Genomic DNA, 72089 nt, shown 5'->3' on the forward strand with positions numbered 1-72089 from the left:
TGACGAGGGACGAACGAGACCAGCAGCTAGGGACTCCTTGATGTAGGTCTCCAAAGCCTCACGTTCAGGTCGGGAGATACTGTATAACCTTCCCTTGGGGTAGACAGCTCCAGGGAACAGGTTGATGGCACAATCATATGGTCGGTGGGGAGGGAGTGACAGAGCCTTCTGCTTACTGAAAACTTCCCCCAAATCGTGATATGTCTCGGGAACCAGGGACAAATCTGGGGGTTTAGCCTCAATCACCTGACTGGGAACCGAATGGGGGCAGGCAGTCTTGAGACAGTTAGCATGACAATCAAGGCTCCAACTCGTTACCTTGCCCGTCACCCAATCGAACGTGGGATTGTGTTCCTTCAGCCAGGGGTATCCAAGGACCAGAGGAACCTGGGAAGACGGCAGAATGAAGAATGAAATCATCTCAGAATGATTCCCCGACAACCGCATCTTAACCGGTTCAGTCCTCATCGTGATACGTGCCAGACTACTGCCGTCCAGAGTGGTAGCTTCAATGGCTTCCGGCAATTGCTCCTTGGAAAGCCCCAGCTGTTCCACCAACTCGGCATCTAGAAAGCTTCCATCGGCACCTGAATCGATAAAAGCGTTAATCGCTAAGCTCTGATTCCTGTTCATAAGGGTAGCCGGGAAACGGGGTCTGACAGAGGTATTGAGAGGTCGAAACTGGCTCGCTAAAAGTCCTCCCAACTTTAGCGAGCCGCGCAGTTTGACGACCCAACTGGAACCTGAGAAGCTGATCGGTTGGACGGAACCCATTGCTTCTCCCTCCTTCGCTCTCGGACTCGATTATCCACCCGAATAGACAAGGCTACCAAGCTGTCCAGGTCACTAGGCTCCGGATAGGAGATCAACTCATCCTTGAGCTGCTCCGACAGACCCTGGTAAAGGCCGCTTGCAGAGCCTCCTCATTCCACCCACTCTCCACAGCCAACGTCTTGAACTCGATCACGAAGTCGGCCACGCTGCGAAGTTCCTTGGCGAAGCGAAAACAGGCGCCTAGCTGCGTCCCTCCCTCGGACGGAATGGTCGAAGAGCTTCCTCATCTCGGCCGTGAACCCCTGGTATGAAGCCATGCAGGGATCCGGTCGTTCCCAAACGGCTGAAGCCCACTCCAGCGCTCGACCACGCAGCAACTCAATCACAAAGGCTATCCTAGCCTTGTCTGTGGCATAAGAGTAGGGCTGTAGATCGAACACTAATCCACACTGCATAAGGAAGGAACGGCATCTTCCCAGCTCCCCCTCATATTTATCCGGCGTCGGAACCTTGGGCTCACGGAAGGACACAGCTTCAGAAGCGGCAGGCGAGATGGGTGAAACCGGTAGTGGATCTTCCACCGGACACTTGCGTTGGTTCTGGACCTCCGTCAGACCGGTAGAAAGGTTCGAACTGACAACGCGATCTCCTGTAGTACCGTGCTATGATGGCCCAACATCTTCTCCTGCTGGGTAATGGCATGGCGAACAGAGTCCAGGTCCGCTGGGTTCATTACTGGCCGGATCGTTCTGTCACGAGTTGCTAAGCCAGAACCCAGAAGCAGACCAGGACAAGGTAAGTTGAAACGAAGGTGAGTGTTTATTTACAAGTTCAAGAGTGATGCTGAATAATCCAGGGAACAGAGCGGGCGGCGTTGATTAGTTGTTGGGGGTGCAGTGGTTGATCCCATCCTGGGTCGGCAGCCGCCGACCACCAGGCAGAGGTTGGATGAAGGTTCCGGACGGGTGACTGCAGATGGAACAAAACGGGGGTAAGTAAGCAACAAACCAACAAGGTGCAAAAACAACAAAACTAACGCTAGGCTCTAAGACTGATACTCTGGTAAACCTACTGTTCATGGCTAACGATCCGGCAGGGAATGGATGTTAGGCCAGAGCCTAAGAAGGGTGATGATCAGGACCAGGTGTGCAGATTGCTGATGGGATGCAGGTGCGGAAATCAAGAGAGCTCCCCGGAGCGTTCCAGAACCCTCGGGAAACTGGAGATCACGAACATAACAACTAGTCCACAGACAGGACCCGACTCAGACTGCCGGGATCGTTACATGCAAAGCTCTTAGAGACTTACCCAGAAAGGTTCACAGCTGTAATCGCTGCCAAAGATACTTCCAACATGTATTGACTCAGGGGTGTGAAAAAAACATATATTTAATCAATTTTGAATTCAGGCCGTAACACAACAAAATGTGGAACAAGGGGTATGAATACTTTCAGAAGGCACTGTATATGCATATACAAACATGCAAAGGCACAATCAGGTATACACACACACACACACACACAAAGTCCACTATTGACCAGGTAGTATTACTTTAAAATAACATGATTAAGCTGTAATTACATAATAATTACATAATAACTACCCTTTGGATTCTGCGAGATCTACTACAATAAACAGTGCTGTGTACCGTATGCATATAGGCTTTTGTATTTGTCAATGGCTACCCCTCAAGTCTAGCAGACCAGGGCACACAAAGTCAACAATGACTATACAGTCTACACTCAGTAAAAAAGGTTCTAAAAGTGTTATTCTACAAGTACAAGGGTTCTACATTGAACCTTTTTCACGTAGATCCTTCTCCATAGATGGGTGTGTTGTTTAGCATCAAAACCGATGGGTGCGCATCTTCAGGGCAAAACAGACAGGGTTGATTTAGAATCATAGGACTGTTGACAACATGTACATTATATTTAGTGTCTCCAAATGTTTATTGAAATCATAAATACATTTGCACAATAAGCACTTGTTGTCTGTCAAATACATTGTTACAGTTGTTAGTTAGCAAGCTAGAAATAGTTTGCCATATTATTATAGATGTGGTATAAGTCAAAACACCTCAAAACAAGACATGGTATCAAGGGCAAGATACAACTAGCTGAAACAAGCCGCCTACGATTCCCCACATGGCGGCTTGTCATTGTTGCTAGCGATCTGACCGTTCAGAATCATAACAACACATAGCCTTCTACCCCTGCGATGCACGTGTATCATTTTCGTGACATTGTCATGCAACCTGTCTATGGAACACAGGGTTCTGAAAGGGTTCTTTGTTGGGTGGAAAGGTTCTACCTGGAACCATTGTGTTCTTCTAGAGGGAACCATTTTCTCTAACAGTGTAGTAGACCAGGTCTGCGTCCCAAATAGCTCTCTATTCTCCTAGACCAGAGGGCATACGAGGCCTTTGCGTCAGAGACTAATCACGCGGCAATGCGTAGATGTGAAAATCAGGTTCATTGGTCTCATTGTTTGAGGTTGTGTGCAGACCTCGTGAAAAGACAAATTAGATGATCTATTCCCAGAAGGCTCTAAGGACATGCTGCCTCGCGTTAAGTGAAACCAGTTGCATTTGGGGGGGGAGGGGGGAGCGAGAGAGAGAGTGGGAGAGGAGGGAGAGATAGCCTTTATTGGACAATTAAGGAGTGCAGAACAGAGCTACTTTGTGGCATACACAGGATCAACCACACATAGAGGAGGGAGGGGTGACATACTTTCAGGCATGATCCCTTAAAATAATCCCTTAGCTTCAAGGGTTCCATTAACTATGTTCGATAGCGTTGACAGCTTTGGGTAGCTGTCCTTAAGCACATACTGTATCTAGGATCAGTTTTCCTTCTCCAATGCCAACCTTAACCATCCGGGGAGAAAATACAAACCTGACCTTAGATCAGTGTCTAGAGCCCTCAAATTTTACTCTGGACCTCGAAGCCAGTTCCATTGCTTTTGTTCATTGTTCCCCTCTAATCAGGGACTATTTTAGACCTGGGACACCAGGTGTGTGCAATTAATTATCAGGTCGAACAGAAAACCAGCAGGCTCCGGACCTCGTAGGGTAAGGGGGGGCAGGACTGAGTTTGTGAAACCCTGGTCTAGAGGCTCACGTAAACCTGTGAAGATTTCTACATGCAAACCTCTGAGGCCCCCTACTAGTAGAACTTAGAACTCACAGCCAACTTCAAGCACTTCAACCAAAGATGATGGATATATGAAGATAGTTCACTCAGGCCGTTTACCTTTGAAAAAAATGGTACGTTCCAGGTCTTCTTAAAGGGGGTGGTTCTCCCATAGACACCCATGCAACAGAAGCTGGGTCTGGTCTGCTTATATCATTGACTGTAATGTAACCAGAAACAATTCCGGAGTGGGGTGTCTCGCTTCCTCTTCTGTCTCTGACATCAACTTGAGCACGCACATGAAATTCAACCTGCATTGTTCACCACTGTGGAGTTTTGTTAATGATGACCACTAGATGGCGATGGAGCTTAGCTGTTGACGGGAGTAGACGTTTCAGACCTAGGAATGATGCTTGGAATGATGCCTACACTAAATATCATCTAGTACCAAAATACTTGACTGAAAACATGGATTCATGTGTGTATTCCGCTATAAACATATTATAATTTTTTTAAAGACTGTTGCCTCAGAGTGCAAAACGTATGTAAAAGTTGTAAAAAGTGAATATGTGTGTGTCTATGTTTGTTAGCTTCCTTTTTTAAAACAAGATCCAGAGCCCCACCTGTTAACAAAAAATTTTTATGGCTACACTACTGATCAAAAGAACACCTACTTTTAGAACACCTACTCATTCAAGGGTTTTTCTTAATTTGTACTATTTTCTACATTCACATTCACATGCCATGGTCCAGTAAAGGTTGAATAGTTTGGCCATGCTGTCAATCTATCATGACTTGTGCCGCGTTCAAAACAACTGGAAACTCGGAACTGGGAAATCTCAGACTTCAGTGAGTTCAAGACAACTGGGAACTCTGAAAAAAACATCCTAAGTGTATGTTGTGTAGTAAGCTTTTAGTAGCCCATATGCCTCACCCTAATAATCTGGTCCCTTTCCACCTCATAATTTAGCCTACTGTTCTGACTTGGTGGTGCACATGTAGCCTATAGCCTGTTATAGAAAAAAATGTAATCATTGAATATTGTAAGAGCTTTCATTGTCTGCTTATATGCCCCCTTTATTTATCCAACAGTTCTGACTTGGTGTACAGGGAGAACACTGTAAGAACGAATTCTGAATTCTGTTGCTGTACATTTAAAAAGTGCTGAACAAATAGTTATATTGACTACGTTCGTCCTAGCTCGCTCATTAATGTCTTAATCGAAATTACGGATTGCCTCTTATCTGCTCATCGTTCCCTTATGCCATAGTTTGTACACCTCAATTGTCAGTAGAAACCACATTTGTTTAAGCAAGTCAGCCATATCAGCTATGTTTTTTTTAAAGGCAGTAAATATAATATAATATAATATGCCATTTAGCAGACGCTTTTATCCAAAGCGACTTACAGTCATGCGTGCATACATTTTTTGTGTATGGGTGGTCCCGGGGATCGAACCCACTACCTTGGCGTTACAAGCGCCGTGCTCTACCAGCTGAGCTACAGAGGCTGAATGAACTGTTTCGCTGCCAGACAAGGCTCTGCTGATAGCCAGGTGTAGCGGTGGTAAGGTTTCACACCATTGTGCTGAAAAGAAAGCTCTGCGGTTGGGACAGCTTTATGTAGGCCCTAACAGTTTGTGGGCACCGTTTGTCACAGTTATAGTGCAACTCATGTATTGTTTAGTGTTGTGTTGTGGCTTTGCTGGCATGCATCTAAAACATTTTTGGGGAGTTTTCCCCACCAAGATTTACATGCTAAAATCACCACTGGCAAGGTCATTAAGGACTCCTTTCTCCTTTCACTCTATATTCAAGTGAGCAGTGCAGCTAATGAAAGAAGAAAGGAGACATGGATGAGAGAGGGAGTGAAAGAGAAAACAGATGTAAACATTGAATTGAATTGAGAGAGTGAGAGAATGACATTTGAAATGTCTATTTGTGTAATGTTGAGTTTACTGTTCATTTTGTATTGTTTACTTCACTTTTGTTGATGATCTATTTCTCTTGCTTTGGCAATGTAAACATATGTTTCCCATGCCAATAAAGCCATTTGAAATGAATTGAAGGAGAGAGAGAGTGTGTGTGTGTCTGTCTGTCTGTCTGTCTGTCTGTCTGTCTGTCTGTCTGTCTGTCTGTGTGTGTGTGTGTGTGTGTGTGTGTGTGTGTGTGTGTGTGTGTGTGTGTGCGTGTGTGTGTGTGATTGGGTGGGGGGTTGAGAACCACAGGGGGCTTTTCCATTGAGCCTTTAAACCAACAGCACAGAAAGAGGTGTCAAGTAAAAATAAGTACAGACGGAAGGAAGTGGAGGAACGAAAGAGAGAAAGGGGAGCCATGTGACGGAAAAACAAACCGAATGCATCGCCAGAGAAAAGTTTCAACAAAGAAAGAAAAGGAGGAAACAATCCTTTCATCCTTCTGATGGACCTGCACCACGCCAACAAGTGGTCTGACCTGCCCACTCACTTCTTCACCCTCCTCTCCTCCCTCTGTCTCATCTCTTCTTCACCCTCCTCTCCTGCCTCTGTCTTTCCTGCTCTCTCTCCCTCCCTCTCACCCTCCTTCTTCCCTGCTCTCTCCATCCTCATCCCTCTCTCTCTCGCTCTCTCTCTCTCTCTCTCTCTCTCTCTCTCTCTCTCTCTCGCTCGCTCGCTCTCTCGCTCTCTCTCTCTCTCTCTCTCTCTCTCTCTCTCTCTCTCTCTCTCATCCACATACCGCTTTCCCTTCTTCTCCTCTGCTTTCTCCCTCCTTCTCCCATGCTCTCTCTACCTCCCTCTCCCATGCTCTCTCTACCTCCTTCTCCCATGCTCTCTCTACCTCCCTCTCCCATGCTCTCTCTACCTCTCTCTCCCATGCTCTCTCTACCTCTCTCTCCCATGCTCTCTTTACCTCCCTCTTCCATGCTCTCTCTACCTCCCTCTCCCATGCTCTCTCTCCCTCCCTCTTCCATGCTCTCTCTCCCTCCCTCTCCCATGCTCTCTCTCCCTCCCTCTCCCCCATGCTCTCTCTACCTCCCTCTCCCATGCTCTCTCTCTTTATTTGACTCCTTTCTTCATCCTCCTCATCCGCAGGACATTTACACTTTTTACAGTAATATGTATGTATATACAGTGGGGGAAAAAAGTATTTAGTCAGCCACCAATTGTGCAAGTTCTCCCACTTAAAAAGATGAGAGAGGCCTGTAATTTTCATCATAGGTACACGTCAACTATGACAGACAAAATGAGAAAATAAATCCAGAAAATCACATTGTAGGATTTTTAATGAATTTATTTGCAAACTATGGTGGAAAATAAGTATTTGGTCAATAACAAAAGTTTCTCAATACTTTGTTATATACCCTTTGTTGGCAATGACACAGGTCAAACGTTTTCACACACTGTTGCTGGTATTTTGGCCCATTCCTCCATGCAGATCTCCTCTAGAGCAGTGATGTTTTGGGGCTGTCGCTGGGCAACACGGACTTTCAACTCCCTCCAAAGATTTTCTATGGGGTTGAGATCTGGAGACTGGCTAGGCCACTCCAGGACCTTGAAATGCTTCTTACGAAGCCACTCCTTCGTTGCCCGGGCGGTGTGTTTGGGATCATTTTCATGCTGAAAGACCCAGCCACGTTTCATCTTCAATGCCCTTGCTGATGGAAGGAGGTTTTCACTCAAAATCTCACGATACATGGCCCCATTCATTCTTTCCTTTACACAGATCAGTCTTCCTGGTCCCTTTGCAGAAAAACAGCCCCAAAGCATGATGTTTCCACCCCCATGCTTCACAGTAGGTATGGTGTTCTTTGGATGCAACTCAGCATTCTTTGTCCTCCAAACACGACGAGTTGAGTTTTTACCAAAAAGTTCTATTTTGGTTTCATCTGACCATATGACATTCTCCCAATCCTCTTCTGGATCATCCAAATGCACTCTAGCAAACTTCAGACGGGCCTGGACATGTACTGGCTTAAGCAGGGGGACACGTCTGCCACTGCAGGATTTGAGTCCCTGGCGGCGTAGTGTGATACTGATGGTAGGCTTTGTTACTTTGGTCCCAGCTCTCTGCAGGTCATTCACTAGGTCCCCCCGTGTGGTTCTGGGATTTTTGCTCACCGTTCTTGTGATCATTTTGACCCCACTGGGTGAGATCTTGCGTGGAGCCCCAGATCGAGGGAGATTATCAGTGGTCTTGTATGTCTTCCATTTCCTAATAATTGCTCCCACAGTTGATTTCTTCAAACCAAGCTGCTTACCTATTGCAGATTCAGTCTTCCCAGCCTGGTGCAGGTCTACAATTTTGTTTCTGGTGTCCTTTGACAGCTCTTTGGTCTTGGCCATAGTGGAGTTTGGAGTGTGACTGTTTGAGGTTGTGGACAGGTGTCTTTTATACTGATAACAAGTTCAAACAGGTGCCATTAATACAGCTAACGAGTGGAGGACAGAGGAGCCTCTTAAAGAAGAAGTTACAGGTCTGCAAGAGCCAGAAATCTTGCTTGTTTGTAGGTGACCAAATACTTATTTTCCACCATAATTTGCAAAAAAATTCATTAAAAATTATACAATGTGATTTTCTGGATTTTTTTTTCTCAATTTGTCTGTCATAGTTGACGTGTACCTATGAGGAAAATTACAGGCCTCTCTCATCTTTTTAAGTGGGAGAACTTGCACAATTGGTGGCTGACTAAATACTTTTTTTCCCCACTGTATTTTTTATTTCACTTTGACCTGCATTGTTGGAGCTTGGAGTTTAAGATTTTCACTGTACCCTATAATTACACCTGCAACCCTGTACATCTGACTATTACATATCTAATATAATCTAAGCTTAGAACATTATTTTATACAATGACACAACAATACATCTGCTATCAACCGCAAAAATAATAATAATGTTTATGTTCTTCACCTGAGAAAAACATCTCAAAGTGTAAAGCAGGCAGGATAGGTTATACAGTGTTCTTTCTGAATAGAAGAATCAGGGTGAACACTGACAAAGATGAACTGTATCCTAACTATCCTTCACCTGTTGCACAATATTGCTTTAATTTTTACACAACAGCAACCTGTTGTTCAGAGTAGTATACATTCTGACATTAGGTGTCAGGTCAGATAGTAGTGTTCAATTTGTAATGATGTAACCCTGTGAAGATGTTTTACCCATGTACATGATCTCCACCCAGGATGTAACCTTGGACAAGGACTCTCATCAGGACACACACACACAGAGACAAACACACACACACACACACACACACATCCACACGCACACTCTTTAGGGGCCCCTTGCCCGGATGAGGGAACCCTGCACTCAGCGGGATGTAGACTACAGGATGGAACAACACGCGCTGGCAGGTGGGCGGGTCCATGAGATTGATGCGCATGTGAAAAAGGTCCAGTAAATATCGTACAGCTCCAGGGTTTGTTGTGCCGCGAGCAGATTCATGCGTCTGCCCTCCGCCAGGGACACTGAGCTGGGGCACGCGGTAAATTCAGCTCCCGCCAAAACAAACTTCAAAGGTTGCCCTTTTATTTTTCCAAGAAGCAGGATTCTAGGAGATCAATATCAACATGTAATAGCTATTTCACTGTTCTGGGTAGGCCTAACTGTCCAGTGGTCTTATTTATTTTGTTGTTAAATTATGATTCAGGAGTCAGTACAGTTCCTATGATGTCCTCGCAGCAGGAGCACGTGTAGGCTAGCGTTTCTCTCCTTGCAGGCGGACATGGCATGGCCTCACAGAGCGAAGCCGACATTATTCAGTCAAACCATTGGCCAACTTTGCAGACGCAAAATTGCGAGGAGCCAAGGCCACAACAAAGTGTCTTTTGTTCCTTCTGATTTGTAACTACCTACATGCTTTCTAATAGTGAAATAACTTCCAGGCTTGTATCTTAACCATCAGAAATTTACATGAGAAAGTTGACAAAGGCTGAACAGTCGAGGAACCCTCAACAAGGGACCCATTTACAGTGTACAGTCAGGGAAGGAGAGAGAGAGAGATAGAGCGAGAGGGTGGGTGGGAGGAGAAGCTGGGAGGAGAGTTGAATTAATGAATTAAAATGTCCTGAGTCCAGTTGAGTGACTGAATAGGCTACTTTTTCATTTATATAAAGAGAGACGAGAAAATGTCAGAGAAGAGAGACACTCCAACTTCTACCTGAACCCGAGAACCATCACAGCTCTAGATGCAATGGGGACATTGAAGCTATTTTATTACATAATTACTCTGTAACATTCAACCGGAACCGGTACCGACTGACACTTCAGTTTCAGAGCAACCATTGATTTGTGTTTGGTAGCCTAAATTCGGTCTTAGCTACTGAAACTTGGTTGATTTGAACATTTTTGTAATAACTGTAATGTTGTTAGGCCTATTAGAATTACAATGGAAATATGTAGAACTATAATCAGGATCGAAATCTGTAGACAAGGAAAGTTGGGTCTTGTGAATATCCGTGTGAGAGAACTGTCTACAAGTGTGCATTGCTTCAATGCATGAGGTCGCACTGATCAACCAAAAATACAAATAGTCAACTTGATCATTCGGCTACGATAAAAACAACTTTTTCCAAGTCTCAAAATTGCATTCAACAATTGCAACAAAAGGTAAGTGATGACAAGCACATTAATCAATAGGCCTAAATTCAATTCGTTTTTTTACTACTAGGTCATCATTCCCATAACTTAATGCATCTCCAAGTTGTTATGATAGCGACAGAGCAACAGTATGTTGTGACTTCTCACATGAGCGACAGCAGGGATAGTTAAATATATGGCCTATATAAAAAGGTCAGCACACATTTGATGAAGAGTTATTAAGTATTTTTTTTGGGGGGTTATGCATGTTCCACCCTCTTCATGAGAAATAACCATAGTATAAAGAAAGAAACAATTTGAATGCTACTCTGGCTTGGTATTGCAAAGAGAACCTAAGCAGAGAGAGCACAGGTGCATCCACACAGAGAGAACAGGATGATCATATCAGTGCTTCAGATGTAGGATCATAATTTGAGCCAGTTTGTTACAGCAGGAAAATAATCCTGCAGCCACAGGAAATGTGAATTATTATGTGGATTACAATTAATGGACATTTTTTGTAGGGGTTGATACATTTTCAGTTAGGGCAAATCAAGTCTGACATTTTAATGTGGAAATTAAAAACTTTAGAAGCATTTTTAAACCTTGAGTACACTACAAGTTTGCATTTCCTGCTATGCAGGAAAATTCTCAGCAACAAAAGAGTGATCAAATTAAGATCCCACATCTGTACTAAGTAGGCTACAGGCGAGTGTTTTTACAGTAGCCCACTGTGTGTGTGGCATTTCTAAGAGGAGGTGTAGTTTGTGAACACCTGCATGCATCTAAAATGACCATTTGGATGCTGGAATCACTCTCCATCACCCCTTAATAAATAATAGGTAGACAGAATTCTGTCAGGAAGTTTTCTAGTCACCTTTACAGCATTGACTACACAGTTAGCCAATAAAACTATGTATTTAGTAACAGTATTTGATCTGAATGGATCCTACAGGTATTTATTAATCATTTCTGGCGACTTGGTTGAATCTGTTAAGGAATCAATCCTCACTTTGCTGTCCCAGCTGTTTCTGGAGCTTCTGTTAAGTACAGTAGCAGCATTACTACATCCTCATGTTTAAAGGGGAAGAGAACAGTATTAGATACTGTCTTTTAGTGTAGATAATATATTATACTGTAGATACTGTATTAGCGATGATGAGTGTTCTAAGTCACACCTGTAGGAAGACAACCTGACCCAGGACACATTGAGGAAGATCACCATGGATACTGAGAGGTTGCCGACAAATTACCTCTGGCGACAACCGTGGCACTATAACTATAACATGTCCCTGGCACAATGTTTAAATTGGACATTCCAGACCACTCACTCAATGGCTGCAGTTTACAAGTCAAGTCTACAATGTGTAAAACTGACACTAAAGATAGTGAAAGTTGTGTGTAATTTTGCATTAAATGCATTAGATTCAGTACCTAGCGATGCTTTGTTTTCACCGTCTGTGATTGCTCTGTAGACTGGCAAGGGTACAGTGTGGAAACCATACTGTAAGGGTTACTTGGAGATATTAGTTAAGGGTAGTTTGAGTACTTGAAACACAAATAGTTTGGTTAAGAAGTTGTTTTGGAGTTTGTATGCATTACTTGTTTCTGTGTTTGGAGAGGCTGTGTGGGGATTTTTACACCTTATACTGTTCATGTACATAGCAGCGGGACGTAGGGGTGCTGATAAATCAGAATAAAAACGGCTTTATTTTTCACAACATTAGTGCACCGGGCCTTTATTACTCCTGTATGAGCGGACAAAAATTGTCATCAGCAGCATGGGGGGGAAAAAAAGTTATTTCTACAACTCCCCCCCAACCAACACCCTCTTGAAGATCGTACAAGTGTGTTAGGGTACATAAGACTCTCAAACGTATCCTCGTCAAACCGGCTGGTGCATAGGGCTGCACTAAACGACCTGGCCGAGTACATCAAGGTTGTTTTATTTTTGTTGAGAAGTTCTTGTTCTGTTTGCACAGTCCTTTCAGTTTTGCGGGGCTGTTGTTTGTAGTGTTTGCATGGGTTGCTCGGAGGTCGTTGGAGTGTTGTGTAGAGGTTGTTTGGGGATTTTGGTAGGGTGGACACGCGGGGGAAGGAAGGCGTGTGGTGAAGTGCAACACTCAGGAATACTAATGAGCATCTTTTGTCACCAATCTGTTTTAATACACCTTCCACGTCTCTCTCTCTCTCTCTCTCTCTCTCTCTCTCTCTCTCTCTCTCTCTCTCCCTTGGATTTTATCTCTCTCTCTCTCTCTCTCTCTCTCTCTCTCTCTCTCTCTCTCTCTCTCTCTCTCTCTCTCTCTCTCTCTCTCTCTCTCTCTCTCTCTCTCTCTCTCTCTCTCTCTCTCAATCCTCTCTTTCCCTTTCACTGCCCCCCTCACACTCTTAAACGTATACTCACATATGATCACACAGTCACACACACACTTTCTCCCTCTCTCTCACTCAGTCGTATTTTTCAATAGTGGCTTTTGTCTCTTTCATCTACTCTCTAAACAAAGGATTCTTGTGCACACAGGACATTGTGAGAGGGAGATGGAGAGAGTGAGAGGGGGATGGAGAGAGTGAGAAAGGGAGGAAGAGAGATTATAGTCGAGTGGAAGACACAGAAGTGTGAAAAGGAATACTGAAGTGAGCGGAAGTAATTGTAACAGTTTGGCCTACGTGAAAGATAAAGTGCCGCAAACATTGTTTCGGGAAAAGTTAACATTGATATAGCCTATTGAGACGGCCGTGTTGTGTATGCCACCGTATATGTGAGTGTGTGTTTACTGTATGTGTGGAAGGGGCCTCAGTAAGGTTCAGGGGTCAGCTGTGAATGCACTTAGCCTATCACAAGTGCATGTCCAAAGCCCCGCCTCCTCACCCCCCCATCTTAGTATTCTGAGCACAGAAATGTACACAGATCCCTATTCATACTCACAGTGTGAGCTCCAGCACCAGAGAGTGAGGAAGGGAGGGAGGGAGGAGGGAGGAATAGAGTAAGCGAGTGGGGACACATAGAGAGAAAGGTCAGAAAGGAGAGTGTGTATCAGACTGCCTAATTCTCTGGCTTTGTTATGGTTGGTTATTTTGAAAGCAGAGGCAGGAAGAGACAAAAGGACCATTTAGCCAAGAAAGAGAGCGAGAGTGTGAGAGCGAAAGAAAGAAGGATAGAGAGAGAGAGAGGATACAGAAGGATGCTCAGGCCAAAGTCACACACAAACAACAAGTATCCATATCCACAAGGAGAAAAACATGCCTCTTACTAGCCCTGATAACACACAAGCTCTATTCTCTGGCTATCCTGCCTCCACAATCCACACCACTAATGAATTATCTGACACAGAAACACATTTATTGGGAGGTGAAAACAAGCTCAATAAGTGACAGCTGTATAAGGACCTAATGAATGTCCCGTTTGAGCTGCACATTGTAGTAGTCTACTTGGGTAGTGTGGGTCTAATCATCAAAGTCATGAACTATTATTGCATCATGTTAGGGTAATAGTTTGAGGTCTTATGAAAGTCCACAAACACTAAAGGCCAACCACTAAAAGTGTAAAGCAGTAAGACGATTCAAAATTATAATTGTAATCGTTAGGGATGAAGGGATGATGAAAGAGATGTAGATGATGTCAGGGATTAAAGCGCATTTATAAATGGTTGATCCAGCATCTCTCATTCATAGATCCTACATGCTGCTTTTCTGTTCCAGTTTTTGGATGGGGAATAAGTACGCCTTGTTTCTGTTTCTCTCGATCCAGCCAGCCTGATGAGCTGCAGACACAGGAAGCCCTTAGCATTATAGAGGGTTTTTTAATGTGAAAAGACAGCTGCAACTTCCCGCTGATTTTACTTTGAAAGGGGAGCTGCTGCTGAAAGAGAAGGATGATGAGAACTAGTAAGAGAGAGCTTTAAATGGACCACCTTGGACAGCCACAGGCCTGCCTCTGTCCACTTTCATTTTTTTTCTTGTGTGTCACATGTATAATCTCCCTCTCTTTCTCCATGTCTTCCTCTCCTCCTCCCTCACCCCAAATGTTCCACTCCTGTCATCTCTTTCATTTATCCCCTTATCAACCTTTCTCCTCTATTTCCTTCCTATTCTCTCCTTTCTCACAAACTTGTTTTTCATCAACTTTATCTCTTCCCTCAATCCTTTCCCTCTTCCCCCCATAAAGCTACAGCGATGACCTCGGCCACTCCCCCTTCCTCGCGTGGCTCCTCCCCCGAGAAGGTGTGTCACTCCATGATGCAGACAGAGGCTTTGAAGCCGCTGCTGGGGGCGGTGGGGGTGGCGGTGGCGGCAGGGGAGGAAGCTACAACGGTCTGTGCGCTCCGACGGAGACGGCGTGTTCTCTCCAAGGACGGGCACAGCAACGTGTGCATCGAGCACGTGAGAGGGCGCGGGGCACTGTACCTGCGTGACATCTGGACGACCTTCCTGGACATGCAGTGGCGCTACAAGCTCTTCCTGTTCTCAGCCACCTTCGCCGGGACCTGGTTCCTGTTCGGGGTTCTGTGGTACCTGGTGGCGCTGGTGCATGGAGACCTGCTAGGTGAGGATGGAGGGAGGGGAGAGGGGGAGCAGAGGGTGGAGAGAGAAAGAGACTGACAGAATGTACAGTGGGGAAAAAAAGTATTTAGTCAGCCACTATTTGTGCAACTTCTCCCACTTAAAAAGATGAGAGAGGCCTGTAATTTTCATCATAGGTACACGTCAACTATGAAAGACAAATTGAGGAAAAAAAATCCAGAAAATCACATTGTAGGATTTTTTATGAATTTATTTGCAAATTATGGTGGAAAATAAGTATTTGGTCACCTACAAACAAGCAAGATTTCTGGCTCTCACAGACCTGTAACTTCTTCTTTAAGAGGCTCCTCTGTCCTCCACTCGTTACCTGTATTAATGGCATCTGTTTGAACTTGTTATCAGTATAAAAGACACCTGTCCACAACCTCAAACAGTCACACTCCAAACTCCACTATGGCCAAGACCAAAGAGCTGACAAAGGACACCAGAAACAAAATTGTAGACCTGCACCAGGCTGGGAAGACTGAATCTGCAATAGGTAAGCAGCTTGGTTTGAAGAAATCAACTGTGGGAGCAATTATTAGGAAATGGAAGACAAACAAGACCACTGATAATCTCCCTCGATCTGGGGCTCCACGCAAGATCTCACCCCGTGGGGTCAAAATGATCACAAGAACGGTGAGCAAAAATCCCAGAACCACACGGGGGGACCTAGTGAATGACCTGCAGAGAGCTGGGACCAAAGTAACAAAGCCTACCATCAGTAACACACTACGCCGCCAGGGACTCAAATCCTGCAGTGCAAGACGTGTCCGCCTGCTTAAGCCAGTACATGTCCAGGCCTGTCTGAAGTTTGCTAGAGTGCATTTGGATGATCCAGAAGAGGATTGGGAGAATGTCATATGGTCAGATGAAACCAAAATAGAACTTTTTGGTAAAAACTCAACTCGTCGTGTTTGGAGGACAAAGAATGCTGAGTTGCATCCAAAGAACACCATACCTACTGTGAAGTATGGGGGTGGAAACATCATGCTTTGGGGCTGTTTTTCTGCAAAGGGACCAGGACGACTGATCCGTGTAGAGGAACGAATGAATGGGGCCATGTATCGTGAGATTTTGAGTGAAAACCTCCTTCCATCAGCAAGGGCATTGAAGATGAAACGTGGCTGGGTCTTTCAGCATGACAATGATCCCAAACACACCGCCCGGGCAATGAAGGAGTGGCTTCGTAAGAAGCATTTCAAGGTCCTGGAGTGGCTTAGCCAGTCTCCAGATCTCAACCCCATAGAAAATCTTTGGAGGGGAGTTGAAAGTCTGTGTTGCCCAGCGACAGCCCCAAAACATCACTGCTCTAGAGGAGATCTGCATGGAGGAATGGGCCAAAATACCAGCAACAGTGTGTGAAAACCTTGTGAAGACTTACAGAAAACGTTTGACCTGTGTCATTGCCAACAAAGGGTATATAACAAAGTATTGAGAAACTTTTGTTATTGACCAAATACTTATTTTCCACCATAATTTGCAAATAAATTCATTAAAAATCCTACAATGTGATTTTCTGGATTTTTTTTTCTCATTTTGTCTGTCATAGTTGACATATACCTATGATGAAAATTACAGGCCTCTCTCATCTTTTTAAGTGGGAGAACTTGCACAATTGGTGGCTGACTAAATACTTTTTTTCCCCACTGTAAGTCAAGAAGAGGGAGAATGAGAGATGTGTAAGAATGTACCTTAGTTTAGCCCTTTCTCATTGGTCTTCAACCCCCTTGTATATCAAACAATCCGGTCAGAAACTTGCCTCTCTCTCTGTATCTCCGCTCTCCCTCCCTCCAGAGTTTGACCCGCCGTCCAACCACACCCCGTGTGTGATGCAGGTGCAGACCCTAACGGGGGCGTTCCTCTTCTCGCTGGAGTCCCAGACCACCATTGGCTACGGCTTCCGTTGCATCACAGAGGAATGTCCCGCCGCCATCATCCTCCTCATCCTCCAGCTTGTCATCACCATGGTGCTGGAGATCTTCATCACAGGAACCTTCCTCGCCAAGGTACCTCACCCTGCCCTGGGCAGATTAATATCATAGTTATTATTACCATCACATTCATTAAAAAGAACCACACTACACTGTTGATATACACTGAGTGTACAAAACATTAGGAACACCTGTTCTTTCCATGACATAGACTGACCAGGTGAATCCAGGTGAAAGCTATGATCCCTTATTGATGTCACCTGTTAAATCCACTTCAATCAGTGTAGATGGATTTTTAAGAGACAATTGAGACATGGTGTATGTGTGCCATTCAGATGGTGAATGGGCAAGAACAAATATATAAAGTGCCTTTGAACGGGGTATGGTAGTAGATGCCAGGTTCACCAGTTTGAATGTGTCAGGAACTGCAACCCTGCTGGGTTTTTAACGCTCAACAATTTCCTGTGTGTATCAACAATGGTCCACCACCCAAAGGATATCTAGCCAACTTGACACAACTGTATTGGAGTCAACATGGGCCAGCATTCGACACCTTGTAGTCCATGCCCCGACGAATTGAGGCTGTTCTGAGGGCAAAAGGGGGTGCAACCCAATATTAGGGTTCCTAATATTTTGTACACTTAGTGTACAATACTATGAAAAATGTAAACTTTGAATCTACACACATGACCAATGTTCGATAATATAGTCTGGCCACAATATGCACTGCATCCATATGTCCAACACACAACAGTACAACTATCTGCCCTGGCCCCACTCAGCACTGGACTCCTGGGTTAACAACAGTGTTTATTATCCTCCTCCTCTCATTTTAGTCATTTAGCAGACGCTCTTATCCAGAGCGACTTACCGGAGCAATTAGGTTTAAGTGCCTTGCTCAAGGGCACATCGACAGATTTTTCACCTAGTCGGCTCGGGGATTAGAACCAGCGACCTTTCGGTTATTGGCACAACGCTCTTAACCACTAAGCTACCTGCCGCCCCCTCTCCTCCCCCCTCCCCTCCCCTCCCCTCCCCTCTCCCCTCTTATCATTCTGGCCACTCTATCATAAGGGTTATAAGCCCCTTCTTTATTTTTCACTCAGTTATCTATGTGTGTGCGTGTGTGTGTGTTGGGGCTTGAGGTTAAGATGATAGGAAGTGCATGCCATGTATGTATTGATAAGGAGACGGACGGCAGGTTGTTAACAGCCTAACAAATAAACAGGATATGTTTTCAGATAGCATTGTGGGTAGTGTAGTTCACCATGCTACATTGTGTGGCTCTGACACACTCTCCCCCATCTTCCCCAGGTGGCGCGGCCCAAGAAGAGAGGCGAGACAGTGAAGTTCAGCCAGCACGCCGTGGTGTCCAATCACGAGGGCCAACCCTGCCTTATGATCCGAGTGGCCAACATGCGCAAGAGCCTGTTACTGGGCTGCACGGTAGAGACAGTGTGTGTGGTAGTGATTGAGTGTGTGTATCACAAACAGAACAAATCTTTCATGAAAAAATGGATCACTATGGTAGATAGGTTGTTGTCATGTTGTCAAGCTTCTTCAGGATTCTCGCTCATGTACCGCCATACAATTTAATATGACTCCATTTTGGCGTTCCCAGGTAACAGGGAAGTTGCTCCAGACATCCCAGACCAAGGAGGGGGAGACGATGCGACTGGACCAGAGGAACGTTCCCTTCCAGGTGGACACATCCAGCGACAGCCCCTTCCTCATCCTCCCACTTACCTTCTACCACATCATAGACGACAGCAGCCCACTCAGAGCATGGGCCGTCAAGGGTACGAGTCTCAATAACATTTAACCTTTTACTGCAGTGGGCTAAATCAGGGTCACACAGAGTGATTCTTGGTAGTCTTAAACAAATCTACTTTGAAACAAAAGCCTACACCTCACAAACATGGTTATGGGCTTAAAACAAAGAAGACACCGGTACCATGTCAGACACATAGTTTAAATGTATTCCATTTTGAGTTTGCATCCCAATATTACACTTTATATACACCACAGAAGACTGAAATATAACAAAACCGTTTGACACAGAAGCACCGTATTTATGAAATTATTAAAAATATTAATAACATTCCACCCATGAGGTCAAAGAGGGCGCTTTTGGTCATTGACTGCAGGAAAGGGCTACCATTAGAGTTACTGTATGTGTCATGTTTTCTTAGTGCATGTATGATGAGTAACCTTGCCTGAAACCTGAAGAGTTATTGGAGTTGTATATTCTTGTTCTATTGGTCCCCTTTTATATAAAGTGTCCTAAAGCCATGTCTTTACATGGGAGTTATATAGTAGGCAGGTATAGTGTAGTTACAGGTACTGTGTAGTGTACTTGTTCCCAACGTGCTGTTGTAGCAGTGGTTTGTGATTTAGTGAACTACAGTACTGTGCAGTCTGTGTAAAGTAGGTGAAGTTGTTGCTATCGTTAACATCTCACATGTCTTGATCCCCAGCAGGAGGAGAGGGCCAGTAGGGGTGTGGGAACTGAAACAAATCTGTGTGGAGAGAAAGAGAAGGGTGAATTTAGGAGGTTAGAGGTCAGTGTTGTGATGGAGAGAGGGGACATGGCAGTAGAGGGATGGGGGAGCATGTTTGTGTGTGTGTGTCTGTGTGTGTGTGCATGCATGCATTCTGGATGTGTGTGCATGCATATTGTATGTTCATGCGTGTATACTTACGTTTGTGTGTGTTTTGGGGGTTTGCACCGGGAGAGGGGTCTCTCTCTCTCTCTCTCTCTCTCTCTCTCTGTTTGTCTCTCTGTTTGTCTCTCCGTTTGCCTCTCTCTCTCTCTCTCTCTCTCTCTCTCTCTCTCTCTCTCTCTCTCTCTCTCTCTCTCTCTCTCTCTCTCTCTCTCTCTCTCTCTCTCTCTCTCTCTCTCTCTCTCTCTCTCTCTCTCTCTCTCTCTCTCTCTCTCTGTGTGTGTAAGTGGGTGCCAGGGTGTCTCATTAGAAGACAATGGGGTACAGTCCGGTACAGTGAGGGGCGGGGGGGATCCTGTTACAGGAGGACAGGCCTCTCATCGCCACTAACCACAGGGCTATTACTGACCCACTCTGATTGCTGATCTACCTCTACCTCGCCACTCCTACACTGTTCTACCTCTCCACTACCACGCTGCTCTACCTCTCCACTCCTCTCATCACCACTAACCACAGGGCTATTACTGACCCACACTGATCACTGATCTACCTCTCCACTACCACGCTGCTCGCCCTATCCCCTCCACTCTGAAACTGACTCTCACTCCTCTCTACCTTTCCACTCCTTCACTGTTCTACACTCTTAGAAAAAAAACAAAAAAACAAAAATCTAGAACCTAAAAGGGTTCTTCGGCTGTCTCCATAGGATAACCCTTTGAAGAACTAGTTTTGGTTCCAGGCAGAACCCTTTCCACAGAGGGTTATACATGGAACCCAAAAGGGTTCTCCTTGAACCAAAAAGGGTTCTACCTGGAACCAAAATGGGTTCTTCTATGGGGACACCTGAAGAACCCTTTTGGAACCCTTTTTCTAAGAGTGTATCTCTCAACTCCTTCGCTGCTCTATTGCTTCGCTCCTTTGCTTATAACTCTCTACTCCTTCACTGCTCTACCTCTATCTTTCCACTCCTTTGCTGCCCCTCCACTCCACTCTGATACTGACTCTCACTCCTATCTCTCCACTCCTTCACTGCTCTACCTCTCCACTCCACTCTGATACTAACTCTCACTCATATCTCTCCACTCCTTTGCTGCCCCTCCACTCCACTCTGATACTGACTCTCACTCCTATCTCTCTACTCCTTCGCTGCTCTACCTCTCCACTCCTCTCTGATACTAACTCTCCCTCCTCTCTATCTGTTTCATCTGCATCACTGTGTGGCATGTAGGTATGCTTATCTCTCCACATCTCTCTTCCTGTGCACCCTGCCCTTCTCTCCTTACCGAAGCAGTTCTCTTCTTCTCTTTCTTTCTTTCTTTTTCTTTCTTTCTTTCTTTCTTTCTTTCTTTCTTTCTTTCTTTCTTTCTTTCTTTCTTTCTTTCTTTCTTTCTTTCTTTCTTTCTTTCTTTCTTTCTCTCTCTTTCTCTCTCTCTCTCTCTCTCTCTCTTTCTCTCTCTCTCTCTCTCTCTCTCTCTCTCTCTCTCTCTCTCTCTCTCTCTCTCTCTCTCTCTCTCTCTCTCTCTCTCTCTCTCTCTCTCTCTCTCTCTCTCTCTCTCTCTCTCTCTCAATTCAATTTCAATTTCAATTTACACTCAGAAGTTCCAAAATAATTATTGTTTTTGAATTCTTTGGGGATCTGTGTAATCTGAGGGAAATATGTGTCTCTAATATGGTCACACATTTGGCAGAAGGTAAGGAAGGGCAGCTCAGTTTCCACCTCATTTTGTGGGCAGTGTGCACATAGCTGGTCTTCTCTTGAGAGCCAGGTCTGCCTACGGCGGCCTTTCTCAATAGCAAGGCTATGCTCACTGAGTCTGTCCATAGTCAAAGCTTCCTTAAGTTTGGGTCAGTCACAGTGGTCAGGTATTCTGCCACTCTGTACTCTCTGTTTAGGGCCAAATAGCATTCGAGTTTGCTCAGTTTTTTTGTTAATTCTTTCCAATGTGTCAAGTAATTCTCTTTTTGTTTTCTTATGATTTGGTTGGGTCTAATTGTGTTGTTGTCCTGGGGCTCTGTGGGGTCTGTTTGTGTTTGTGAACAGAGCCCTAGGACCAGCTTGCTTAGCGGACTCTTCTCCAAGTTCATCTCTCTGTAGGTGATGGCTTTGTTATGGAAGGTTTGGGAATCGCTTCCTTTTAAGTGGTAAGACTATAAGACTTTAAGTGGTAGAATTTAATGGCTCTTTTCTGGATTTTGATAATTAGCGGGTATCGGCCTAATTCTGCTCTGCATGGATTATTTGGTGTTTTTCGTTGTACACTGAGGATATTTTTTGCAGAATTCTGCATGCAGAGTTTCAATTTGGTGTTTCTCCCATTTTGTGAATTCTTGGTTGGTGTGCGGACCCCAAACCTCACAACCATAAAGAGCAATGGGCATAGGTCTGATTTGAGGGGGCCTAAATGGGGTGTGGACATGGTTGACTTGGGGAGGTGTTAATTGGTTGGGGTGGGGGTGTTGATGTGGCTGGTGGTGCTGTGGTCTGGATGTAGGTCCTCTTGGCGGGAGTCCTCTATGTGTAGGTCCGGGGGGTCCCGCAGGTCTGGGAGAGTGTCTCGCTGGTCTGGGCGGGGTGTCTGTTGATCTGTTGCTCCTGTGTGAGGTGTTGGGTCTGCGGTTGAGGGTGATATCCTTTAGGGTCTGGGCGAAGGTGGGCACTGCTGCCTTGTATAGGTGGACCTGGTCATAAAGGCTGTTCACGTCCAGGGTGGAGTGGTGGGCCAGGTAAACATTTGGTTTTGAGGCACAGTCACGGGAATACTTGCATTTACCTGCTGTATGGTAGCAGGGTGGAAGTATTTTCGTGGTAGCAGGGTTGAGATAACCACTTGTGCGTTGGAGAAAGTAGAAGAAGCTTTTTCTATCACTCCCTTGAGTGCTGTGGCCACCCTTTCCTGCTGTGTTCTCAGGTTGTTTGTGCCTGTGTGTATTATTATGTGGCTGGGTGATCCTAGTTGGTCCTCAGACAGAAGGTCTAGGGTGTGCTGGGTGTTTGGACACCAGAGTTTAGACACTGTGTGTTGGGAAAAAGTTTATTTTCTTGTATGTATTTCCCGCTTGAGTCCATAAGGAGTACAATCTGTGGCTTGTGTATGTCCTCAGTGGGTGTGGAGGGGTTGTCAGGAGGGCTATCAGGGTGGCTGACAGGGGGGTGCTCTCTCTCTCTCTCTCTCTCTCTCTCTCTCTCTCTCTCTCTCTCTCTCTCTCTCTCTCTCTCTCTCTCTCTCTCTCTCCTGTCTATAATGTGTGGTTGAGCCGCCAGACCCCTCCTGTTAAATTGACTGTGCTCAGATTGTATGGTATTGTATTACTGTACACTTAATAAGGCTTTTTAATGATGATAACACTCAATTTGGCTTTAGCTTCATACTGTGTACCTTGACAATGCAAGTAATATCTGAACAAATCTTAATATAGATAAAAGTATCATAATACTACAATTAGAAGTATCATAATACTAATAGTACATAATATTACAGTCATTTCCCCTGCAGTATCTATGGATCAAGCTTCTAATACGGCCTCCTCTCACAGTAGCTCTGCTTTCAACTCCCCATGATGCATTTCTGTAGATATATCTGGACCTCTTCGCACTGTAAAGGGGTTACCATGAATTTGACAGTAATTTTCAGGCAGCTTGGTGGCAAGTAAAATTCTCTATTTAATATTTCAGTACACCTAATGTAATATAAATACGGTATCAAAGCAAGTACTGTGTAATGACGCACACAGTACAATACCGTAAAATGTACTGTATTATATTGTAAGAAAATAAATTGGACAAATTAATGAATGAATGGATGAATGAAATTCATTGAGGGGAGGGGTTTGTATTTCACAATATTTTACTGTAATTACAAGGGATTGGTGCAAGTAGGTTGGCTGCTAGGTAAAGTGTTTACACATTACAGCATATTAATGAATATTTGGTGTTTTATATCACTTGCACTTCTAGAGGCCTTAACAAAGGCTTCCAAACTGGCAACTACTACAGGGCAAAAGGACATGCCAAAATGCACAACCATTTAAGGTTTAAGGTAATTTTATTTGGTTTTTCATGTTAAAAGATAATCAATCATTCAGTAAATCAACAGTTCAATAAATAATAAGCAATTACATCAATAAGTCAACTAGGGCTGTCCCCCGATGAAAACAATTATTGGTTGACCAAGAGTGGATTGGTTGAAATTTTTAAACGTGTGTTTTTCCATATATAGACACACCCTATGTTTGAATAAAATCAACTGGCAGTGGCTGGTTGGGCTGGCAGTGGCTGGGTGGAACCGGGAACCATGAACCAGGAACTGGTGCAGGTGACGGGTCGGGATCTGGGTCTGTAGAGGGGCGGAAGGACAACCTGAGGAGCAAGCAGACACACAAGGAAGCCCTAGACCCGGTGGTCAGTGGTGGCACTCCCCTGTGGCCTGCTCACTCCGTGAGAAGGTCTGATGTTTGGTCCCTCCTCGGTGCTGGTGCTGGGACTAGTGCTGGATCTGCAGAGGGGAGGAAGGACAACCTGAGGAGTGGGCAGACACACAAGCCCTAGACCCGGAGGTCAATGGTGGTACTCTCTTGTAGCCTGCTCGCTCCGGCTGAAGGTCAGATGTTTGGTCCCTCCTCCGCACCTCTTCCACGTTCTGGTGTTGGGACTAGTGCTGGGTCTGGTGCTGGAACAGGGACTGGTGTTGGATCTGCAGAGTGGAGGAATGACAGCCTGAGGAACGAGCAGACACACTTGGAAGCCCACGGCCCGGAGGTCAGTGATGGTGCTCCCCTGTGTCCTGCTTTGACCATTTCGTTGCAGAGGTGCGGGTCATTTGTATTGTTGGGTGGTTCTTGGCTGTTGACAGGTCTTGGCATGCCTCCCCACTGACTGCCTGGTGGCCCCCTGAACGTTCTAGGTGGAGGATGGAGGGTGATACAGTATGAGGGGTGAAGGCAGTTTAGAGTTACCGGGGGGTCTGGGGCAGTAAGGGGCAGGGGGGAGGGATCTGGGACAATAGGGTGAAGGGATCAGTGATGGTAAAGAGTGGGGGGAAGTAGGGGGTATGGAGACATGTATTGGAGGGGAAGTCGGTTTCTTTGAGGGAATAGGGAGCTTTGGGGGTCGTGTTTGTTGGCGTTTGGGTTTTGGTTCTGGGGTGGTCTTCTTGTCTGGTCTCTTGTTGGTGTTTGGTTTTGTTGTTTTCTTCCTTTTGCTTTTGGTGACTTGTGTCCAGTTTGAATGGCGGCGGAGGGGATGGCTGCCGTTTTACGGGCTCCTGGCCAATTTTGCTATTTTGTGTGTTTTTTTGTGCTGTTTAAAACTTTTTTGTATATAATGTTTCCACCATCGTTTCCTATGACCGAAAAAAGCTTCTGGACATCAGAACAGCGATTACGCACCTCGATCTGGATGAAGATTTTTTCTTTAATGATTCGGACGCAAAGGATATACTGCTCATCCCGGACCAGGCCCAAATCCTCGTAATTCGTAAGGAGAGGAGACGCCGCTACAGGGGTCGGCGAGCCGGATGCCTGGCGAGACTATGTCGGCGAGAGGATAATCCGCCTCTACCCTCCGTTCTACTGCCGAACGTGCAATCACTGGAGAATAAACTGGATGAGCGCTGTTCGAGACAATCTTATCAACGAGAAATTACAAACGGTAATATCCTATGTTTCACTGAGTCGTGGCTGAACAAGTACATAGATAATATACAGTTAGCTGGGTTTTCCGTGCATCGGCAAAACAGAACAGCAGCCTCCTGTAAGATCAGGGGGGTGGTCTGTGTCTTTTTATTAACAACAGCTGGTGCGATATCTCTAAACTACACTCAACGAGCTGTATAAGGCCATAAGCAAACAAGAAAATGCTAATCTAGAGGCTGAGCTCCTAGTGGCCGGGGACTTTAATGCAGGAAAACTGAAATCCGTTTAACCTAATTTCTAACAGCATGTCAAATTTGCAACATGAGGAAAAAAATCTCTAGATAACCTTTACTCCACACACAGAGACGCGTACAAAGCTCTCCCTTGCCCTCCATTTGTCAAATCTGACCATAACTCTATCCTCCTGATTCTTGCTTACAAGCAAAAACGCAAACAAGAAGTACCAGTGATGCGCTAAGTATGGAAGTGGTCTGATGAAGTGGATGCTAAGCTTCAGGACTACGACGAACCATCAAACAGGCAAAGCATCAATACAGGACTAAGATCAAATTCTACTATACCTGCTTTGATGCTCATAGCACTCACATCTGTAGCCATGAAATGCTTTGAAAGGCTGGTCATGGCTCACATCAATACTATCATCCCAGAAACCCTGGACCCACTCCAATTCGCATACCATCCCAACAGATCCACAGACGACACAATCTCTATTGCACTCCACACTGCCCTTTCCCACCTGGACAAAAAGAACACCTACGTGAGAATGCTGTTCGTTCATTGACTACAGCTCAGCCTTCAACACCATAGTGCCCTCCAAGCTCATCACTAAGCCAAGGAACCTGGGACTTAACACCTCCCTCTGCAACTGAATCCTGGACTTCCTGACGGGACGCCCCCAGGTGGTGAGGGTAGTTAACAACACATCCGCCACGCTGACCCTCAACACGGGGGCCCCTCAGGGGTGCGTGCTTAGTCCCCTCCTGTACTCACTATTCACCCACGACTGCGTGGCCACGCACAACACCATCATTAAGTTTGCCGACGACACGACGGTGGTAGGCCTGATCACAGACGACAATGAGACAGCCTATAGGGATGAGGCCACACACCCTGCATACTACACTGGTACTCTAACACACACACATACGGACACACACACACACACACACACACAGTCAGTTGTTATGATGAATTGCATAAAATCATCAACTTTTTACATAGATATCTCTTTTGTCAACTTACATAGCATTGACATTTATATTCCTAGACATTACTTATCAAGCTCCGCACAAACAGACATCAATGGAGCACACAGATGATCGTATTATTACATTTACATGAATTATTAGAATATTACTTATGATTCTGAATTAATATCAGTGATGTAGTGGTACAAAAAGGTGGGTAATAGATAAGACGAACAATATCTGATTTTAATTGGATATTAATGCATGCCTGTCGGGAAGATAGGCCATGTCAAGATGTTCATATTGAAACATTTCATCCTTTATTTTGTTCCTAACTTGTTTGATAAGATTAGTACAGATTTCCTCAGGGGACCTCACATGGGGCACCGTCCCCAAGTTTGGGAACCACTGTACTAACCTTTTTCTCTGCTTGCTTGCTTCCTCTCTCTCTCGCTCTCTCTCTCTCTGTCTCCTCTGCTTCCTCCTGCATGCATTGCAGCCTGCCTCAGCCTCACCACTGAGCACCACATCACTGCCTGTCTCAGTAGCCTACTCTGTTATGCAAAGTTATTATGAGAACTTAGTAAGCTATTTCTTTCTCCTGCTGAGGTAGGCTCCGTTTAACGTTAGCTTCTTACTTCATCCTTCTAGCTAGCTAAGTAATACTAGCCAGAGCCTTTGCCGGCAGCTAGCCACCTGACTGACATATCTATAAGCGACTACCCAGTGGTGGAAAAAGTACACAATTGTCATACTTGAGTAAAAGTATAGATACCTTAATAGAAAGTTACTCAAGTAAAAGTGAATGTCAGACAGTAAAAGATTACTTGAGTAAAAGTCTAAAAGTGTTTGGTTTGAAATATAATTAAGTATCAAAAGTAAAAGTATAAATCATTAAAAATTCCTTATATTAAGCAAAGCAGACGGCACCATTTTCTTGTTTTTACAATTTACGGATAGCCAGGGGCACACTCCAACACATTATTTACAAAAGATGCATTTGTGTTTAGTGAGTCCGCCAGACCAGAGGCAGTAGGGATGACCACGTGTTCTCTTGATAAGTGCGTGAATTTGACAATTTTCCTGTCCTGGTAAGCATTCAAAATGTAATGAATACTTTTGGTTGTCAGGGATAATGTTTGGAGTAAAAAGTACATCCTTTTCTTTAGGAATGTAGTGAGCCGGCTCCGAGCTGGGGTAGTTCGCTTCACGTCTCAGGCCCTTGGCTTGTGCCACGAGAGGGCGGATTTAGCCGTTTGAGAGATTGGTGTTATGGAATGGTATCAAATACATCAAACACATGGTTTCCATTTGTTTGATGCCATTTCATATGCTCCGTTCCAGACATTATTATGAGCCGTCCTCCCCTCAGCAGCCTCCACTGGTGCATGCGTACGTGTGTGTTACGAAACACTGTGGTTTTGCCTCAGTGAGAGCAGTACAGGGTTCAGGTTAGGATAAGGGCTGTTTTCACAGATGACGGAACATCTCTGAGTGTGGGCTGTTGACGCAGGTGTGTGCTTGTTTCTATTTGCCATATATTTTTAAACTGTATTGTGATGTTTCACAAAAGTTCTGAACCCTTCTATTCTCATTGTTTTCTTTTTTTTTGGGGGGGTAGATCAGCTTAATATTGCAGATAGATTGTACCTTCCATCAATGTAATTGTCTGCATCACTTCCAATCCCCCATGTTTATATATATATATATATATATGTACGTTTGCCCACTGACAAAGAAATGATCAGTCTATAATTTTAATGGTAGGTTTATTTGAACAGTGAGAGACAGAATAACAACAAAAAAATCCAGAAAAACACATGTAAAAAATGTTATAAATTGATTTGCATTTTAATGAGGGAAATAAGTATTTGACCCCCTCTCAATCAGAAAGATTTCTGGCTCCCAGGTGTCTTTTATACAGGTAACGAGCTGAGATTAGGAGCACACTCTTAAAGGGAGGGCTCCTAATCTCAGCTTGTTACCTGTATAAAAGACACCTGTCCACAGAAGCAATCAATCAATCAGATTCCAAACTCTCCACCATGGCCAAGACCAAAGAGCTCTCCAAGGATGTCAGGGACAAGATTGTAGACCTACACAAGGCTGGAATGGGCTACAAGACCATCGCCAAGAAGCTTGGTGAGAAGGTGACAACGGTGCGATTATTCGCAAAATATCTGTCAATATCTGGCCTGGGGCTCCACGCAGCATCTCACCTCGTGGAGTTGCAATGATCATGAGAACGGTGAGGAATCAGCCCAGAACTACACGGGAGGATCTTGTCAATGATCTCAAGGCAGCTGGGACCATAGTCACCAAGAAAACAATTGGTAACACACTACGCTGTGAAGGACTGAAATCCTGCAGCGCCCGCAAGGTCCCCATGCTCAAGAAAGCACATATAAAGGGCCGCCTGAAGTTTGCCAATGAACATCTGAATGATTCAGAGGAGAACTGGGTGAAAGTGTTGTGGTCAGATGAGACCAAAATCGAGCTCTTTGGCATCAACTCAACTCGCCGTGTTTGGAGGAGGAGGAATGCTGCCTATGACCCCAAGAACACCATACCCACCGTCAAACATGGAGGTGGAAACATTATGTTTTGGGGGTGTTTTTCTGCTAAGGGGACAGGACAACTTCACCGCATCAAAGGGACGATGGACGGGCCATGTACCGTCAAATCTTGGGTGAGAACCTCCATCCCTCAGCCAGGGCATTGAACATGGGTCGTTGATTGGTATTCCAGCATGACAATGACCCAAAACACACGACCAAGGCAACAAAGGAGGGGCTTAAGAAGAAGCACATTAAGGTCCTGTAGTGGCTTAGCCAGTCTCCAGACCTTAATCCCATAGAAAATCTGTGGAGGGAGCTGAAGGTTCGAGTTGCCAAACGTCAGCCTCGAAACCTTAATGACTTGGAGAAGATCTGCAAAGAGGAGTGGAACAAAATCCCTCCTGAGATGTGTGCAAACCTGGTGGCCAACTACAAGAAATGTCTGACCTCTGTGATTGCCAACAAGGGTTTTGCCACCAAGTACTAAGTCATGTTTTGCAGAGGGGTCAAATACTTATTTCCCTCATTAAAATGCAAATCAATTTATAACATTTTTTACATTCGTTTTTCTGGATTTCTTTGTTGTTATTCTGTCTCTCACTGTTCAAATAAACCTACCATTAAAATTATAGACTGATCATGTCTTTGTCAGTGGGCAAACATACAAAATCAGCAGGGGATCAAATACTTTTTTCCCTCACTGTATATATATATATATATATATATATATATATATATATATATATATATATATATATATATTCCCCTTTATTACTTTCCAACCCCACCACCCTTTCCCCACTTGGAGTAAATTAGTGAACAACAACGCCTAGGCCTCTACTTCCAGCCCATACCCACTATCTACATTTTATGGACACAGTCAATTTTACACTAATTACATTTTGTTTGTTCTTTCTCCTGATCTTCTTCTACTCTCAACCTCTCCGATCATTTTCATGATGTCCATCCGGTTTGCTTCTATATGCCATATCTTTGTAACAGTGCTCCTTCACAAAAGCTCCCAACCTACAACCCATACATTTATTATGGACACAGCGTGCCTACAATATTAGTTATCTTGTTATTGTTTGTTGTTAGTTGTTATTAGTCCCATCCTTCAATTCCATTCAACACCTCCCATCTATCTTTTAACACTATCCATATAGGATTTCTATTTGCCATATATTTTTCAACTGTACTGTGATGTTTCTCAAAAGTTCTGAACCCTTCTATTCTCATTGTTTCTACAGATTGTAAATTGAAAATAAACATTTTTGCTAAAAGTATTATTATATTATTGATCGATTGACTATGACTTTTCAGATCACCCAGTAGTGCTATCTGCAGGGTTAGCGCCAGGTAAATATTGCAATCCTTCAGCCATTCCTGGACCAAAAACAAGCTACAAATGGACAGTACCAAAACAAATGATCTAATGATTCTGTCTCTTCTCAGCAAAATCTACAGAGCTGGGAAGATTGTATCCCCCATATAAATAACATTATATTGGTAGCAAGAATTTTGTATAATAATTTAAATTGAAAAATTCTAAGTTTTGAATCCGGCGTCGTTTTGCGTATCAGTTCATAAACCCTATGCCATGTAATCGGTATGTCAAAAATCTCTTCCCAACTATTTTGAAATCTATATGGGACAGCTGTCAATCCTTTGGTCCTTAAATGAAACTGGTATACTTTTTTATTTATCACAATTTTCTTTAACCAATTATATTCTTTAATGCAGGGCCGACAGACAAGTTCCTTACTTTTTCCACCTTCCACTTTCCTCTTCCATTTTTGCGGTAATGCTGCAATTATTTGGTTGTAATTTTGGGTAGAGCAGACATTTCCATATGTTTTTGTTAGCTGCATGTGTGACATAACTCCACCAGTCCTACCTATGATATCTTTTACGAAGATTATACCTTTTTAAAACATTTTTTCAAAAAATAAAGTTTTTTTATCTATTAGTATTTTTGAGTTTAACCACAATATTTGTTGCATTATTTGTTCTGTCGTTTCTGGAGGATTCATTTGAAATTGGAACCAACTTTACATGGCTTGTTTAAGAAATAGTGATATTTGGGAGATTATTTCCTTTTCAAAAAACTGAAAGTGAGAGGTTGTAATCTGAATAAAGCGAAAAAGGCCATTCTTGAACATGGGGTGAGACAATCTTACTAATTTGCTAGAGAACCAGTTCAGATTTAAGTATAACTTTTGTATGACTGAAGCTTTTAGTGATAGGTCTAATAATATTTAATAATTTCTGTCCTCCGAATTCATATTATATAAATAGGCCCGTTTAATTTTGTCTGGGTTGTCGTTCCAAATAAAATTGAATATTTTTTTCGCATAGAAATAATAAAACTGGAATGCGTATGTTAATGGTATCATTATGTATCTGTTTTCTTTTGGGTCTTTGAATTAATGTATGATCGGATTCAGGAACAACTGCATGTACAATGTGCTCGAATAGGGCGTGTATCTTTAGTGTTTGTGTGCTTGATGTTCTTTATGAGTGTATGTATGTGTGGCTTTGTGGTGCAGTCATTTGCGTTTACAGTAAGTGTGGGTTGTTTTGTGAGTAGCTGTGTGTTTTATGTTTTGGAGTAGGCTTGTGGAAAGAGAGTGTGTGTATTGTAAGAGGCCACATACTCACACTAACTTCTCTCAATGGACTGTCTTTATATCACAGTCGCCAAGGTGCACTTTAGCTTTGGTATTACGCTAGGAAGTCCCACACCATTTACTCCATATATTTTGTGATCTGGATTCAGCAGAGAAATCAGATGGTAAGTCAAGATATAACATTTAGCCTTTTATTGTTATATCCCATTCTGGCTTATGCATATTTAGTGCTAAAGAGTTTGTATCTTTCTTTCAATTTCGCTTTGTCCTAGGAGGGGGATGGACGGATCCAGATCTGGCAGACTTTGAGCTGCTGGTGATCATGAGTGCCACGGTAGAGCCCACCTCTGCCACCTGCCAGGTGCGCACCTCCTATCTGCCTGACGAGATCCTGTGGGGGTACGAGTTCCCCCCCGTAGTCTCCCTGTCCCCCTCAGGAAAGTATGTGGCCGACTTTGCCTTCTTCGACAAGGTTGCCAAAACAAAGACCCCGCCCCTCTTCAAACAGGCCCCGCCCCCAAGCCCAGCCATGCACTCCTCCCGTAACCATGGCAGCAGCAGAGGGGACACAGAGGAAGGGGCAGACCCGGAGAAGATCAAACTGGAGGAGCGCTATAGAGGGGAGGTGAGGGAGAGGGGGAGGGGCAGGGGGAGTGTGAGTGTGAGAGATAGTAGTCCTCTCAGTGTCCGTATCAGCAATGTCTAGAGAGAGAAAGAGCATGAGTAGGATGCAATGAGAGAGCAAGGAGGAAGGAGAAAGGATAGGAGATATGTATGGAGATTGAAAAATGATCAAGTGAGAAAAAAGAATTGAATGAAATAGAGATGAGTTGCTCCACTGTTGGGAAACGTGAACACAAACACACACACACACACACACACAAACACACACACACACACACACACACACACACACACACACACACACACACACACACACACACACACACACACACACACACACACACACACACACACACACACACACACACACACACACACACACACACACACACACACACACACACACACACACACACACTCACACACTCACACACTTGGACTTGATGGGAATACATCACCCTTGTGGTTGATAAGGATTCAACAGGTAATAACATGCAAAGGGACAACATACTGTATATCCCATCTGGGTTGACTGTACTGTAATCAAAGATGGACTAAGGGGGCTTTTTAAACTTCATATGTCTGTATTTTTTAATGAAAGGTTGACTGGTTTATGTGAACATAACATGGTTTACTTGGACATAATCACAGAATCATGGTACTGTTTCAGTTTTGCACACAAAAAGGTACGCTGTCCGCAGGACATGGGAGTGGAAGCACTGGAAAAAAAACTATTTTTCTTGAAGGATTTTGATGCAATATATCATATTGTATGTATGTGTATTTGTCCCTATCGATGCGAACATTGGCAGTACTTATTCTTCTGAATATATGTTTAGCAGGACTGGGGTTAATTACATTTCAATTCCAGTCAAAAGTGTAAAGTAAACCAAATTCCAATTCCAAATGTTCCTTCTTGAAAAGCATTGAAAAGTATTTTAATTTCAGTGTACTTCCTCAATTGTCTGGAATTGAAATGGAATTGACCCCAACCCTGATGTTTAGTTTCTGTTCTTTTATGTTTTCACTGGAATATATGCATTGAAGATGTATGTTAACAATACTAAAAGCACTTTATCCTGGTGGAAAATTGTACTTTACACAATGGAGAGTAATGGGACCAACTTCATGATTTAATGCGCTGTGTGTGTCCGTGTGCTTGTGTGTGTGTGTGTGTGTGTGTGTGTGTGTGTGTGTGTGTGTGTGTGTGTGTGTGTGTGTGTGCAAGCATGTTTATATGAGTCAATGTGAGTACAATTCTGAATGTGTATGTACTTCTTATTCATACTGCACTTCAATACCTGATCACTTCCGTGGCCATTCTAAAACGTGCCACTTAACTGTGCCTTTTGATGTGCCAATGTCATTTTAATAGTAAATGACACCAACTCCTCCATATTATGATATCATTAGCATTGCCATTCAGAGGATATTGAAGTCATTTTCTATGGTGCCAGTACATGTCTTTTGTAATGCCTGTCAGAGCTGTGTAGGTCAGAGGGTTTGGTTCATCAGGGAAACATTAAGTAGCCAAACGTTGTCGAACGTTGCAGATAGAAATACCACAAATAGAGCTGACCTGATTCCTTATTCTACATGTCAGACAGAGATGTTTGTTTTACATAGCATATTTTTATATGCTATGTCCTGCTGAACGCGCCCCATGTCTGTGATTGTTTATAATGTGTTGTCCAGGCCAGGGCCCATCTCTAATAATGGAACCTCATCACCCTACACTGTAAAACCAAGTGTTTAACACTTTTTAAACGAGTCAAATAATTCAGATGAAAACGCGTCACAGTGTTTAGATTGTAAACACTGCAACATTTTTATTTGCTGTAACACTTTTTAATCACATGAACACATTTATTCAGCACAAGGCGTTTAGGTTTTAAACACTTAACACTGGGGGTGTTTGAACACTGCCCTATTTGCATACTTCCCAGCATGCCTTTTGAGTGAATGTGAGAGATACCCACCCATGACTGTGTTTGTTGGTGACAGTGAAATGGTTGTTGCATTCATTGAAGCCTTCACCAAGTGACTGCCTAAAGTAAACCCTTTATGACCACAAGTTATACATTTCATAAGGCCTTTAGTTATATCCTAGTTATCTTCAACATTATGGTCTGATCCTGGCTCAAGGACCACATCAGACCTGCAAGTCACAATACGCTGGTTTGTGAAGTGATTAGTAATTCCTATTAGAATCCAGCCAGAGAAAGAATAGTCAACAATTGGAATATTTGGTGAAGGACTTCTTCTTGGACTGTACACTCCCTCTGACTATGCCCACCTGCACATTTCTCACATCTCCCTTCTACACACTGCTGCAACATGTCAGAATCCTTGACACCTAAAGCACCGAAGTGGGTTCAGAACATAGGCCCTCACAGAAGAGCAAATACAGTTCCTTCATAAAGTATTCATACACCTTGCAGCCTGACTTAAAAATGGATGAAATATATTTTCTCATCGATCGACACACAATACCCCATAATGACAAAGTAAAAACGTGTTTTTCCAAAAAAAATTACATAAGTATTCACACCCCTGAGTCAATACTTTGTAGAGCACCTTTGGCAGCGATTACAGTTGTGAGTCTTTCTGGATACGTTTCTAAGAGCTTTCCACACCTGGATTGTGCAACATTTGCCCATTATTCTTTTCAAAATTCTTCAAGCTCAGTCAAATTGGTTGTTGATCATTTTCAGGTCTTGCCATAGATCTTCAAGTAGATTTAAGTCACAACTGTAACTCAGCCACTCGAACATTCACTGTCTTGGTAAGCAACTCCAGTGTAGATTTGGTCTTGCGTTTTAGGTTATTGTCCCGCTGAAAGGTGAATTAATCTCCCAGTGTCTGGTGGAAAGCTGACGGAACCAGGTTTTCCTTTAGGATTTTGCCTGTGCTTAGCTCTATTACGTTTCTTTTTTATCCTGAAAAACTCCCCAGTTTCTAAAAAATAAATAACAGAAAAATGGTGCGTGCATATGTATTCACCCCCTTTGCTATGAAGCCCCTAAATAAGATCAAGTGCAACCAATTACCTTCAGAAGTCACATAATTAGTTAAATAAAGTCCACCTGTGTGCAATCTAAGTGTCACATGATCTGTCACATAATCTCAGTATATATACACCTGTTCTGAAAGGCCCCAGAGTCTGCAACACCACCAAGCAAGGGGCACCACCAAGCAAGTGGCACCATGAAGAGTACAGATCAGGGTTGGGTTATAAAAAAATATCCAAAACTTTGAACATCCCACGGAGCACCATTAAATCCATTATTTAAAAAATTGAAAGAATATGGCACCACAACAAACCTGCCAAGAGAGGGCCGCCCACCAAAACTCACAGACCAGCAAGGAGGGCATTAATCAGAGAGGCAACAAAGAGACCAAAGATAACCCTGAAGGAGCTGCAAAGCTCCACAGCAGAGATTGGAGTATCTGTCCATAGGACCACTTTAAGTCATACACTCCACAGAGCTGGGCTTTACGGAAGAGTGGCCAGAAAAAAGCCATTGCTTAAAGAAAAAAATAAGCAAACACGTTTGGTGTTCACCAAAAGGCATGTGGGAGACTCCCCAAACATATGGAATAAGGTACTTTGGTCAGATAAGACTAAAATTGAGCTTTTTGGCCATCAAGGAAAACGCTATGTCTGGCGCAAACCCAATACCTCTTATCACCCCGAGAACACCATCCCCACAGTGAAGCATGGTGGCGGCAGCATCATGCTGTGGGGATGTTTTTCATTGGCAGGGACTGGGAAACTGGTCAGAATTGAAGGAATGATGGATGGCGCTATTTACAAGGAAATTCTTGATGGAAACCTGTTTCAGTCTTCCAGAGATTTGAGACTGGGACGGAGGTTCACCTTCCAGCAGGACAATGACCCTAAGCATACTGCTAAAGCAACACTTGAGTGGTTTAAGGGGAAACATTTAAATGTCTTGGAATGGCCTAGTCAAAGCCCAGACCTCAATCCAATTGAGAATCTGTGGTATGACTTAAAGATTGCTGCACACCAGCGGAACCCATCCAACTTGAAGGAGCTGGAGCAGTTTTGTCTTGAAGAATGGGCAAAAATCCCAGTGGCTAGATGTGCCAAGCTTATAGAGACATACCCCAAGAGACTTGTAGCTGTAATTGCTGCAAAAGGTGGTTCTACAATGTATTGACTTTGGGTGGGGGGGGTTGTCTTATTTCTTGTTTGTTTCACAATAAAACATATTTTGCATCTTCAAAGTGATAGGCATGTTGTGTATATCAAATGATACAAACCCCCAAAAAATCAATTTTAATTCCAGGTTGTAAGACAACAATATAGGAAAAATGCCAAGGGGGTGAATACTTTCGCAAGCCACTGTAAGCACATTTTTACTCCTGAACTTATGTAGGTTTGCCATAACAAAGAGTTTGAATACTTTTTGACTCAAGACATTTCAGCTTTTCATTTTGTAAAAACACCAAAAAACATAATTCCACTTTTACATTATGGGGTATTGTGTGTATGCCAGTGACAAAAAAATCTCAATTTTATCAATTTTAAATTCAGGCTGTAACACATCAAAATGTGGAAAAAGTCAAGGGGTGTGAATACTTTCTGAAGGCACTGTACAACCTAACTCTGTGTCAAAGCTCAACAAGAAAGACAGGGTATTCTCAGTCTTGCCATTGCCACTGGGTCTACGTCTCACCAAACGGCAGGGGCGTCACAAACACTAGGAATATTCCTTTTAATTTTATCCACCTCTACACTCAACACTACCGCACTGATCACCCTTTTATGCGGCGTCCTGCTCCGGAGAGCAAAGCACACCATAGGTTGAGCCCCAAGCCGCGTGACTCGAAGCCACCGCTTCCTCTGGGAGGCAGATACACAATTCCACTTCTCAAAACTGCAGATGTAACCATTCCTAGTTTGTCCTTGACCCAGCCCGACACAACGTATGGGTAAGCCAAAAAGCAGGAATACACTCTTTCCAAAAATCTCACTCTTACCGGTCCAAAATTATCTCTGGTAGGATTCTCAGGGCAAATGTTGGAAGTCTCCACTACTCCTTTCGCCGCAGGTAGGCCCACTTCATCCTTGACTGGCTCAACCTCAGAGCGCTCACCCCTGCCGTCTGACTCCATTTCGAGATCATCAAGGTTCTCAAGAGAGTATGAAGTCCTATAAGTCATATTAGTTGGTTTGTAATCAGGAGACGTAGGTATGTACACCTCGAACAAAGGTGTATACTCAGGAGACGAAGCTTTGATCTTAACAGCGCCATTCTTAAGCTTTCGCTTCATCGCACGTTCATGGTGAAGGACTCAACAAACAAGACTACCTAAACAGGAACAACCATCTCAGTAAAGGGTGAAACAAGTCCAACACCTTACAGACTGGATTAGTTATTTATCTTTGTATATAATAAGATCAGTTAATGTGCATGAGGAAACATAGATATTAAAACAATCTTTCCTAAAAAGTCTACCTGCAACAAAGCATGCTAAGAAACAAGACAATGAGGCCCCTCCCAAATATATTTCACTCTGAACACGGTTGAGTAACAACAACACCAGGCGTTTGAAAAGATTTATTGAATCAAATGTCCTGTTCGGTTGTGCTGAAATGTAGATAAGTTGACAGACATTCCTAACACTGATCTAAATAGAAGGCATCAATTTCTAATGACTAATGCACTCTAAACAGGACGATGGGAAAGTAAACACTAGTGTTTCAAATCTGAACGCTTAGGAGATATAATAATAATAATATGCCATTTAGCAGACGCTTTTATCCAAAGCGACTTACAGTCATGCGTGCATACATTTTTGTGTATGGGTGGTCCCGGGGATCGAACCCACTACCTTGGCGTTCCAAGCGCCGTGCTCTACCAGCTGAGCTACAGAGGACCACAGTAGATATACAGTGGGGAGAACAAGTATTTGACACACTGCCGATTTTGCAGGTTTTCCTACTTACAAAGCATGTAGAGGTCTGTAATTTTTATCATAGGTACACTTCAACTGTGAGAGACGGAATCTAAAACAAAAATCCAGAAAATCACATTGTATGATTTTTAAGTAATTAATTTGCATTTTATTGCATGACATAAGTATTTGATCACCTACCAACCAGTAAGAATTCCGGCTCTCACAGACCTGTTAGTTTTTTCTTTAAGAAGCCCTCCTGTTCTCCACTCATTACCTGTATTAACTGCACCTGTTTGAACTCGTTACCTGTATAAAAGACACCTGTCCACACACTCAATCAAACAGACTCCAACCTCTCCACAATGGCCAAGACCAGAGAGCTGTGTAAGGACATCAGGGATACAATTGTAGACCTGCACAAGGCTGGGATGGGCTACAGGACAATAGGCAAGCAGCTTGGTGAGAAGGCAACAACTGTTGGCGCAATTATTAGAAAATGGAAGGAGTTCAAGATGACGGTCAATCACCCTCTGTCTGGGGCTCCATGCAAGATCTCACCTCGTGGGGCATCAATGATCATGAGGAAGGTGAGGGATCAGCCCAGAACTACACGGCAGGACCTGGTCATTGACCTGAAGAGAGCTGGGACCACAGTCTCAAAGAAAACCATTAGTAACACACTACGCCGTCATGGATTAAAATCCTGCAGCGCACGCAAGGTCCCCCTGCTCAAGCCAGCGCATGTCCAGGCCCGTCTGAAGTTTGCCAATGACCATCTGGATGATCCAGAGGAGGAATGGGAGAAGGTCATGTGGTCTGATGAGACAAAAATAGAGCTTTTTGGTCTAAACTCCACTCGCCGTGTTTGGAGGAAGAAGAAGGATGAGTACAACCCCAAGAACACCATCCCAACCGTGAAGCATGGAGGTGGAAACATCATTCTTTGGGGATGCTTTTCTGCAAAGGGGACAGGACGACTGCACCGTATTGAGGGGGAGGATGGATGGGGCCATGTATCGCGAGATCTTGGCCAACAACCTCCTTCCCTCAGTAAGAGCATTGAAGATGGGTCGTGGCTGGGTCTTCCAGCATGACAACGACCCGAAACACACAGCCAGGGCAACTAAGGAGTGGCTCCGTAAGAAGCATCTCAAGGTCCTGGAGTGGCCTAGCCAGTCTCCAGACCTGAACCCAATAGAAAATCTTTGGAGGGCGCTGAAAGTCCGTATTGCCCTGCGACAGCCCCGAAACCTGAAGGATCTGGAGAAGGTCTGTATGGAGGAGTGGGCCAAAATCCCTGCTGCAGTGTGTGCAAACCTGGTCAAGACCTACAGGAAACATATGATCTCTGTAATTGCAAACAAAGGTTTCTGTACCAAATATTAAGTTCTGCTTTTCTGATGTATCAAATACTTATGTCATGCAATAAAATGCAAATTAATTACTTAAAAATCATACAGAGATTCCATCTCTCACAGTTGAAGTGTATCTATGATAAAAATTACAGACCTCTACATGCTTTGTAAGTAGGAAAGCCTGCAAAATCGGCAGTGTATCAAATACTTGTTCTCCCCACTGTAGGTGTTTTCCTGGTTGGAAACTGACTGGAAAAAGCTGACTATCATGTTTAATCTTGCATTCTAAATGCCTGTGTTTAAAACGAGAACACTTATTGGCAAATCTAAATGCCTTATGTTTAAGTTAAACACAGACATGTAGGTTATGAATGTGTCACATTTCAGGGTTTTACAGTGTAACAGCTAATATACTATGAAGTGCCTGTTTTAATAAATGTGCAGATTTACAACAGCTCTGTTTTGGTTAGTCTCTGTCAAATTAAGTCCCTACATTAGAGGTCTTAACGGGTCCAAAAAGTTGAGCCCGATCCGAAATGGATCAGTGGCTTTTCCACCTGACCCGATATGCATAAATTAATTTTCAAAAGCCGGAGACCCGCTCCAAATGGACCCAAGAATGTTAGACCCGTTTAGAAAAGGCCCGTGGAAAAACAGACCCGTGCTGATTCGAATCTGAACTGATCTCTTTGATCCGAATTAGCACGGGTCTGTTTTTCCACGGGACTTTTGATAACGGTTCTGACTGTCCTCGGGTCCATTCGGAACGGGTCTCTGTTTTTTTATTTATCAATCTATGCATATCGGGTCAGGAGAGTAGAAAGAGAGAGAGAAAGAAACCTCCAACTCGGCGCTGCCAGTGCCATCAATAAACCAGCGATATTGGCCAAATGATCCACAGTGGAAGAGAAGACTAGTGAGCAGTGAGCAGTGTAGGGGGCATGAAGGAGCCATGGAATTCATGTCGGAGGCCCGGGCGAGGAAGAGGGCGTGTGGCTAGAAGAAGTGAGGCAGAAAGAAGAGCGTGAGGTTCAAACCGACATCTGCGAAATACAAGCTAAGTACTTTCTCCTTTGATTCAAGTACAGTAGAGATAATTACATGTTACACTCCTGAAAACCCTGTGCAGTCGACGGATAGTAAACTTGAAATTGAACTTGACAGAAGTGAAGAGGTAGAACCTGCGCTGTCAGGTGAGGTGAAGGCTTCCGAGCCTCACCCCAATGATCAGGAAAATGCCAGATGATTCTGGCCCAGTGGGAGTACGATTTGTGGAGAAAGTGGATCCATGCCTTTTGGCCATTCCGTTTGTGGTATCACGCTCGGTGAGGAAGGAGTTGGGTTCTGTCAACTCGGTCAAAGTATCCAGAGGTGGACCTGTGTTAATTTTAGTGTGGCTGCTGCCCAGAGGAAGAGGGCGCTACATGTTTTACGACTCGAGAGCCACAGTATGTCCTGCTTTGCTCACCGGAGCACAGCGCCACTGAAAGGAGTGATAATTGGGGTGGCATTGAGTGTTGAGGTGGATCGACTGATGTTGACAATCCCCGGTGTCTGTGATGCATGCCGTTTGGTGCGACGCAGATAGGATGACCACATGTCCCGGATTGTGCGGGACAGTCCTGCATATTGGCCCTTTGCCCCACGTCCCACAACCAAACAATCATGTCCTGCATTTTATCAACAAATTCAAACACCACTTCTTTAGAAAAAAAGGTTGATTTGTCCCGTATTTCATTCAGACATTCCAACCTGTCTCTTGCAGTCATGTTGCGCTTATGAAAATGTATAAATCATAAGTATGTGGTCAGTGGCGTAGCACAGTTCTTGCCGTTTTAAAGCTAATCTCATGATATTTTACACATTTTTCCATGAGACTGAGAGAAAATGATGCTGTTTTAGAGGTCAGGGATTCTTGAACAATGGGACAATCTCAACTTTTTTCCACAAATATTTGTCTTAATATTACATTTGAAAAATATATTTTGATAGACCAATGTATCAGCTATCACACCATGTAAAGGAACAACCTCCTAATTTTTTATATATTTTTCATAAAATGCAACTAACTGGATATACTGTGGCTTGCGAAATTATTCACCCCCCCTGGCATTTTTCCTATTTTGTTGCCATACAACCTGGAATTAAAATGGATTTTTGGGGGGTTTGTATCATTTGATTTACACAACATGCCTACCACTTTGAAGATGCAAAATATTGTTTCTTGTGAAACAAACAAGAAATAACACAAAAAAACAGAAAACTTGAGCGTGCATAACTATTCACCATCCCAAAGTCAATACTTTGTAGAGCCAACTTTTGCAGCAATTACAGCTACAAGTCTCTTGGGGTATGTCTCTATAAGCTTGGCACATCTAGCCACTGGGATTGTTGCCCATTCTTCAAGGCAATACTGCTCCAGCTCCTTCAAGTTGGATGGGTTCCGCTGGTGTACAGCAATCTTTAAGTCATACCACAGATTCTCAATTGGATTGAGGTCTGGGCTTTGACTAGGCCATTCCAAGACATTTAAATGTTTCCCCTTAAACCACTTGAGTGTTACTTTAGCAGTATGCTTACGTGACCAATAACATTTTATTTAATTTGGCAAACATTGGCAGTAGAAAGGCCTTACTGAAGAGCTCAGCAACTTTCAACGTGGCACCGTCATAGAATACCACCTTTTATTTTATTTCTTGTATTATTTATACAGTACCAGTTAAAAGTTTGGACACACCTACTCATTCAAGGGTTTTTCTTTATTTTTACTATTTTCTACATTGTAGAATAATACTGAAGACATCAAAACTATGAAATAACACATATGGAATCATGTAGTAACCAAAAAAGTGTTAAACAAATCGAAATATATTTTATATTTGAGATTCTTCAAAGTAGCTACCCTTTGCCTCGAGTGTTGCTTTAGCAGTATGATAAGGGTCATTGTCCTGCTGGAATGTGAACCTCCGTCCCAGTCTCAAATCTCTGGAAGACTGAAACAGGTTTCCATCAAGAATTTCCTTGTATTTAGCGCCATCCATCATTCCTTCAATTCTGACCAGGGGTGATAAGAGTTGTTGGGTTTGCGCCAGACATAGCGTTTTCCTTGATGTCCAAAAAGCTCAATTTTAGTCTCATCTGATCAGAGTACCTTCTTCCATATGTTTGGGGAGTCTCCCACATGGCTTTTGGCGAACACCAAACGTGTTTGCTTATTTTTTTCTTTAAGCAATTGCTTTTTTCTGGCCACTCTTCCGTAAAGCCCAGCTCTGTGGAGTGTATGGCTTAAAGTGGTCCTATGGACAGATACTCCAATCTCCGCTGTGGAGCTTTGCAGCTCCTTCAGGGTTATCTTTGGTGTCTTTGTTGCCTCTCTGATTAATGCCCTCCTTGCCTCGTCCGTGAGTTTTGTTGGGCGGCCCTCTCTTGGCAGGTTTGTTGTGGTGCCATATTCTTTCAATTTTTAATAATGGATTTAATGGTGCTCCGTGGGATGTTCAAAGTTTCGGATATTTTTTTATAACCCAACCCTGATCAGTACTTCTCCACAACTTTGTTCCTGACCTGTTTGGAGAGCACCTGTCACGTTCGTTGATTGACGGGAAGGACCAAGGCGCAGCGTGATATGCATACCTGTTTATTATAACGAATAAACAACGACAAAACAATAAACCAACGACACGTGAAGTCCTAAGGTAACACACAACAAACCTCACACGGAACAAGATCCCACAACCCACTAGTGCCAAAAGGCTGCCTAAGTATGGTCCCCAATCAGAGACAACGAGCGACAGCTGCCTCTGACATAGAACTACACATCCTAGAAAACCCACATAGAATATGCACAAACAAAGAATACACACACCCTGACTCAACATATAAGAGTCCCCTGAGTCAGGGCGTGACAGCTCCTTGGTCTTCATGGTGCCGCTTGCTTGGTGGTGCCCCTTGCTTAGTGGTGTTGCAGACTCTGGGGCCTTTCAGAACGCGTGACAGTACCCCCCCCCCAAAGGTGCGGACCGCACAACATAAACACAACATCCGGCTCGGGGCGTGACGACCTCTCACTCTCCGCCTCCCTGTTGCGCCCCTGGTCTGGTCTGGACCTCGGCGCGCTACTTCCCCTCTCCTTCCTCCCACGATACGCCAGGCCCTGTCTGGACCCTGGTGTGGGAGACCCCGAACCTGGAGAGGGGCTGACGTCATGGTCTGGACTGGAGCCGCTGACCAGAGCTGGACTGGGCACCGGTGGAGCGGACTGCTCTGGCTCCGGAGTGGAGCCGCTGACCGGAGCAGGACTGGACCCCGGTGGAGTGGACTGCTCTGGCTCCGGAGTGGCGCAGCTGACCGGAGCTGGATCAGGCACCGGTGGAGCGGACTGCTCTGGCTCCGGAGTGGAGCAGCTGACCGGTGCCGGACCAGGCAGCGGTGGAACGGGCACGGGCCATGCCGGACTGGACAAACGCACCAAAGGCTTGGTGCGAGGGGCAGGAACGGGCCGGGCCGGACTGGCGACGCGCACCACTGGCTTGGTGTGAGGAGCGGGAACAGGCCGGGCCGGGCTGGCGACACGCACCACTGGCTTGGTACGAGAAGCAGGAACAGGTCGGGCCGGGCTGGCGACGCGCACCACTGGCTTGGTGCGAGGAGCAGGAACAGGCCGGGCCGGCGACGCGCACCACTGGCTTGGTGCGGAGAGCAGGAACGGGCCGGACCGGACTGGCAACACGCACCACTTTCTTGGTGCGAGGAGCAGGACTGGGTTCCTTGATTAACCCCCGCTCCTTCTGCTGCCTAACCAGCTTCTCTCGCCGTGCCTCTACACCTTCCTTCTGCTCCCTCTGAACTAATAGCCCCCGTAATCTGGTGGCCTCCTCTCCTAACCAGCAGATCCGCCCTATCACGGCCTCCTGCTGCCTCGTCGTCCACACCGTGTGCCCCCCCAAAAACAGGTTGACTTTATTTAACTAATTATGTGACTTCTGAAGGTAATTGGTTGCACCATATTTTATTTAGAGGGCTTCATAGCAAAAGGGGTGAATACATAATAATAATAATAATATGCCATTTAGCAGACGCTTTTATCCAAAGCGACTTACAGTCATGCGTGCATACATTTTTGCGTATGAGCGGTCCCGGGAATCAAACCCACTACCCTGACGTTACAAGCGCCGTGCTCTACCAGCTGAGCTACAGAGGACCATAAGAAGTTATCTTTTTCATTTCACTTCACCAATTTGGACTATTTTGTGTATGTCCATTACATGACATCCAAATAAAAATCTATTTCAATTACAGGTTGTAATGCAACAAAATAGGAAAAACGCCAAGGGGGATGAATACTTTTGCAAGGCACTGTACTGTATGTTAACTCTGTCAGACACCATAATAGGCATTCCATTTTTACAGTTATTGTCCAATAAGTGTTTAAAGGCCTTAACTGTTTAATTCTAACATTTTTTTTCTTTTTAACTCTGCATTGTTGGGATATGGCTCATAAGTAAGCATTTCATGGTAAAGTCTACACCTGTTATATTCGGCGCATTTTTTTTGATTGATTGATTCGATTATTCAAATATAAAATACAAATCTCCAAAATTATTTTTGTTTTGTTTTATAGCACTATTGAATGCTCCAGGGCTAATTTCTTTAGCATTTTGGCATGTTTTTCTAGATTTAGAATATAAAACAACATTAATAAAGCAAACATTATCCCTCAGGTCTAGCACAGCAAATACTTTGATTCTGTAAGCATATGTTGCAGTGATTTAAATATGTTTTCAGAATATTGACAAAAAAATAGATCTTAAGGGGGTTAGCCATCCGTGATGGAGTTGACAAGCCACTGACGGAGTTGACAACAGACACTAAAAAAAGTTCAATACAAACATTTGTAAAATATGGAAAATGATTCATTTGAAAATCCCCAATAAAAACATAACCATTCTATCTGTTCTTTCTATCCTCTGATGGAGTTGACGTTAGACAAAAATCTGACGGAGTTGATGTTTTACGGAATTGACAAAAACTGAATTTTTCATCTTGATTTAAGTTGTATACAGAGTAGCAATTTAGTTTTTCCTTTGTTTCTTTATGACTTTAAAACCTAATTAAATGTAACATATTTGAACCAAAATTCATATTCTATCATAATCTATCAGGCAGATGGAGTTGGCAGTTTATGGTTGTGACCCTGGGGATTCCAATATTGTTTGTTTAAACTTATCAAAATTAGAGAACTTTACAGACCATGAGTGGTCTTGTTGCACTACATCTAATTAGTACATGAATAATGGTATTGCTGACCCTGCTCATTCCTGATTAATTTAGGATTTTAGACAAATCTGACAGAGTTTACCAAATCTTCTGACACATATTTTAGTAATCACAGTTTTGAGAGAAATATTCTTTAAAGTCACAAAGGGCTATTGCAAGAAAGTAAATAAGATCATTTTAAACACTTTTTTGGAGAGTTTGAAGTTGGGATCCTTTACTCCAGGACAAGGGCATTTCCAGGCATAGAGACGATATAGAATTAATCATATTGAAAGTATTTACAAAATTACAAAAACACATTTTTACTTAGAAGATTCCTTTAAATTTACATTTAAACTAAAATAATTCAACAAAATCATTTTTTTTCAACTATAAAAATAAAGTTTCCCTGCCAGACAAGGATTATCCCAACTTTCAAGAATCCCTGAGCTAATTTACTGCTATTCTACAAATTTTGCCACGAGGCTAAGAGAAATGTGTACAGCATTAAAGCTAATTATCCTGTCATTCTAAACATTTTCTTCTTGCTATCTGGGGGGCCCGACTGTAAAAGATCGGGGGTTGGCAGGGTCTAGACAGAGTCTGACACTTCCCCGATCTACAGAGAGGGGGAGTCATCAGACTCGATCTGGTTCACCTGAGTTCTGAGCACACCTGTCAGTAATTAGTGTAGGATTTAAGGTGTGCTCAGAAGCTCAGTCGGCGCGAGGTATTGTTCCATTGTGACTTGCTAAGCGTTTTGTTCTGAGAGAGAGAGAGATTGTTGTTTTTGATTACCCGTGTTTCCGACCTGTGCCTTGTTGTTTGACTCCCCGAATTGCTTAATCCTCTGCTTGTCTACCCCAGTGATTACCATCCTCTGATCCTGTGCCTGTGCCCTCGACTACGACTAAGCCTGCTCCATTGGTACCTCTGCCTGTCTATGCCTGGCCCGGTTTTGACCACAGCCCGCCCGACCACGATTAAGCTATTCCCTTGTCTGTACTCTAATAAAGCATCGCTATTCTGCGATTGGATCTTACCCCTCTGTCCGAGTATTCATTACAGAATACCTCGCCAATACCATAGATCCAGCGGAATTACAGAGGCGATGGGAGATACAGGAGAAACGGATGGATGAACTCCTACAGCTACTCAACGCTGGTGCGGCTGAAGGCACCACCCCGAGCACGGTCAGTCCTCGTCATGCACCTCCGATTTCTCTACCTACAAGGTACGACGGAGAACCTGGCAAATGTCAGGGGTTTCTACTCCAGACGTCCCTGTATATGTCGTATAATCGTACTATGTTTTCCGATGACCGTAGCAGGGTGGATTTCATGATTTCTCTGCTAACGGGAAGAGCACTGGATTGGGCTACTGCGCTTTGGGCAGCTGAGGTCCCCGAGTTGAATGCGGAAGTTCAGTTCAAGAGACTGTTTCAAGAGGTGTTCGACCACCCAGTATCTGGGCGTAGTGTGGGAGACCAACTATGCGAACTTCAGCAGGGCCGTCGCACAGTAGCCGACTACGCTTTAGAGTTCCGTACTATAGCAGCCGGTAGCGGATGGAGCGAGACTGCTTTGCTCACAGTTTTCCGAAGAGGGCTGCGCAAAGACGTACAGACTGAGTTGGCTTGTCGAGGAGATATCACTGCGCTACATGAGTTTATCAAAATAGCCATCTCTATTGATAATCTTATAGTGCAACACAAGGCATCCACAGTCCGGGAGTCCTCGATCACTGGTCCTATGCAATCGACAGAGCGGAGGAGAGAATCTGAGGAGGAACCTATGCAACTGGGACGGTCACCTCTACAAGGTTCGGTGAGACAACAACGTCGGCAAGACGGACTATGCCTGTATTGTGGTCAGTCGGGTCATTTTGTTCATCAATGTCCGGTACGACCTAACCGTACACCAGGATATCGCCTCGGAACTGCCAAACCGGTGAGTGAGAATCAAGTTTTGAACATTACATCGAAACAAATGTATGTGCCAGTTACCTTATCTGTCGGAGAGAAAGTGCGCAGGTTGGAAGGACTTATTGATTCCGGAGCGGCTGCCAGCTTTCTGGATATGGGTCTTGCTGAGGAGTTGGGAGTTCAACTTATCCCAATTCAACCTCCCCTGCGAGTCAACGCGCTAGACGGTGAGCCCATGGGCACTGGGTTCATTACGCACCGTACAGAGGTAATCAAGTTACAAGTGGGCTCCATACACCAGGAGAACATATTTTTTTTCGTCATCTCCGCTCCACGGGAGCCACTAGTTCTCGGCCACCCCTGGCTCGTCCTCCATGATCCGGTCATCTCCTGGAAATCTGGCGATATCACAGCTTGGTGTGAGGTATGTAGGGCAGAGTGCCTCAATTTACCGTGCAAAATGTCTACTGTGGAGGATGCGCAGGGTGCGGTGTCTACTGTGGTCCCTACAGAATACCAGGATTACGCGCAGGTGTTCTCCAAGGAGAGGGCTACCGTGTTACCACCTCATCGGGCCTGGGACTGCGGGATTGATCTGCTATCCGGAGCTACACCTCCTCGTGGAAGAATCTACCCGTTGTCACAGCCGGAACGAAGCGATGAGCCAGTATATTGATGAGGCGCTACAGCAAGGGGCCATTCGCCCATCGACGTCTCCCGCCGCATCCAGTTTTTTCTTTGTGAAGAAAAAGGATGGCGGACTGCGTCCTTGTATAGACTATCGAGGGTTGAACGATATTACCATCAAAAATCGTTACCCTCTCCCTTTGATTCCAGCAGCCCTTGAACAGGTGGGACAGGCCTCCATGTACAGTAAACTGGACCTCAGGAGTGCGTACAATCTGGTGCGTATTAGAGAGGGGGATGAATGGAAGACCGCCTTCATCACACATCGAGGACACTACGAATATTGTGTCATGCCCTATGGACTTACCAACGCGCCCTCAGTATTCCAGGCGTTCATGAATGACATTTTCAGGGACATGATTGATCGATTTGTTATAGTGTACATTTATTTTATTTTTTTTTCTTTATTTTTTTTATTTTTTTATTTTTTTTATTTTTTTTGGGGGGGAATGGATCAGCTTAATATTGCAGATAGATTGTATCTTCTATCAATGTAATTGTCTGCATCACTTCCAATCCCCCATGTTTTTTTTTTTTTTTTTTTTTTTTTATATATATATTTTTTTATATATATACTCCCCTTTATTACTTTTCAACCCCACCATCCTTTCCCTACTTGGAGTAAATTAGTGAACAACAATTCCCAGGCCTCTACTTCCGGTCTATACTTACTATCTACACCTTATGGACACAGTTAATTTTACAATAATTCTATTATATATATACATATATACAGTGGGGAAAAAAAGTATTTAGTCAGCCACCAATTGTGCAAGTTCTACCACTTAAAAAGATGAGAGAGGCCTGTAATTTTCATCATAGGTACACGTCAACTATGACAGACAAAATGAGGAAAAAAAATCCAGAAAATCACATTGTAGGATTTTTAATGAATTTATTTGCAAATTATGGTGGAAAATAAGTATTTGGTCAATAACAAACGTTTCTCAATACTTTGTTATATACCCTTTGTTGGCAATGACACAGGTCAAACGTTTTCTGTAAGTCTTCACAAGGTTTTCACACACTGTTGCTGGTATTTTGGCCCATTCCTCCATGCAGATCTCCTCTAGAGCAGTGATGTTTTGGGGCTGTCGCTGGGCAACACGGACTTTCAACTCCCTCCAAAGATTTTCTATGGGGTTGAGATCTGGAGACTGGCTAGGCCACTCCAGGACCTTGAAATGCTTCTTACGAAGCCACTCCTTCGTTGCCCGGGTGGTGTGTTTGGGATCATTGTCATGCTGAAAGACCCAGCCACGTTTCATCTTCAATGCCCTTGCTGATGGAAGGAGGTTTTCACTCAAAATCTCATGATACATGGCCCCATTCATTCTTTCCTTTACACGGATCAGTCGTCCTGGTCCCTTTGCAGAAAAACAGCCCCAAAGCATGATGTTTCCACCCCCATGCTTCACAGTAGGTATTGTGTTCTTTGGATGCAACTCAGCATTCTTTGTCCTCCAAACACGACGAGTTGAGTTTTTACCAAAAAGTTATATTTTGGTTTCATCTGACCATATGACATTCTCCCAATCCTCTTCTGGATCATCCAAATGCACTCTAGCAAACTTCAGACGGGCCTGGACATGTACTGGCTTAAGCAGGGGGACACATCTTGCACTGCATGATTTGAGTCCCTGGCGGCGTAGTGTGTTACTGATGGTAGGCTTTGTTACTTTGGTCCCAGCTCTCTGCAGGTCATTCACTAGGTCCCCCCGTGTGGTTCTGGGATTTTTGCTCACCGTTCTTGTGATCATTTTGACCCCACGGGGTGAGATCTTGCGTGGAGCCCCAGATCGAGGGGAGATTATCAGTGGTCTTGTATGTCTTCCATTTCCTAATAATTGCTCCCACAGTTGATTTCTTCAAACCAAGCTGCTTACCTATTGCAGATTCAGTCTTCCCAGCCTGGTGCAGGTCTACAATTTTGTTTCTGGTGTCCTTTGACAGCTCTTTGGTCTTGGCCATAGTGGAGTTTGGAGTGTGACTGTTTGAGGTTGTGGACAGGTGTCTTTTATACTGATAACAAGTTCAAACAGGTGCCATTAATACAGGTAACGAGTGGAGGACAGAGGAGCCTCTTAAAGAAGAAGTTACATGTCTGTGAGAGCCAGAAATCTTGCTTGTTTGTAGGTGACCAAATACTTATTTTCCACCATCATTTGCAAATAAATTCATAAAAAATCCTACAATGTGATTTTCTGGATTTTTTTTCCTCAATTTGTCTGTCATAGTTTACGTGTACCTATGATGAAAATTACAGGCCTCTCTCATCTTTTTAAGTGGGAGAACTTGCACAATTGGTGGCTGACTAAATACTTTTTTTCCCCACTGTATATACATATACATACATACATACATACATACATACATATCATTATTATTATTATTATTATTATTTATTTATTTTTTGCTCCTGAACTACTTCTACTCTCAACCTCTCCGATCGTTTTCATGATGTCCATCCGGTTTGCTTCTATATGCCATATCTTTCTAACTGTGCTCTTTCCCAAAAGCTCCCAACATACAGCCTATATACTTATTATGGACACAGTATGCTTTACATTATTAGCTATCTTTGTTATTATTTGTTGTTATTTGTTATTAGTCCCATCCTTCAACTCTATTCAATACCTCCCATCTATCTCTTAACACCATCCATATCGGATTTCTATTTGCCATATATATTTCAACCGTACTGTGATGTTTTACAAAAGTTCTGAACCTTTCTATTCTCATTGCTTCTACAGATTGAGAGTTAAAAATAAACAGCTTTGCTAAAAGTATTATTATATTATTGATTGATTGACTATGGCTTTTCAGATCACCCAGTAATGCTATCTGCAAGGTTAGTTCCAGGTAAATATTGCAATCCTTTAGCCATTCCTGGACCAGTGTCCAAAAACAAGCTACAAATGGACAGAACCAAAACAAATGGTCCAATGATTCCGTCTCTTCACAGCAAAATCTGCAGAGCTGGGAAGATTGTATCCCCCATATAAATAACATTCTATTGGTAGCAAGGATTTTATATAATAATTTAAATTGAAAGATTCTAATTTTTGAATCCGGTGTCGTTTTGCGTGTCAGTTCATAAACACTATGCCATGGGATCGGTACATCAAAGATCTCTTCCCAACTATTTTGCAATCTATATGGGACGGCTGTCAATCCTTTGGTCCTTAAGTGAAACTGATATATTTTTTTATTTATCACAGTTTTCCTTAACCAATTATGTTCTTTAATGCAAGATATCATTTACAAAGATTATACCTTTTTTAAACATTCTGTCAAAAAATAAAGGTTTTTTGTCAATTAGTATATTTGAATTTAACCACAATATTTGTTGCATTATTTGTTCTGTCGTTTCTGGAGGATTAAATTGAAATTGCAACCAACTTTCTATGGTTTGTTTTAGAAATAGTGACATTTGGGAGATTATTTCCTTTTCAAATAACTGAAAGTGTGAGGTTGTAATCTGAATAAAGGGAAAAAGGCCTTTCTTGAACATTGGGTGAGACAATCTTACTAATTTGCTTGAGAACCAGTTCGGATTTAAGTATAACTTTTGTAAGACTGAAGCTTTTAGTGATAGGTCTAATGCTTTAATATTTAATAATTTCTGTCCTCCGAATTCATATTCATTATATAAATATGCTCTTTTAATTTTGTCTGGCTTGCCGTTCCAAATAAAATTGAATATTTTTTTCTCATATAATTTAAAAAACTGTTCGCTAGGCGTAGGCAAGACCATAAGCAAATAGGTAAACTGTGATAATACTAATGAGTTAATCAGGGTGATTTTTCCACAAATTGACAGGTATTTTCCTTTCCATGGTAGTAAGATCTTATCTATTTTTGCTAATTTTCTATTAAAATTTATTGAAGTGAGATCATTTATTTCCTTTGGGATATGTATTCCGAGTATATCCACATCACCATCAGACCATTTTATTGGTAAACTACATGGTAATGTAAAAATTGTATTTTTTAGTGATCCAATACGTAATATAGTACATTTGTCATAATTTGGTTGTAATCCAGAGAGGTTAGAAAATGTATCTAGATCCTCTATGAGGCTGTGGAGGGATTCTAGTTGTGGATTTAAAAAAAAACATGAATCATCAGCGTACAATGACACCTTTGTTTTTAAGGTCTTTATTTCTAATCCTCTGATATTATTATTAGATCTGATTTTAATCGCTAACATCTCGATGGCCACAATAAATAGATATGCCGATAGTGGACAACCTTGTTTCACTCCTCTTGACAGTTTAAAACTTTCAGAGAAATAGCCATTATTTACTATTTTACACCTAGGGTTACTATACATGATTTTGACCCATTTTATAAGAGATTCTCCAAAATTGAAATGCTCCAGGCATTTATATATAAACCCCAGTCGAACTTTATCAAATGCCTTTTCAAAGTCTGCTATGAATAGCAGGCCTGGTTTCCCATATTTTCCATAGTGTTCTAATGTTTCCAATACTTGCCTTATATTATCTCCAATGTATCTTCCATGTAAAAAACCTGTCTGATTAGAATGAATAATATCCGGCAATACCTTTTTAATTCTATGCGCTATACATTTTGCTAGGATTTTTGCATCACAACACTGAAGTGTAAGGGGCCTCCAATTTTGTAAATGGACTGGATCTTTATATTTTCCACTTGTATCCTGTTTCAGTAATAATGAGATCAGTCCTTCTTCTTGAGTGTCAGATAATCTACCATTTACATAGGAGTGGTTAAAACATGCTAATAACGGTCCTCTTAGTATATCAAAAAGGTTTGGTATACCTCGACTGGTATGCCATCCAACCCTGGAGTTTTCCCAGACTTAAAGTCTTTAATTGCATCCAGAAGTTCCTCCTCTGTAATTTCACCTTCACATGAGTCTTTCTGTGTGGCTGTTAATTTGACATTATCAATAGAAAAAAAATCTCTACAATTAGCTTCAGTTAGAGGAGATGGAGGCGACTGAAAAGAAAACATATGCTTAAAGTACTTTGTTTCTTCCTTCAAAATGTCATTTGGTGAATCATGGGTGACTCACGTCAATTGTAACCAGTTTCATTAAGTTCTTTTTGGTAGCATTCCTATGTTGAAGATTAAAAAAAGAATTTTGTGCATTTTTCCCCATATTCCATCCAGTTTGCTTTATTTTTATAATATGTTACACTTGATCTTTCTTGAATAAGTTTCTCCATTTCTTTTTGTTTTTCCTCTAATTTATTCTGAGCCTCTATGTTACAGTTTTTATTGCCATCTATCTGTTCTGTTAGACTTTCTATTTCCTTTCTTAGTATAAACTCTTTTGACCTAAATTGCTTTTGTTTTCGAGATGAGTACTGAATTGCATGGCCTCTAAAGGCACATTTAAAGGTGTCCCATACAATAAGGGGATTCGCTGTACCTATGTTATGTTGGAAAAAATCAGTTATAAATTCCTTTGTTCTAATTATAAATAAATTATCATCCAATAGGCTTTGATTAAATTTCCAATATCCTCGCCCACGTGGAAATTCAGTAAGAGTAATATATATGCCTATTACATGATGGTCTGACCGCATTCTGTCCCCTATCAACACTTTTTTTTTTTTTTTTGCCAACGAGAATGAGATAAGAAAGAAGTCAAGACGACTAGCTTGATTCAGTCTCCGCCATGTATATCTCACTAGATCAGTATATTTAAGCCTCCATATATCTACTAGTTCTAATGTATCCATGACATTCACAATTTCCTTAAGAGCATGTGGGTGATTGTTTGTGGTGTGATTTCCTTTACGGTCCATTGAGCTATTTAAAACAGTATTATAATCCCCCACCATAATAATATTGTCTTGAGTTGCTTGCAGGCTTGATAATTTATTATATATATTGTCAAAGAATTGTGGATCATCATTATTTGGTCCGTAAAGGTTAATGAGCCATATCTGTTTATGGTCCAATAACATATTTAAAATAATCCATCTACCTTGTGTATCTATTTGTACAATTTGCACATTTGGATCGAAATTACTATTAATTAATATCATCACCCCTTTTGAATTTCTTTGCCCATGGGAGAAGTATATTTCCCCCCATTCTTTTTTCCACGCTACTTCATCTCGAATTGTTGAATGAGTTTCCTGTATACAATAGATATTATATTCCTTCTCTTTGAGCCATGTAAATATTGTTCTTCTTTTGTTATTATCAGCTAAGCCATTACAATTATAACTGGCTATACTTATTTCACCATACACCATAATGAGATACAAGTTTCAAGTCTATTTATCATTATATATGTTTGTAAATTTACCAATAAAAAATAGCGTAATGATTGAGTGTCCATATAGCTGTACCGTGATATTTGCATTGCTACGGAGTAGCCCTTCAATTGTTCTCCACTAATTCCCCCGCTAAAGCCCCTTCCCATCCCAAGTTGAGCCGTCATCGCCGTGATCAGCATCCCACCCACGTCCCTCCGTATCCCTAAGGCCCCGAGAGGCCAGGACCCATCCATCGAAAACAGCACATAGTGCCACCCACAAAACAAAAGCAGGTCAACCGCCAAAAGCATTTCCAATGCTTTCACCTCTATATATATATATATCTATTTATTTATTTTTTAATTATGCATATCCTATTTTTCATCATTATCAATTAATATGCGTAATAATGTCGGCAGTTCACGCGTAGGATTCTAACATATAACCCGGATTGCCATTGTATTACATTTAATTCATTGACAAGTAATTATTATCCCAGCAAATAATTCCCGCGGTCCATCCCATACCCTCCCCCCAACATCCCCACCCCCCACAACAGACGTCAGACAAGCACACACGCACATACTCACATACTCCAACACACTCAACCCCTCCCTCCACAGTCCACCATAAAAACAGATACTCAACAGCTGTTATATCCCAGAGCCCAACTCGAGAAATAACTTGATCTACGAGTGCAGATACAGTTAAAGCTGACTGAGAAAGCATGCAGATTGAGTAGAAATTGATAACAATGTGAGATTTGATTAATCTACTTAATCTATGTCCAGTCCTAGGTGATGGAGATCAGATCACCCTCTTCACCTGAGACACAAACACTCTGATCCCCTGTTTTAACCATTTTCCCAAGCATCTCCATGCGATCAGACCTTTGATTATTTTGTGCCACCTGGGCTACAATGATAAACCCCCTCTCTGATTGTCCGAGTGTGACCCCCCTCCCCCATGGGTTACTGCAGCCAGTGTTGCCAGCACTGCCACTACCTGGGTGGGCGTACCCCACCGGAATCCCCACCGGCTAGGTAAAAGGTCGTCAAGGTTCTCATTAGCAGCTTTGAGAATTTCCTTGTTTATTATGCTCTCCCATCAGGGGGCTCTGGCTTTGTATGACCAACCCTGCCAGGCAGGCTCAGAATCTTGAGGGGGCGGTGCTGCTCAAGTAGGTCTCTGACCGTATTTATTTCTCTGTTTAGGCTGCATATTCACAGCAGGTCCAAAAAGAGATGGGAACTTCTCTTTGGTGTATAGGTCGCTCAGGTGGGTGTCAAGGTTATAGGGTTAGGGATCTTTCCATCATGATAGGACAATGGAAAATTAGATTAGATGTATACTATATTTAAAAATGTATATCCCTCATCCACACAAAATTGACAGCTCTCTCTCTGTACCCCTGCTCCCAGACCCCCGGTCGGCTCCGGGATATGCAACCATTTCCCCTCTCACTCATTTAACGCCGCACCTTTTCAAACACAAAAATGCATACCACATGGTTGACTGGGGAAGAAATGGGCCGAGCGTGCAAACGCACCCGCATCCACATCTGCCGCAAGGGGAAAGGACGCCAGAGAGAACACAGGACCAACCACAACAACCATCCGCCAAAACAACAACCTCCCGCCAAAAAAAGCCATGTTCTAATTATTTGTATTTAAATATGTATTATTCTGCTTGTTATATCGTTTTATACAATACTATACTTACTATAAATGTCATTTAATATTACAATCCCTATCAGGTGCTCCAATATTTGACTCCTCTATTACCACTTAGAATAGCCATGGAGTAGTCTTTGTGTCTCTGAACATTTGGTTGTCAATATATAATTTATCCACCACTAATGCAACACGTTTCCCTTTTAATCTGTTTTCCTTGAAGATTGGATACAGAACTTTGCGCCTTTCTACAATCTCCCTCGGGAACTGATCATTCATGCCTATTTTTGTGCCAGCAAGTCTTTTTCCCAGGCTCTTCACCATAGCTTTCTCCTTAAAAAACGCAAATTTGGCAACGATTGGGCGCTCATATTTCTGTCCTCTTTTTCCTAAACGATGTACACGTTCGAGTTGGATTTTATCGACAGCCTCGAGTGGGATTTGTAGCGCTGTATGCAGGAAGTCCTTCATAACATTCTCTGTTATTTCTCCCTCCTTTTCCTGAATACCGGTAAGTACTAGATTTTCCCTCATCGATCTAGTTTGGATGTCTAGTAAGGCTGCTTTCAGAAGATTGTTCTCCTTTTTTAGTTCCCTAACGTTCGTTTCTATTTTAGAGACTGTCACTTTTAATTCTTTGGTTTCTTTCTCCATTACCAAAGCTTTTTCGTCACTCATTTGAAGACTCGCTTTCAACTCTTTTACGTCTTTACTGACCAGTTCTAGTATGCCCAATTTGTCATTTATCGACTTCAACAGGTCGCTTTCCACACTTACCATACCTAGTGGTGAAAAGCATATGTCATCCGTATCAGTTGAAGAGTCGCGTTTTCTTTTGGGGATCGGCTCTCCTCGCTTATCTTCCGCCATGTTTGGGTGTTGCGTGTTGATGTAATATTTGTCGATATATTTCTCTAGCCTTATGATCTGTTTTATGTTATTATCCAGATTGAATTATATTAACTGCGAATATATGAAATGCTAATATTTAGTCTAACTTATTGATTTTGAATATTATGTTTTTATCTTGAGGTGTTTCGTACCGATTTCTATTCAATACGCCATCTTGTCTACCCTGTTATAGTGTACATTGATGACATCCTAATATATTCTAACTCTCTGAGTGAACATGTGTCCCATGTACGACAGGTTCTGGATCGGCTCCTACAACATTCTCTGTTCGTGAAGGCAGAAAAGAGTGAATTCCATGTCACTACGATTTCCTTCCTTGGGGCCATACTCACTCCCGACGGGGTTAAACTGGATGAATCCAAGGTGCAAGCCGTACAAGACTGGCCTCAACCCCAGACGGTGAAGGAGCTCCAGAGGTTCTTAGGGTTTGCCAATTACTATAGACGGTTCGTGCGTAATTTCAGCACAACCGCAGCGCCCCTGTCGGTGATGACCAGCTACAAGGGTCGCGGTCTGAACTGGACGGAGGGGGCAGTGCGTGCGTTTGAGACGTTGAAACAACGCTTTACCACCGCTCCTATTCTATGTCAGCCGGACCCTACCTTACCGTTTATCGTGGAAGTGGACGCTTCGAAGGTCGGAGTTGGAGCCGTGTTATCCCAACGCCAAGGTGAGCCGCCTAAATCACGACCCTGTGCTTTCTTTTCAAGGAAACTGAATTCTGCCGAGCAGAACTATGACGTGGGTAATCGGGAATTACTGGCGGTGAAGTTAGCAATGGAGGAGTGGAGACATTGGTTGGAGGGAGCAGAGCATCCGTTCCAAGTGCTCACGGACCACCGCAACCTGGAGTATCTTCACAGTGCCAAACGACTGAACTCCCGACAGGCAAGGTGGTCTTTATTCTTCAACCGTTTCCGATTCACTGTCTCTTATATCCCCGGGTCCAAGAATGGTAAGGCGGGACGCGCTTTCCCGACGGTTCGAGCGCACGGAAAGACCCGGGGAGCCAGAACCTATTCTCCCCATGAGTTACCGTGCTGGTCCGGTGAGGTGGGCTATTGATGACACGATTCAGGAGAGCTTACAAGCGGAACCAGCCCCTCCAGAAACCCCGGGGGTCTAAGGTGTTTGTGCCAGCTTCTCTTCGACCTCAACTGATGGAATGGTGCCACACGTCGCTGGGATCTGGTCATCCCGGAATCACTCGAACTACACGACTCATCAGCCGAAAATACTGGTGGGATTCCCTCACAGATGACGTCAGAGACTATGTCTTATCCTGTCCAGTATGTGCTCAGTCCAAGGTACCTCGTGCACTACCGGAGGGTAAGCTGATGCCATTGCCAACTCCTCAACGACCATGGTCGCACATTGCTATGGACTTTGTTACCGACCTACCAGAATCAGAGGGCCATACTGTAATTCTCGTGGTCATCGATCGTTTCTCCAAGATGTGCCGGTTAGTACCCATGACCCGTTTGCCTAACGCCACTCAGATGGCTGAGACTATGTTTACCCAGGTGTTCCGGCAGTTTGGTGAGGATATTGTTTCCGACCGGGGACCCCAGTTTGTATCCCGGGTGTGGAAGGCCTTCTGCGAACGCTTGGGCATCTCGGTTAGCCTAACCTCCGGATATCATCCCCAGGCCAATGGGCAGACAGAACGGCTCAACCAGGAAATTGGGAAATATCTACGGCAACAATGTTCGCGGCAGCCGCAAGAGTGGAGTCGATTCCTTCCTTGGGTAGAGTATGCTCAGAACTCACTCATTCACACCTCCCTACGCTTAATGCCCTTTCAGTGTGTTCTAGGGTATCAACCCCCCCTGTTCCCGTGGGATACCGCATCAGGGATGGTACCGGCGGTGGACGAGTGGTTCCGTCGGAGTGCGCAGGTCTGGGAGACGGCCCATCAACATCTCAGTCAAGCCTCACAACAGCAAAAGACCAACGCCGACCGACGCCGGAGACCTACTCCCACTTATCAACCCGGGCAACGAGTGTGGCTGTCTACCCGAGACCTGCGGTTCCGACGGCGCTGCAAGAAGCTCCAACCCAGGTACATTGGTCCTTTCAAAGTTCAGAGACGTATTAACCCTGTCACCTACCGTCTGTTACTCCCTCGACACTACAGGATAAACCCTACGTTTCACATCTCCCTGTTGAAACCTGTCCATTATAGCCCGATGTATCCACCAATCGCTCAACAAACTACTACACCACCTTTGGAGGATGAACAGGACACCACCTATACTGTCCACGAGATACTGGAGTCAAGACGGAGACGAGGGGGCATCGAATATCTCGTGGACTGGGAGGGATATGGACCTGAGGAACGGTCTTGGGTTCCGGCTAAGGACATACTGGATCCCGCTCTCAAGGCCACTTTCCACGCTGAGCACCCAGATCATCCAAGACCCCGACCCAGAGGAAGACCACCCGGTAGAGGTAGAAGGCCTTCAGGAGCCGGCCCTGGGGAGGGGGATACTGTAAGGGATCGGGGGTTGGCAGGGTCTAGACAGAGTCTGACACTTCCCCGATCTACAGAGAGCGGGAGTCATCAGACTCGATCTGGTTCACCTGAGTTCTGAGCACACCTGTCAGTAATTAGTGTAGGATTTAAGGTGTGCTCAGAAGCTCAGTCGGCGCGAGGTATTGTTCCATTGTGACTTGCTAAGCGTTTTGTTCCGAGAGAGAGAGTTTGTTGTTTTTGATTACCCGTGTTTCTGACCTGTGCCTTGTTGTTTGACTCCCCGAATTGCTTAATCCTCTGCTTGTCTACCCCAGTGATTACCATCCTGTGCCTGTGCCCTCGACTACGACTAAGCCTGCTCCATTGGTACCTCTGCCTGTCTATGCCTGGCCCGGTTTTGACCACAGCCCGCCCGACCACGATTAAGCTATTCCCTTGTCTGTACTCTAATAAAGCATCGCTATTCTGCGATTGGATCTTACCACTCTGTCCGAGTATTCATTACACCGACCTCCGGGGGGACCCCAACCAAAAAAGAAACAAATATACAGTGCCTTCACATTTTGTTGTGTTATAGCATACATTTTAAATGGATTACGTTTAGATTATTTGTAACTGGCCTACACACAATACCCCATAATGTCAAAGTGGATTTTTTTCCCAAAAATCTTTACAAATTCATACAAAAATAAGCTGAAACGTCTTGAGTAAATAGGTTTTCAACCCCTTTGTTGTGGCAAGCCTAAATAAATTCACGAGTAAAAATGTGCTTAGCAAGTTGTGGCTTATTTTTTAATAGGTTGCATGGACTCACTATGTGTGCAATAATAGTGTTTACATGATTTTTGAATGACTACCTCATCTCGGTACCCCACATATACAATTATCTATAAGGTCCCTCAGTCGAGCAGTGAATTTCAAACACAGATTCAATCACAAAGACCAGGGAGGTTTTCCAATGCCTCGCAAAGAAGGACACCTATTGGTAGATGGGTAAAACAGACACAGAATATCCCTTTGAGGAAGTTCTTATTTACACTTTGGATGGTGTATCAATACACCCAGTACTACAAAGATACTGGCGTCCTTCCTAACTCAGTTGCCAGAGAGGAAGGAAACCGCTCAGGAATTTCACCATGAGGCCAATGGTGACTTTAAAACAGTTGGAGAGTTTAATGGCTGCGATAGGAGACAAATGAGAATGGATCAACAACATTGTAGTTATCCCACAATACTAACATAATTGACGGAGTGAAAAGAAGGAAGCCTGTACAGAAGACAAATATTCCAAAACATGCATCCTGTTTGCAACAAGGGACTAAAGTAATACTGCAAAATAATGTGGCAAAGCAATTAACTTTTTGTCCTGAATACAAAGTGTTATGTTTGGGGAAAATCCAATATAACACATTACTGAGTACCACTCTCCAAAGCTTGTGGGCCCCCTCTGCGGGGGTATGTGCTATGCCAGTGGATGTGGTACTGGTGATGTTAAACACTCCAATCATTGTTGAGCTCTGATATTCTGCGCAGCACAAGACGAGACGTAGGCCACTGTCATAGGCTTATCGTCAACCAATCACGTTTCTCAAATCCTTTCGGGGCCAAATTCCAGCTAAAGTGGGAGAGGGCAGTTGGGACTAACTACTTTTAAAAAAGCTTGTTTCTGACAAAGAGCTGCAAAAGTAAGTAAATAGCCGTATTACACTAAAAGATATAAGGTCATTTCATCAAATTTATAATTCTCTCCATGCTCATTAGTTGCTCATTCAATATATTTGCTGGTACTTCACTCAATCACGTTTTAAAAGTCTCCCTTTCTAACTCTTTTACATTCCCTGAGAGTTGAGACCAACCAGAAATGTTTCCTTGACCAAATATTCCCAGATTTTCATAAACAGACACACGTGGTCTCTCTTTCTGCATTACCAAATTTTGCGCAAGGCAAAAGAGTAGGATAGGTGCGCTTTAATTAGCTTGTTCGATGCAGCAGACTGCAGGGGTCTAGTGCTGTTGGAGTGCACCAGACTGTCACCCTGCTACTTCTCACAATGGTGCTCATTTAGTTAGATTAAAGCTGAATCAATGTCTTGGAAGATCACATAATGATTCATTAGTATTTTACATAACAGAACCAAATATGTGACCCGTTTCAGGAAGCTAGGCATATGTCGCATGTCACTATTTCACAGGAGAGGCATTTGAATGTAAACATTTTGTTTACATCAAAATGCGTTTTTTGGCAGAAATACCTTCTGGAACATCCAAACTTTCATGTGCTTTAATAATAAACTTGTATGCCATCTGTAAATATGAATACAATTGTTAAATTATGAGCCTAGTTGGTTTAGCCACCGAAAAAGACAGGAACCTTCCCGCTAGCCATGATTGGCTGAGATAATGGATGGGCTGGACATGCTGAGAGATGAGTTCGGATTGGTCTGCCATGTAGCATGCTTCTGTCTATAAAATGAGCTGCTCAGTATGTGTAGATAATCTTTGCTAACGCTGCTTTTTTGAAAGATATCATGAAGAACTGCAAAAGTGTTGCTACTGCTCTCAACATTGCTGCCCTGAATTTAACAGGCGCTATCGACAAAGATCAGTGGGAAAAAGTTGTGATGGACTACTTTCTGGAGGACGATCGTGCCATGCTGACTCTGAAAATGAATCAGACGATGAGGAAATCCCTGATTTAGGTAAAAACATTTTCATTGAACCAGACATTGTAGGGTCTTCTGGTGACAGTGATGGGGAAGAAATGGCGATCGAAGTTGACCGAGTTTTGAAATCAGTGGAATTCCCGGTGGAAGCAGAGTATGATTGCAAATGCGGAGGAAGTGGAAAAGAGAACACAGAAGGCTGTTATATAAAACACCTGTCTCCAGATTACATCTTTAAACTAAGGGCAACCATGGCATCCATGACAGAGAGGGAGAAGTGTTCATCCATGTATACGGGTAAGAGTCTAGCTACATTTTCAGAAATTATCCATTTCTAATTTAGTCAGAAAGTCATTTTCATTGCAAGTTAAAGTGTACTGTTAGCTAGCTAGCTAACGTTAGCTGGCTGGCTCGCTAGCTAGCTACCGTTAGCTGGCTGGCTTGCTAGCTAACGTTACATGTATGATCTGTGTAGTAGAGCTGCCAACTCTCACGCATTTGACCCTCTTCATTTTATCAGTCCTTTTCTTAATGGGTGCGTGCTTATTAGTAACTGGAATAAGCAATTTCATAAATGTGTCAATTGCAGCATCTGGTTGCTCCTCATTACACACCACAGACCAGCAAATATTATTTACATCCTCAACATATGAATCACTACAAAACTTATTGTATGACCTCTTATACACTATCTTTGGTTTTCCTAGATATGGCTACTATATTGTGATCACTACATCCTATGGATTTGGATACTGCTTTAAAGCAAATTTCTGCAGCATTAGTAAAGATGTGATCAATACATGTTGATGATTTAATTCCTGTGCTGTTTGTAAATACCCTGGTAGGTTGACTGACAACCTGAAACAGGTTGCAGGCACTGGTTACAGTTTGAAGTTATTTCTTGAGTGGGCAGCTTGATGAGAGCCAGTCAATATTTAAATCACCCAGAAAATATACTTCTCTGTTGATATCACATACATTATCAAGCATTTCATATATTACATATTATCCAGATACTGACTGTTAGCACTTGGTGGTCTATAGCAGCTTCCCACAAGAATGGGCTTTAGGTGAGGCAGATGAACCTGTAGCCATATTACTTAAACAGTATTTAACATGAGATTGTCTCTAAGCTTTACAGGAATGTGGTTCTGAATATAGACCGCAACACCGCCCCCGTTGGCATTTCTGTTTTTTGGTAGATGTTATAACCATGTATTGCTACCACTGTATCGTCAAAGGTATTATCTAAGTGAGTTTCAGAGATGAATGTCATCTGTTACAAGCAAGTTATTGACTTAATGGACCTTGTTTCTCAGGCTGCATATGTTAATATGGGCTATTTTTAGCACTTTTCTGGGTTGCTTGATTGTTTTTAATGCTTTACTGGGAAGCTTATAAGAAGTAGATTGCTCATGTTATTTATATTGGAGCTGATGGTGCAGGGTGAGCTGCACACACAATGGTCTTCCTACTAGGGCACACCGCCTCAGTGCTAACAGTGTAACTCTGGTTCATAGGCTCATGAATACTGCATACAATAGCTGTAGGATCATCCGAGGTATTCAGGGAAATTAGGGGGACATCAATTAAGTTACTTAGATTGTGTCGGCCAACACCCCTAGGATAATGTACATTTGATGCAGCATTATGACGACTCATTGTCACAATGGTAGGGATTAACTGAGCTGGTCTTGGGTCATTGATAAGTCATTGTTTCAATGCAGCCTTGAAATGCATGTACAGAGTCCAGGAGCCAAGATGATTTGGATGGACTCCATCATTCCTGTAGAGTATCTTCTGTTTACAGAAGGTGTCAAATGATCTATAAAAGTGATTCCAGCAGAGCTACAGTAATCTTTTAGCCAGATGTGTAATGCCAGTAGCCTGCTGAGTCTTTCACACCCGCTGCCCAACGATGGTACTGGACCTGAAATGATTGGCCGTTTTTTTGAGTCTTTTAATGCTAAAATCAGTTCTTTAAAATCAATTTTTAGATGTTCCGAGCTAGCCCTCCGGATGTAATTTGACCCCACATGGACTACGTGTCTTAATGACGTGGAGTTAAAATCGACGGCAACCAGAAAAGCAGCCTCTGGATGTAGGTTTTCCTGCTTGGTTATAGCCTTGTACAGTTTGTTAAGTTCCAGCTTGTTATTTTTCTTGTCCTGAGGTAGAATGTATACAACAGTCACAATAACAGCTGAAAACTCCCTCGGGAGGAAGAATGGTCGGCATATGACCATCAGGTATTCCAAGACGGGTGAACAATGGGTTAACACTTCCACTGCGCTCGAGTCAGCACACCAGTTGTTGTTAATGAAGAGGCAAACCACTTCCCCCCCTCAATTTCCCCGACTCTACTGTCCTGTCTGCACCATGAATGGAGAATCCATTGACTTAGATAGCCATGTGGGGTATCTTGTCCGAGAGCCATGTTTCAGAAAAGCAGAGAATATTGCAGTTTTGAGAGTCCCGTTGGTAGCAAATCCGTGATCAGAGGTCATCCATCTTATTATCATGTGACTGTACATTGGCCAGTAGAATGGAGGGAAGAGGTGGCCGGTTCTCCCTTCACTTTAATCTCACCAGGATCCCCCTACTCCTGCCTCTGTAACATTCACATTTCCTCTTGGGTAGCCTGAAAATTGGTTCGGAATTACAGAAAGAGCCCAGGGAAGATGAGTTGGAGTCGGAGTCAGTCGAAGTTGAAGCCGCTATTGAGGTAAGTAACTGCCGATCTGATGTTCAAAAGTTTCATGAAAAGAAAGTAAAAATTAACTACAAAATAGCAAAGTTGGGTCGGAGCTTGCAAAACAGTGGCCATCCAGTACGGCGCCATCTTAGAGGAGCGCCAAAAACCTTTTGAACACTAGTGGGTGCATGGTATTGTTGTTTCTGACTCATTAACATATTTTGAAATGTATTGCAAAAGGAAATAACAAAATGGCATTATACTGGGAAAGATGGGTTAATCTGTGGACATTGGAAGATTGGAGTTAAGATCGCAATGATTGGATTGGCCACTGTGGGTGAAAATCCAGCACTTGAAGAGGAAATTTGGAATATACAGTGGGGAAAAAAAGTATTTAGTCAGCCACCAATTGTGCAAGTTCTCCCACTTAAAAAGATGAGAGAGGCCTGTAATTTTCATCATAGGTACACGTCAACTATGACAGACAAATTGAGAAAAGAAAATCCAGAAAATCACATTGTAGGATTTTTAATGAATTTATTTGCAAATTATGGTGGAAAATAAGTATTTGGTCACCTACAAACAAGCAAGATTTCTGGCTCTCACAGACCAGTAACTTCTTCTTTAAGAGGCTCCTCTGTCCTCCACTCGTTACCTGTATTAATGGCACCTGTTTGAACTTGTTATCAGTATAAAAGACACCCGTCCACAACCTCAAACAGTCACACTCCAAACTCCACTATGGCCAAGACCAAAGAGCTGTCAAAGGACACCAGAAACAAAATTGTAGACCTGCACCAGGCTGGGAAGACTGAATCTGCAATAGGTAAGCAGCTTGGTTTGAAGAAATCAACTGTGGGAGCAATTATTAGGAAATGGAAGACATACAAGACCACTGATAATCTCCCTCGATCTGGGGCTCCACGCAAGATCTCACCCCGTGGGGTCAAAATGATCACAAGAACGGTGAGCAAAAATCCCAGAACCACACGGGGGGACCTAGTGAATGACCTGCAGAGAGCTGGGACCAAAGTAACAAAGCCTACCATCAGTAACACACTACGCCGCCAGGGACTCAAATCCTGCAGTGCTAGACGTGTCCCCCTGCTTAAGCCAGTACATGTTCAGGCCCGTCTGAAGTTTGCTAGAGTGCATCCAGAAGAGGATTGGGAGAAAGTCATATGGTCAGATGAAACCAAAATAGAACTTTTTGGTAAAAACTCAACTTGTCGTGTTTGGAGGACAAAGAATGCTGAGTTGCATCCAAAGAACACCATACCTACTGTGAAGCATGGGAGTGAAAACATCATACTTTGGGGCTGTTTTTCTGCAAAGGGACCAAGACGACTGATCCGTGTAAAGGAAAAATGAATGGGGCCATGTATCGTGAGATTTTGAGTGAAAACCTCCTTCCATCAGCAAGGGCATTGAAGATGAAACGTGGCTGGGTCTTTCAGCATGACAATGATCCCAAACACACCACCCGGGCAACGAAGGAGTGGCTTCGTAAGAAGCATTTCAAGGTCCTGGAGTCTCCAGATCTCAACCCCATAGAAAATCTTTGGAGGGAGTTGAAAGTCCGTGTTGCCCAGCGACAGCCCCAAAACATCATTGCTCTAGAGGAGATCTGCATGGAGGAATGGGCCAAAATACCAGCAACAGTGTGTGAAAACCTTGTGAAGACTTACAGAAAACGTTTGACCTGTGTCATTGCCAACAAAGGGTATATAACAAAGTATTGAGAAACTTTTGATATTGACCAAATACTTATTTTCCACCATAATTTGCAAATAAATTAATTAAAAATCCTACAATGTGATTTTCTGGAATATTTTTTCTCATTTTGTCTGTCATAGTTGACGTGTACCTATGATGAAAATTACAGGCCTCTCTCATCTTTTTAAGTGGGAGAACTTGCACAATTGGTGGCTGACTAAATACTTTTTTTCCCCACTGTACGTATAGATATATGTATAGAAAATGGCTGTAATCAGGGTAGGGATGGTCAGGTATGGGGAAAAAAGTATAGAGAAAACAATTACAATAAGGGGAATTAGAAATGATGCAAACAATTAAATTGAACCTACACTCTATCTGCAATATTAAAGCTGATCTACCCCCCAGAACAAAAAAAAAACTACATATTTTGAGGTGTGTCTTGTAAGAGGCTATATTTGTTGCACTCATTAGTGAGAATTCTGTATGAATTTAACTGATATGTGGTAGTGGTTCCCTAACAATTTAATTTATATAGACAGATGAGTGGCAGTAAGTCTCAAACCTTTAATGGTTGAGTGGCTAGCCATCTCCTTTTGATCTGTTTTGCCCTGTAGTCACTGTCAGTTTAGAAGCCTTTAGAATACTTTGTTATGGCCTAAAATGCAAGTGATATAAAACACCAAATATCAGTTTTTATGCTGTAATATATAATTACATATTCACTATTAGCATTGCTGAATAGTTTTTATAATACAATTCAACAATAAAGTACTGTATTGTAGCGATGGGAAACCGAGGCTTCCTGAAGGCTTCGGCGCTTTCACCGAATTGTGCCGAAAAACTGTTAATTATCTGTTCACAATGCACATTACTGACATCTTCTTGTCAGCAATAAATAGCAATGTGTGATTATTAGATATACCTTTTTTTCTCCACTTTTTTCATCAAAACTCCATGGTGCAGTGGTAAGTCGTTGGCATTAGTAGCCTATAAACAGTTGAAATACCAGGTTTGCATCTTACATCATGCTTCCCTTTTTTGTCTTTAAGTTGAAGTATCTTTCCATATGACCACTTTAAGCCGTACACTCCACAGAGCTGGGCTTTATGGAAGAGTGGCCAGAAAAAAGCCATTGCTTAAAGAAAAAAATAAACAAACACATTTGGTCAGATGAGACTCAAATTGAGCTTTTTGGCCATCAAGGAAAGCGCTATGTCTGGCGCAAACCCAACACCTCTCATCACCCCAAGAACACCATCCCCACAGTGAAGCATGGTGGCAGCAGCATCATGCTGTGGGGATGTTTTTCATCGGCAGGGACTGGGAAACTGGTCAGAATTGAAGGAATGATGGATGGCGCTAAATACAAGGAAATTCCTGAGGGAAACCTGTTTCAGTCTTCCAGAGATTTGAGACTGGGACGTAGGTTCACATTCCAGCAGGACAATGACCCTTATCATACTGCTAAAGCAACACTCGAGGCAAAGGGTAGCTACTTTGAAGAATCTCAAATATAAAATATATTTCGATTTGTTTAACACTTTTTTGGTTACTACATGATTCCATATGTGTTATTTCATAGTTTTGATGTCTTCAGTATTATTCTACAATGTAGAAAATAGTAAAAATGAAGAAAAACCCTTGAATGAGTAGGTGTGTCCAAACTTTTAACTGGTACTGTATATAAATAATACAATAAATAAAATAAAAGGTGGCATTCTATGACGGTGCTACGTTGAATGTTGCTGAGCTCTTCAGTAAGGCCTTTCTACTGCCAATGTTTGCCAAATTAAATAAAATGTTACTGGTCACGTACACATATTTGGCAAATGTTATTCCGGGAGTAGCGAAATTACATGGCTGTGTGTTCGATTCTATACACCTGTCAGCAACGGGTGTGGCTGAAATAGCCAAATCCACTTATTTGAAGGAGTGTCCACATACTTTTGGCCATGTAGTGTATACCATAAGGTATCCTATTGTAATTACAGTTATTTTGAAGACCAGTGTATCCTTAACTACAACAACATTTTCTGTAATGGTTACAGAAACGTTTTACTTTCTATTACTGTTATATGTTTATTTATTTTTTTGCCTTGGTTGAATGCACCGACTATAATGACCAAACATGTAAATGTAAAAATGAAAACTCGCAAAGAACACTGGGTAATATGTCACGAGGTAATTACAACAATATGTTGTAATTGTAATTGGTACTGTAAAATAGATTACAGTAACTGACTTGGTATTGTAAATTAGATTACAGTAACATTTGTAAAACATTTTGATTACAGTAGCTGTAAGGTAAAATAAATAACAGTAATTTACTGGCCAATTGCTAATTCGTTCATTTTCGATCCAACTATTTTTCATAAAGATAAGCGTTATATTGTTAGATTAAAGGACTAACTCTAGTAGGCCTAAAACATTCTTCCTCACCTCAAGTTCAACTGTCAGAGTCAGTTGGAGAGCTGGTGCACACTACTTTCATAGGCCTGCAGCAGCTAAGCCTAATAATAGCCATACAGTTACCATACTAAACCTTCACAAAATATTCTTAACTTTATTAGGGTAATATCAAAAGTAAGTCAAGTCATTGTTTGTAGGGAAAAGTTATTATATTGCGCCATTAAATTAAGTTTTGCATCTCGCCCTCTGGTTTTTCCTTTTTATGGTTTGAGTGCGAGTAGCATAGTAGGCCTACTGGTAATTGTATTATATTGCGGCAAACACAATATTACAGTTGGAACATAATTTGGCCAAAGAAATTGTCTCAACAGACTGAAACAAAACACTTGCTGCATATTTAAAGAACTGATTTAAACCTTCCCAAAAGTGTTGAACAGGCTTATATTGCAGCAATTAGGACTACCAACAAAGACGAGTGCCTCCCGTAGGCCTCCCCAACAAATGAAAGCAATAGGCTAACGCTATTTATTTTACAACAGGCCTATTTTTAACGTATCTTGAACTAAATACTTTTAGCCAACAAAAATGTCTGTAAACGTAAATACATTTTTAATTTCACATACCTGAGACACGTGGCAATTATATCAGACCCGATCCAGATCTGAGACAAAAGTATAAATTTAGTACCCGGACGTGCTCGGGTCCCGGGTCGGATCTCGGAATTTCGGGTCTGTTTACCCTACCTACATACGTATCGGTTTCATTCAAAACTGCACTGACGGAAACATGAAGGGGGGTTTTAAATTATATTTAGATATAGGAAAGATCATTTTCTAAATTAAGCACCTATGAGTCAATAAAGGCCTGGTGTCACACTCTGGTTCTAGGACTGTGTGTTAGAGCCAGGGTGTATCTCATTTGGTGGTGTTGGGGTTGGGTGAGTTTCATTTTGTTTGTGTTTAGTGGTGATTGGTCAATGACTCCCAATCGGAGGTAACGAGTGTCAGCTGTCGGCTCGTTATCTCTGATTGGGAGCCATATATATACTGTTGTGTTTCACTGTTTGTTTGTGGGTTTTTGTTCTATGTTCAGTCTATGTACTGAGGACGTTACGGATCGTGTTTTGTTTTGTCGTTATTTCAACATTAAAGTCATGTTCACTCCACGCGCTGCGTATTGGTCCGCTCCTTCCGACGATCGTGACAGAAAAACCCACCAAGACCAGACCAAGCAGCGTGTCCAGGAGCTGAAGGGCGATAATTGGAAACAGAGGAGCGAGAATTGGGCGAGAATGATGGAGGCCTGGTCCACGGAGAGGAGAGACCCCCAGAAAATTTTTAGGGGGGGGCTCACGACGTCGGGGCAGCAGGTGTACGGGTTGGAGGAGTGCAGGAGGTTGGCAGATATGGCCGCCAGTTTAAGGGGGCCACTGGTTACGAAGGGGATGGAAAGTGTGGAGGCACGGCGAGAGGTACTGGGGGGTGTTTCCAGTCCGGTCCGGCCCGTTCCTGATCCCCGTGTAGGGCCAGGGGTGTGTGTCCCCAGTGCGGTTCTGCCTGTCCCTGCTCAACGCACCGAGCCTACGGGGTGCGTCGTCAGCCCTGTCCAGCCAGAGCCGTCCGCCAGACAGGATCAGCCAGAGCCTTCCGCCAGACAGGATCAGCCAGAGCCTTCCGCCAGACAGGATCCGCCAGAGCCGTCCAGCCAGGATCCGCCAGAGCCGTCCAGCCGGGATCCGCCAGAGCCGTCCAGCCGGGATCCGCCAGAGCCTTCCAGCCAGGATCCGCCAGAGCCGTCCCAGCCGGGATCCGCCAGAGCCGTCCAGCCGGGATCCGCCAGAGCCTTCCAGCCAGGATCCGCCAGAGCCGTCCAGCCGGGATCCGCCAGAGCCTTCCAGCCAGGATCCGCCAGAGCCGTCCAGCCGGGATCCGCCAGAGCCGTCCAGCCGGGATCCGCCAGAGCCTTCCAGCCAGGATCCGCCAGAGCCGTCCATCCAGGATCCGTCAGAGCCGTCCATCCGGGATCCGTCAGAGCCGTCCAGCCGGGATCCGCCAGAGCCTTCCAGCCAGGATCCGCCAGAGCCGTCCAGCCGGGATCCGCCAGAGCCTTCCAGCCAGGATCCGCCAGAGCCGTCCAGCCGGGATCCGCCAGAGCCGTCCAGCCGGGATCCGCCAGAGCCTTCCAGCCAGGATCCGCCAGAGCCGTCCAGCCAGGATCCGTCAGAGCCGTCCAGCCGGGATCCGCCAGAACCGTCCAGCCGGGATCCGCCAGAGCCGTCCAGCCAGGATCCACGCACCAAGCCAGGGGCGCGTGTCGTCAGTCCGGTTCCGGCCAGCGGGGCTAGACAGGCCCAGGGGTACTTTGGGGGTTGGAGAGGAAGTGGGGAGGAAGCCCGAGCCGGAGCCTCCGCCGAGGAGGAATGCCCACCCAGCCCTCCCCTGTTTGCTTGTAGTTAGGCGCGGTCGCGAGTCCGCGCCTTTGGGGGTACTGTCACACTCTGGTTCTAGGACTGTGTGTTAGAGCCAGGGTGTATCTCATTTGGTGGTGTTGGGGTTGGGTGAGTTTCATTTTGTTTGTGTTTAGTGGTGATTGGTCAATGACTCCCAATCGGAGGTAACGAGTGTCAGCTGTCGGCTCGTTATCTCTGATTGGGAGCCATATATACTGTTGTGTTTCACTGTTTGTTTGTGGGTTTTTGTTCTATGTTCAGTCTATGTACTGAGGACGTTACGGATCGTGTTTTGTTTTGTCGTTATTTCAACATTAAAGTCATGTTCACTCCACGCGCTGCGTATTGGTCCGCTCCTTCCGACGATCGTGACACCTGGACATGATTCATATCGTTTTCCATGTTATTATA

At 43.5% G+C, this 72089-nt stretch overlaps 1 protein-coding gene across 1 annotated transcript; it reads left to right on the forward strand.

Moving 5' to 3' along the window:
- Positions 1–10013: 10013 nt before the first annotated feature.
- Positions 10014–32559, forward strand: LOC121571352 (ATP-sensitive inward rectifier potassium channel 10-like). Its single transcript, XM_045222392.1, has 6 exons — positions 10014–10495; positions 14631–15008; positions 16823–17034; positions 18274–18405; positions 18581–18758; positions 31922–32559. Exons 2-6 carry the CDS (start codon positions 14639–14641, stop codon positions 32353–32355), a joined length of 1326 nt encoding a protein of 441 aa, XP_045078327.1. The 5' UTR covers positions 10014–10495; positions 14631–14638; the 3' UTR covers positions 32356–32559.
- The last annotated feature ends 39530 nt before the right edge of the window (positions 32560–72089 follow it).

Source organism: Coregonus clupeaformis, chromosome 8, assembly GCF_020615455.1.
Source record: "Coregonus clupeaformis isolate EN_2021a chromosome 8, ASM2061545v1, whole genome shotgun sequence".
NCBI classification, from domain to species: Eukaryota; Metazoa; Chordata; class Actinopteri; order Salmoniformes; family Salmonidae; genus Coregonus; species Coregonus clupeaformis.

Coding starts and splice junctions, on each gene's coding strand:
- LOC121571352 (XM_045222392.1), top strand. CDS start 14,639: ATGACCTCGGCCACTCCCCCTTCCTCGCGTGGCTCCTCCCCCGAGAAG. Junction 15,009..16,822: donor GGTGCATGGAGACCTGCTAG/GTGAGGATGGAG, acceptor CCCTCCCTCCAG/AGTTTGACCCGCCGTCCAAC. Junction 18,406..18,580: donor GCCTGTTACTGGGCTGCACG/GTAGAGACAGTG, acceptor TGGCGTTCCCAG/GTAACAGGGAAGTTGCTCCA.